At 40.6% G+C, this 72,089-nt stretch overlaps 1 protein-coding gene across 1 annotated transcript; it reads right to left on the bottom strand.

Moving 5' to 3' along the window:
- Window positions 1-43,690: 43,690 nt before the first annotated feature.
- ZNF518A (zinc finger protein 518A) lies at window positions 43,691-59,849 on the bottom strand. Its single transcript, XM_068255076.1, has 3 exons — window positions 59,665-59,849; window positions 49,908-49,962; window positions 43,691-48,731 (listed from the first exon to the last, which is right to left on the bottom strand). The coding sequence occupies exon 3, from the start codon at window positions 48,673-48,675 to the stop codon at window positions 44,506-44,508; it is 4,170 nt and encodes a 1,389-aa protein (XP_068111177.1). The 5' UTR covers window positions 48,676-48,731; window positions 49,908-49,962; window positions 59,665-59,849; the 3' UTR covers window positions 43,691-44,505.
- Window positions 59,850-72,089: the final 12,240 nt, after the last annotated feature.

The following is a 72,089-nucleotide window of genomic DNA, read 5'->3' as shown; positions in this document are numbered from 1 at the left end:
ACAGTGTGCTGACCAGGAAGCTGTTATGGGGTGATGGCCATTTTCAAAATGGAGGACGTAGACTTCCATTGAACCAGCCTGCTTTTTCACTAAATGGCCACTGCAGCTTTAAAGCCAAGCTGCAGGACCGCACAACAAAGCACACGAGTGATTCCCCCCCCCCCCCCCCCTACACCAAAAGAGAGCTCAGCGAGTCTGATCGCTCCACATTTGTTTATTTTTTTATATATATAAATATTTGTTTCCTTTTTAAAAAAAAATAAAATAGCCCTTTTTATATTTCTTTTCCGTTGCTCCCTCCCACCGCCAGCCAATCAGGGTAAACTTATACACAATACACAGCGCTGATATGCAATCTGCAATATATACTCAATGTGCAAACATATACGATAATAGGTGGTGCGCATTCAATAAAACAATGAATGCAAACTATATTGACTAGAACTGCACTACACTTGTGATTGCAGTCCTACAGCAATGAACAAAAAAGAGTCCATACAGTGCGGTCAGCACACTAACAGTCCTTATGTGTTCACAAGCTTCACAGTTACCAGGTGCTTCCGTGTTCCTACACCTCCACCACACCCAACAGGTGGGCACTCACCCTTATTCAATGACCCTCAACCAAGTGGGTCAAAAAGCGCCTGCGGGATACTCCAAGGCGATCCCCAGCCTGTAACGATCCTCTGCTCGCTGCCACTGTATACTCTTCACAAGAATTGCACCTCAAAGTAAAAGCACAAGGTTCCCATAGCGTAAAACCATCCAGAAATGTATTAAAAAGTTAAAAATGCACACTCACATGTTCCACAGCATATACAAGGCATAGAGTTTTACTGGGCTCTCCCCCATACTGTGGCCATCCGGCTGGGCTTTTACATCCACGGACGCTTGATATTCAAGTTCCTACACGCCGCGGCCTCCACGCTGTGCGCTCCACTAGTTCCTCATTGGTGTCCCCGCCCGACTAGTTTCGTCATATCGACTCATCAGGGGCAGCCCCCAGAGAAGGAGATGCGCGCGCAGCCTGCACGCGATCTCCTTCAATAGCCGGCTCCAGGACCTGACGCCAATTGGCGTTAGGCGGTCCTGGGGCTGCCGCCGCGTCCACGCCCATTGGCGTGGGGCGGTCTTTAGGTAGTTAAAGGACACCCAGGTCAGAGACCTATGGAGACTGCCATAGTTAAAGAGTCTGAAGTGGTGTTTTTTTTTTTTCTCTTTTTATGCATTAATGATCCCTGTTACTCTAATGCCAGCTGTTTCCCGGTATACCCGCGGCTAAACGAGCCCCCCAGTGCCCAGAAACTTTAGTCGACCGATTTGGTCGTAGAATAAGCTAACAGGAAGAGGCAGAGCTGTTCATCATAGCTCTGCCTCCTCATATGGCGATTGCTGCCTATTTCCACCCCTTTTAATTGCAGATCCGCCCATGAGGCTTTGAGACTCTATACTGCAGTGTGTCACAACATCTTGCGTGTGCCACAGCAGGAGTATAGCTGAAGCTACACGCACTAGCTCCTCACTAGCTCCGTGCACATCTTTGAAGGAGCAGGGTTGCGCGCTAGGGCGTGCAAAACGATACGCCGTGACCCGGAAACTCTTCTGGGGTCGCAGCCATCTTTAACCAGGAAGTTGCTAATTTTGAAAAAGGATTTGTGGAGAAACGGGAGGCAGCAGGTAATAGGCCCATTTAACTTGTACTAAATCAATCTGCTGACCTATGTATATTTTTTATAGAAATATTTTCAGATTCTCTTTAATTCCTTTTAAACAATGCACATTGCCTGGCTGCCCTGCTGATCCAGTGGTTCTAATACTTTTAGCTGTAGACCCTATTCAAGCATACAGATCAGATGTTTCTAACAAAAATGTGACAAGATTGACTGCATGCTTGTTTCAGGTGTTTGATTCAGACTCTACTGCAGCCAAAGAGATCAGCAGGACTGCCAGGCAACTGTTATTGTTTAAAAGGAAATAAATATGGCCGCCTCCATTACCTCTCACCTCGGGTTCCTTTTACATGCCTCAAGGAGACATACAGTATGTGATGTATATATGCTGAACCGACCCTACAATATGCCATCATGCTGAACCGACCCTACAATATCACACAGTCCGTATAAAAATAGGTTTATTTTGTGATACCACTTAAAAATACTCTCCACAATCTCAACCAATGGGGCAAAGGGGGCGGGCATGAGTGTGCGTGCTATTGCGTATGCGCACAGTGCGTTCATGGCTTTTGGGGGAGGGGCAGTGCAGGGAGTCGCGGACAGAGCCTAGTGCCCGTTTCTAAACGGGCCTTAGACCTAGAATATTATAAAGTCCTTAAGCCTGGACAGGCCAGTATGATTCCAGATATTTTAGCCTGGGATTCCAGCACACACAGGCTTAGCAGGTTAGCACAGCTTCTCTCCTCAGAGCTCAGTGTTCACAGCACACACACTCCTGGCAGCTTCACCTGCAAACATAATCAGCACTCCACTAGCCACCACATGTGCAGCTTCTCACAGCTGTATGCTTTCTCAGGTTGTATTAATACCAGGCATGAACTGAGGTGGAACAGGGAGGCCCACCCACATCCTTCCTCCCCTGTTCAGAGCTCCAGGGCCCTACAAGCTACCTAAGGGGGGGAGTTAACAGGAAAAAAAGAGAATGGGAAGTGGGCAAAATAGGTGCCTGGTGACAAAACTAGTGATCAAAAATGTGTACACAAGGTGCTAGGGTGCTTCAATAAAAGGTGCTGTAGTGTGTCAGAAAAAAAAAGTGTAGTGCAGTGAAATACTGTACTTATTTCATACAGTTCATAATAGCAAAAAACACCCTTGTAATAAAAATCCATAATTTAGTATACACCTCCATTGGAAACAATTTCAAAATCAATTAACCAGCAATCCCCACAGGCAAAACAGTTATATATTAAAGGCTTAAGTGGCTAATAAATGAATCACTGATGCTCCTGCGGGGAGTGTAAGGCAGATCCGTTGGGTATATAAAACGAACGAAATCCCTCTGTGCAAAATAGCGCAAGATAGAAATGAGCTTATCCTGGTTCAGACACAGCGCCATAAGTGCAGACTGGTGTGCCCAGTCCGATGCTACCACCTGACCGCTGGAAGCAGTGGACTGAACGTATCGGACTCCACTTACGGCGGGAAACTCATGCACAAGTGGAATCATGCTATTGCACCGTCCGTACTCACACATGCGCAATAGAGCCGCGCTCATACATGGACAGGAGCAAGGCCACCACCAACATATTCCAGCTATATTGTTGAATATGAGGGACCCAGCACTGAAATGGACAGGGTGTATGAAGAAGGGGGAAGCCTCGGGACTATCCAGAAACCTCCTCTTAGGTCACGGTCACAGTGGGAAGATTAGTTGTGTTCCCTGAATAACAGAAGCACAACGGAACAAAAAAGTTGCACCGCATGTTACGCCAGCTTTGCGACGCATACAGTGAAGCATACAGTCAATGAAAAGTATGCTTGACTGTACCAGACTGTATCAGCACTTGATGAGTTTCTACGCAACGAAACACATAGGATGGAGCTACCGAATGACGTACCAAGCGTAATATACATGACGCGATACACCTTCTAGCATAGCGGCAGCACTTGAATGTGCGGAGAGGCGGAAGTATTTTTAGCACGCGGCGAGAGGTGATATTAGATGAGGAGGCAGCAACCCGGGAGCTAATTCTTTCACACTGAAACACACTTTAGGGCCCGTTTCCACTATCGCGCATGCGATTTGCCTGCGGTGATTCGCCGGCGATTTCGTAACGCTATAGTGGAAACGGGCCCTGACTGCCCGCTCAACCAATAACCACAATAGCTTATATTGTCTTTTTGAATTTCTTTAAAAAAAGTGGTTATACACTACAGGAAGCGGGTCTTCCTGTCTTTTACATGCTACACAAGCACTCATTCTCCCGGAGGAATAGGAGCACAGACTGATAGATGAACCAACATCAGCTACAGAGGACGCAGGTGCCATTGAGATTGCCACAGAGGCAACAGGGGGGCCCCACACCCCAAATGCAAGACTTGGTCTATAGACCTTAGGCTCTGGTGAGTCTGTACCCATAAGGGGCTTATATACAACTGTGATTGGCTGATTGAATATTGTGGGGATAGTGCGGATTAACCAACCTGCAGAGGATTTCCACACATCATTATTTTCCATTAAGATCCAGTATATAGGCTTATTAAAGGGAACCCGAGGTGAGAGGGATATGGATGCTGCCATATTTATTTCCTTGTGAACAATGCCAGTTAAAGCGGAATATAACCCTGCATTTCAACTTTGCTCTAAAACATTATTTACAGTATATTATATGCAACCAGCATTTTTTTTTTTTTTACTAGACCAGCATTGGAAGGGTTAGGGCTCGTTTCCACTATCGCGAATCTGCATGCGTCCAACGCATGCAGATTCGCACATGTAATGCAAGTGGATGGGCCTGTTTCCACTGTAGCGTTGTTGAGGTGCGTTTTTTTCAGCGGTAAAAAAACGCACAAAAGAGCCAACGAATTCGCCTGCGAGTGGAATGCATGCGAATCGCCGCTAATGTATTTAATAGGAAATTCGCATGCGGCTATGGTATGCGAATTTTCATGCGAATTCGCATAGGTACCAATGTATTTCAAACAGGCAGTGACATGGTTAATTTCGCATATACCCTCACCTATGCGAATTCGCATGCGAATTCGCGGCAAAAAAAGCGCAAAAATTCGCATCCGCATGCTAATTCATGGAATTTCAACAGCGGTGGAATCCAGGCGACTCTGCACCGCAATAGTGGAAACGAGCCCTTACACAGGGCTTTAAAGGGACTCCGAGCAGTACAGAAACTATGGAAAGATGCATATCATTTTAAAGCTCTCTTTCTCCTCTTTCCAATGATATATAAATCGCCGCCCTACACCTTTTAGTTTTCGCTATTTTCGCTATTTAAATTGCCGCGGCCGCGATTTCAATCGCGAAAATAAAGAAAACTAAAAGGCGTAGAGCGACGATTTAGGTGTCGCCAGAAAGAGGAGAAAGAGAGCTTTAAAATGATATCCATCTTTCCATAATTACTTGTATTACACAGGACGACACTTTCCCCAGTGTCAGCAGCTCCATTCAGCAGAAAAAGTCGGCCTGTGTAATACAATGTAACTATGGAAAGATGGATATCATTTTAAAGCTCTCTTTCTCCTCTTTCTGGCGACACCTAAATCGTCGCTCTACGCCTTTTAGTTTTCTTTATTTTCGCGATTGAAATTGCGGCCGCTGCAATTTCAATCACGAAAATAGCGAAAACTAAAAGGCGTAGGGCAGCGGTTTATATATCATTGGAAAGAGGAGAAAGAGAGCTTTAAAATGATATGCATCTTTCCATAGTTTCTGCACTGCTCGAAGTCCCTTTAAAGTCCCTGGAGATTTCTGCAGACACATAAATGTATCTAAGTGTTTATTGTGACTCATCTCTCTCACTGAGAAGGAGTTGGAGGACAGCCAAAGAGTGTGTAACATTTCTAAATATATACATATAACTAAATAGAATGTAACTATCTGAACGTCTGCACGGAACTTAAAACCTCTGTGTTTAACCCTTCCAATGCTGGTCTAGTAAAAAAAAAATGCTTTTTGCATATAATATGCTGTAAATAATGTTTTAGAGCAAAGTTGAAATGCAGGGTTATATTCCGCTTTAAATGACTGGCAGCCCTGTTGAGCCTCTAGCATAAGTAGTGTCTGACTCAAAACCCTGGAACACGCACATGACTAATCCAGTAAAACTTGAGTCACAGTACCTGATCTGCTGCATGCTTGTTCAGGGTCTATGGCTAAAAGTATTAGAGACACAGGATCAGGAGGGCTACCAGGCAACTGGTATTGTTTAAAAGGAAATAAATATCAAGAAGCCAAGATCAGCAGCACCACTCTTGAAGAAATGGCTCTTTATTCAGACACGTAATTAAAATCACATGCTAAAAAAATGGGCTTAGACGCAGCTACAGCCCGCTGTTTCGAATGCTTCTTTGTCAAGCTGCAAGCTCATGAGTTTGCAGCTCGACAAAGAAGCATTCGAAACAGCGGGCTGTAGCTGCGTCTAAGACCGTTTTTTTGGCATGTGATTTTAATTACGTGTCTGAATAAAGAGCTATTTCTTCAAGAGTGGTGCTGCTGATCTTGGCTTCTTGAATCGGCGACCCTTGTGCATCAAGGTCATATCAGCTTCAGCACATTCCTATCTCCATTGGAGTGCTTGGTCTAACACTGTGTGAAGCAAATAAATATGGCAGCCTCCATATCCCTCTCACCTCGGGTTCCCTTTAAGCTTTCCCTTTTCCCTGACTATAATTAGTTGCATTTCAAATGTTAACAGGCTTGTTTTTCCACAAGTAAGCCCATTACTGTGAAATGGATTGCATTTTGTGTCTTATGTACTAGATTTATATTTTTATCTCTAGCTTTTGGAATCAGCAGCAGGTGTGTTGTGTAGAACCATATTTTTTGCTATTTTGGATATGTTAATTTCAAGTGTCAAAACGTTACCTTACTGTGTCACACAGGAAGCTTCCACCACCTTAAGAATATATTTTTACCAATTTAGTCATGTGACCTGCAGCACCCCAGCTTAAGGCGTTAAAAGTAGACTTTGGCCTCAATTCATAAAAATGAGTGCGGTAGTTCAGAGAAGGGCAGGAAATTACCGCAAGCGGTAAATGAGGGTTTTTGCAGTGAATTCATAGAAAAAATTCAGAGTGCGATAGCAGTCGGTAAGTGTGCGGTGTGGTGCGGTAAGCTGTCGGTAAAATTTGCTGAGTGCGGTAGTTTGCAGCTGACTTCCCAATGATAAGGTGCATGCTGGGTAGAAGTGGGCAGTTTTAGACACATGTGACTTATTTTTTTATAAATTATTATGATATATATATATATATATATATATATATATATATATATATATATATATATAGTTATATATATTCTTATAAATTATATAACTCTGTACGATTTCTAACCCTTCCTCCTCTGTATCCTTAAAAATTCCATAACATTAAGCTGCAAGGGCTCCATTTGTCACCTAAAATGCTACTGTGTAGAGCAAACTTGACAGGTCTTTGCTGACGATAACAAGCTGTTAATTATTGCTTCCTTACGCCCTCTTTTTTTTCCCATGAATACACTTCATTCACTTTACCGACACAAAACAACGTTTACATTACCGAACCATTACCGCACTAATACCACACTATTACTGCCGTAAACATGCGTTACATTTTATGAATCCACTAACAAAAACATACCATGCGGTAATTTACCGCTTGGGCAAAAACGCATGCGGTAATGCTTTATGAATTGAGGCCTTTGTAGGTAAAGTTACTGCTGCCTGGCTTAGCATCATTACAGAGTGAAAACGGCACAGATACAACTATCTGAGATCACAACCTGTAACTCTGAACTCTCTGAAATCGTTTATGAAGGTGTTCTTAAAGCGGACCTAAACCCAGAATTTCCTATCTGCTGTAAAAGATAAGCAACAGCATAGTAATCTTTAAAGAGAAACATTTGTTACAGTTTACAGAAATTCTGCAATAAATCTGCAGTGTCTCTTTCCTGGTTTCGTGGGAGCACAGAAAGAGTTAACCTCCTGTGTTTACATATTAGCACATAACTCAGCACAGAGCCAACAGCTCAATTTACACTTGTGTTTACTTGCTGAGAAGGTATAATACAGGGGCCCATACACTTAACGATTTTCCCACCGATATACAGCAGATTCGATCACTGTGATCGAATCTGCTGTGAAATCGTTGCGCAAACGCTGACCGAACGATCGATTTCCGTCCGAAATTGATCGTTCTCGTCGATCCATCTGTGTGGAAGATTTCGCTCGATCGCGAGTCGGGAGTGCGTCGATAGCGGCATTCGAATGTCTGACGACATCCGGCCGCCGCGTATCCCCGCTGTCACCGCTGCTTCTTCTCCATTGGGCTCCGGCAGGCTTCTCTTCTTCCTGTCCCGAAAGGAAGTTTAAACTGTAGAGCGCCCTCTACTGTTTAAACTTCCCCGGACAGGAAGTATAGTGAAGCTGCAGCCCTGGAGCCCAGAGCGGAGAAGAAGACAGCGGAGACCAGGGGACTCGCGCCGGCCGGATCAGGTAATGCATGCAGGGGGGGTCAGCGGCTGCGGCAGCTTCACAGATGGTGAATCAATTTCATGCTGAAATCGGTTCACAATCTGTTTGCAGTAAAGGCAGCCATACGATCCCTCTCTGATCAGATTCGATCAGAGAGGGATCTATCTGTTGGTCGATCCGATGGCAAATCGACCAGTGTATGGCCACCTTTGGACAGGCTGTTATCTATAAGCACACACACTGTTGCTATAGGGTGGATTTCTCTGCGTTTACCTACCTCCTGTGCAAGAGTTTAGGTCTACTTTAACAAAGTATTTTAAAAGTAAATTACATGACACCAGCTGATACGCCTATAAAATATACTGCGGTCCTGTACTGGACTACAAAAACCCTTTATTTAAAAACCTGGGCTTTAACGACATTTTCCTAGCAGTCTGCCACTGAAGACTATACTGCCAATGTCATATTAACACTGCAGAAATTGAGAACATGAAATCATCTGCTTAAAGCACTGAAGCAAATTAAATATTTAGCTCTACTTTAAAAACCCATATTCAGGTTAGGAAAATGCAGCCATTAGCCTGCACTGAAGTAATAAATATTTTGTTTTAGATGGAAAAATACTCGAGCGAGAAAGAGAACCCATTAGGCAAAGATTGGGGATGCTACAAAGATGACAGCCCCGCAGTAAAGTTCAGATGGTTTCCATGGCAACCATCGAAGCATGTGACACTTAGCAACAGTACTGTTCCTGCCCTAGCAACTGAAGAGAAACGGTATAGTATGCTGCTAAGCTATCAGATAAAATAAACATACTCTGTCAATGCAACACTTTTCAGCAAGTCGAAAATTTACGTAAATATTTTTCCATTTCCTAAATTTGGCTTGATTCAATTTTCTTCTGGAGAGAAATTGGGAGGGGGGGGGGGGGGGGGTGTCTAAACACACATTTATTCCCTGTACAAATCAGTTTTATTTTTCTTTCGTACAATTATTAATTTACTCCTGAACCTTCACTGGAAATCTTTTAAAAAGAAACTGCAACAAATAGGCAATTATTAGCTTCCTCTTAATGACATTGCTATTATAAATTTTACATGTCATGATCTGGTGTGCTTTTATTCGTCTTCCCATTGTCAGTTCGGGGTGTCAGTGACAGATTAGTGTTACGGTAGACAGTCATATCTCTAGGCTGGATTCATTATACATAACAGACATACAGTGTATAATGTAAAATTGCAAAGGTTTTAGCTGAAAACTAAAGTCCTTGTATAATTTTAGTTGAGCCACAGAGGAAAAGCTTGTAAAAACAAAATGAAGTAATAGTAAAAACAGACATTGTTGACATGTAAGCTCGCAAGAGCAGGGACCTCCCCCTGGTGTTTCCTGTTTCTGTGTATTTTATCAAATGAACGTGCCAGTATTGGTGATGGTTTCAAACTACATGTCAATTGAATGCATTTTTAATTATGTTGCTGGATGACCTGATCATACAGTGCAATGATAGACGTCTGGTGAGATTCCAAAAAACCTTCCAGAAATAAAAACACAAAGAGAACACAGGAGCTCCTTATGGTGTAGTATAGTATGCAAAGTGTGCAAATAATATACAAGTAATATTACTCACAAAGGTGGGTTGCAAAACCACCAACCACAGTATAAAGAAGGTGAGGAAATCCCGTCCTCACCCTGGTCTCAAGAAGTCGTCCGTCAGCAGTTGGGTCACTCCCTTGAAGAATGTATGGTTAGAGTGCCCAAAGGACTCTAATTCGACAGTACACTTGGGGATATACTGTATATTCTGGCATATAAGACTACTTTTTAACCCTTGAAAATCTTCTGAAAAATCAGGGGTCGTCTTATACGCCGGGTGTCATTGATGCCGAGTGATGCACCCTGTCCTATTACCGACTCTCAGATCTCGCTGCTGAGGACTGTAGTGAAGCAGTGCAGGCACACATGTGCGAGATCTGAGAGGCAGAGAAGGAGGTAAATAGGATACAAGGGTGGGGCAGAAGGCTGAAAGAGGCGTGTTTTATGGGCACAGCGCAATCTATTCTTCCATACCGCTCTGATAAAAAGGTAGACAAGGAGAGCTGACCAATCCACTTAGGGAGAGGGAGAGTTGACCAATCCAACTAGTCAAGCGCCTATATACCGTTATATACTGGGTACCATATACAGTACAGCACCAGTATCTGTTCATACACAGCACCAGTATGATTTTTTTATTTTACTTTTATTTGGTGTGCGTTGGAAGAGGGGAAGTCTTATATGGAGAGTATATCCCAAACTGTATATTTTAACTGGAAAAGTTGGGGGGTCGTCTTATACGCCAGAATACACGGTAATTGGGAGGAAAGAGGCGCCCCAGAGGAAAGATGACTTGAATGATAACATATAAACAAATGGGCTTGCCTGAAAGCAGTAAACCACTAAAACTAATAAATTAAATATTATTTATTATCACTGGAAACTTGCAGGTCGCTGCCCGCTTCATCAGGTTAATACAGTGTTGCTGAAAATGAAGTAATCCGTCTGTAGGAGCGCCTGTACTCCCCATTATTGTATGTTTTTGTTCTATGTACAGCACAATGCAAAATGTGCTATAAAAATAAAAAATGATAATAATGTAATACAAATCTGTTAAATTCAAGTCTGAGTGTAGATTCAGATTATTACAAATTACATTCAAAAATACATTGGCTTATAGCAGAATGGACAAAATTATCCACGACGCCCATTTTTTTACATTACAGGACCACTATCGCGAAAAAAGTAGGCAGTTAAAATCTGACAGAACTGACAGGTTTTGGGCCAGTCCATCTCCTCATGGGGATTCTCAGGGTTTTCTTTGTTTTCAACAGCATTTCCTGAACAGCAGTCTTTACTGACAGAATGGTGAGTGAGTAGGGAGGCTGGCTGGTGTCTTACTATTTTGGCAGTTAAACTGCTGTTCAGGAAATGCTGTTGAAAACAAAAAAAACCTGAGAATCTTCAATTAGGAGATACACTGGACCAAAACCTGTCAGTTCTGTCAGATTTTAACTGCCTACTTTTTTCGCGATCATGGTCCTATAACATTATCATATATATATATATATATATATATATATATATATATATATATATATACACACGTTGCTGTATATAGGTATGTAAACAATTATATTTAGTTTAGCCTAGGCTATGATGTTATGCAGCCTTCCGCCCCCGAGCACTCTGGGAAAGGGAGGGAAAAAAACATTCACAGCGATTCACTTTGTCAGCATTAAGATACTGTGTCTGATAAATTAACAATGTAAATCAGGGGTGAGGTAACATTTCATCATAAAAAAACATTGCTTAAATAACTGAATTAATTAATAAAAAGCCAGTTGAACCATTAAGTTAATAAGTTCCTCTTTATATCATGGTTCTCTATAAAAAGAGAATTCCATGAAATATTATTGGATTGGACTTAGAATTATAATGCCAACTGAAATTTTAACTTTTTTAACTTTCACTCATCATAAAACTAGATAGTGAAAACCCAGCTAATTACCCTTGTTTAATGTATTGTTCTGGACAATTTTCCAGTAACATATTTGTGTGACATGCTCTGCTAGTTGCTCTGCGTGCCAAAGAGCCCATTGTGGCGACCGAGTGACGGCCTGAGAACATTTTCTCGACATCCTTACCGTTCATTACCTTACCCGAAATGGGCTGCTGTAAAGTAACAGGTGGTATGATGGCCATACCACTACATCAGCACTGTCTTCTGTCACTAACATGGCTCTTCTGATAAAAGACAAGTACCCAAAGTAGGATGACACTCAATTGGCGAGACTATTTGGCCCATCCTTCTACCAATATATAATTGCCGCTTGATGCAGCCAGAGTTATGAGAGGGTGTATGGCTTGTGTGGAAGGGGAAAGAATAAGTATGGTGGAAGCAGGATGTTTAATTGGTTTGCGAGAGTTCCCAGCTAGGATGAGCCAAGTAATCCAGCTGAATTTGAGAAGATGTTGGGGCTTAATAAGGAACTTTACCGAAAAGGGACGAAAAATTCAATACATTGCAAAATGAGAAGTTAAAAATAGAAGAGAGATCAAGAAATGAATGATATTTGCCATGGAATTTGTTCTTATTGTTTGATCCACAATCAGCCTGCACGTAATCATCTTTACTGCTGGCAGACATGAAAAAACAGCACCAACTGCCATTATATATAGCCACACCCACTAACAATTTTTTTTTATAGATATACATATGCACAGAGATACTGGGTTATATGCACAGGAAGATGCTGGTTTCTTGGCAGTTGGAAACAGCTGGTATACCCCACAGTGCAACAAGACTCCCACAGTGTGATGTCAGGATCTAACATCACACTGTGGAAGAGTTTCACCAAAAGATCAGCCATACAGGCCCCTCTGACGATCTATTCGAGAGAAGGTAAAGGTTTCTCATGCCAAATGGGGTATCAGCTACTGATTGGGAAGAAGTTCAATCCTTGATCACAGTTCCTCTTTAAAGCGGTATTGTCACCATAAAAATCTAATTTCAACAGCAACTGGTCTGAGTGTATTAAGTGATAAAGATGCTAATCCTGCATTCAAAACTGCTATTATGGTTTGGCGTGATTACATACTATAGGAGCACTGGCCCTAGTGCCAAACAGTGCCAAAAAGTTGAATGCTGGGAGTTCTTTTTATCTATAATATATTCCTCTTCCATTTATTTCCCTGCCTAGCTGATCACTTGTGTTTACAAGCAAGGCTGAGGTGACACAGTGATTGGATGTGTAAATAAAAAAAAGAAAAAGACTCTGGGAGGAGGGCAGCTAATGAATACACAATGAGCAAGAGAAGGGAGGGGGGGAAACAAGAGTCAGGGAGGATATGATGTCAGCATTAGCTTGGCAAGATGGCCACTGCCTAGAATACGATTTTCTGCTTATCCTTTATAAAATTCTCAGGAATCATTACGTGGATAGCACAATACATCTGTTATGTAAGTAGAGGTAGTATTTATCTACTTATATATGTGTTTTTTATTTCTAGGTTAGCATGGGTGTCGCTTGTTCTTGAAAATAGCCCTATTAGTGCCTTAGTGTATTTTTTGTCAACTTTAGATGATAATCAGATTTGAGCAGCCCTCCCATCTCCCTGAAATTATGTTTTATTTATATAGTACCAACAGCTTCCATAGCGCTGTACAAAATGAGACGAAATTATGAAATACTCCCATTATACATTTTTTCCCAAGGTATTTGTCCATTTATCAACTGGGTAATCATATTTTTCAGTGTAGAAACCAGTCTACTTTAAGCAGCACTTTCCTTAATTATTTATTTTAGGCATAGATTTACATAGCACCATTATCTTCCACAGCACTGCACAAAGAAGCAATCATAAAGAGCAGTGGTAACCAAAGTAAGTGTGAGCCCCTAAACCCAAACCATGTCTAACTAAACATACAGCACTTATAAGATACAATGGCTATCATTCATAAAGCATTCCCGCATGCAGAAATGCTGAAAACAGCTCACTTTACTGGCCACTTGGAAAATGTGTATTCATAAAGGCTGTTTCTGCATGAAAAGCTGGCAGAGCGATAAATTACCGCCTTGTGCGGTGATTATCTAGAAAAAGTAACAAAATGTCCATTCATAAACATTAGAGCAAGCGGTATGCGGACAGGAGATTACCGCTCCCTTGGAAGTAGCGATAAGCATGCGGAGTACATACAAGTCAATGGAGACAGACCTCCCAAGCTGCAGCAGAGAGAGCAGCGCACGGAGGGACTCAGGCAGATTCTCTGTTTCCGCAAGCCTACCGCCAGCCTTTTCCGGAAAATCTCCGCACTTGTATCGCAACTGGCAACATTTTTATGAATGACCACCCAGATGTCTAAAATACCGACAGCAGTGTTTTCCCATACTGATTCTCATTACCGACAACACTTTTATGAATGATAGCCAATAGGGAGCCCTTGTCCTTACAGACTTAAAATGGACCTCAACTCTTACAAAGTACAAAAGGAAAACTTAGAGAAAAAGCACCCTGCATGTATTTAGAGAGTTTAGCCTGTCTAATTCATCCTCATCTGTGACTAATCACTAGTGTAATTTGATCTCTCAGCTGTGTCAGCTGGCTGCCTTGGCAGAGCAACTCATTTGTAAACAGGATGTTAACCCTATGTCTGCTTCCATGAAAGCAGGAAGTAGACACTGCAGATTAATTGCAGGATTTGTATCAGCTGTAACAAAGGAATGTTTTTCTTTAAAAATTATTATGCTGTTGCTCATCTCTTAGAGCAGAGACGGAAGTTCTGAGTTCAGGTCTGATTTAAATGAAGGTGCCATTTTTGTTTGACATATTCAATAAAGAATTACTGGTAAAAAAAAAAAAAAAAAAAGTGTGCTAGCATCTTCAGTTGCAGAGAAGCAGAGGGTGGGTGGGGCAGCCTGTAGCCACTCCTGATGTGAGTGTCCCAACCTGCATCTTGAAAGGCAAAATCTTGTGAACTTCATAACATGGTCAGGAGTAGTGTTGGGCGAACAGTGTTCGCCACTGTTCGGGTTCTGCAGAACATCACCCTGTTCGGGTGATGTTCGGGTTCGGCCGAACACCTGATGGTGTTCGGCCAAACTGTTCGGCCATATGGCCGAACTAAGAGCGCATGGCCGAACGTTACCCGAACGTTCGGCTAGCGCTGTGATTGGCCGAACGGGTCACGTGTAGTGTTGGGCGAACATCTAGATGTTCGGGTTCGGGCCGAACATGGCCGAACTCCGAACATAATGGAAGTCAATGGGGGCCCGAACTTTCGTGCTTTGTAAAGCCTCCTTACATGCTACATACCCCAAATTTACAGGGTATGTGCACCTTGGGAGTGGGTACAAGAAGAAGAAAAAATTTAGCAAAAAGAGCTTATAGTTTTTGAGAAAATCGATTTTAAAGTTTCAAAGGGAAAACTGTCTTTTAAATGCGGGAAATGTCTGTTTTCTTTGCACAGGTAACATGCTTTTTGTCGGCATGCAGTCATAAATGTAATACTTATAAGAGGTTCCAGGAAAAGGGACCGGTAACGCTAACCCAGCAGCAGCACACGTGATGGAACAAGAGGAGGGTGGCGCAGGAGGAGAAGGCCACGCTTCGAGACACAACAACCCAGGCCTTGCATGAGGACAAGAAGCGTGCGGATAGCAATTTGCATTTTGTCGCCATGCAGTCATAAATGTAATACAGATGAGAGGTTCAATAAACAGGGACCGGAAACGCTAACCCATCACAGATGTTCATTGTTCATGTTACTTGGTTGGGGTCCGGGAGTGTTGCGTAGTCGTTTCCAATCCAGGATTGATTCATTTTAATTTGAGTCAGACGGTCTGCATTTTCTGTGGAGAGGCGGATACGCCGCCTATCTGTGACGATGCCTCCGGCAGCACTGAAACAGCGTTCCGACATAACGCTGGCTGCCGGGCAAGCCAGCACCTCTATTGCGTACATTGCCAGTTTGTGCCAGGTGTCTAGCTTCGATACCCAATAGTTGAAGGGTGCAGATGGATTGTTCAACACAGCTACGCCATCTGACATGTAGTCCTTGACCATCTTCTCCAGGCGATCGGTGTTGGAGGTGGATCTGCACGCTTGCTGTTCTGTGTGCTGCTGCATGGGTGTCAGAAAATTTTCCCACTCCAAGGACACTGCCGATACCATTCCCTTTTGGGCACTAGCTGCGGCTTGTGTTGTTTACTGCCCTCCTGGTCGTCCTGGGTTTGCGGAAGTCAGTCTGTCGGCGTACAACTGGCTAGAGGAGGGGGAGGATGTCAATCTCCTCTCTAAAGTCTCCACAAGGGCCTGCTGGTATTCTTCCATTTTGACCTGTCTGGCTCTTTCTTCAAGCAGTTTTGGAACATTGTGTTTGTACCGTGGATCCAGAAGGGTATAAACCCAGTAATTGGTGTTGTCCAGAATGCGCACAATGCGTGGGTCGCGTTCAATGCAGTCCTAGGCCGAAGAGGTCATAGCCTAGGGTCACAAAACCTGTTTATTGGGCAATTTCAATGGTGGCGAGTCTGACGTACATAAATCGCAGCAATGGCCGTTAGCAACGTCTGAATCTCACGAAATGTCTCATGCAGGTAGAAGACATATTGTTAGACTTGGGCTCCAAAGATGGGTTCCCTACATCTCTGCAAACCAGAGTTACAGGGCTCCAAATTTGGTAAAATCCCCCATAGGCTTTCATTGGGCCTCCTATTTACAGTTCCAAAATCTCACATCTTTTCAAAGGGCAATTACTCAGCAGTGGCAAATTTTCTAGCATTGTAGGGACCCTTAGGGGGAACATGACTGGTGAGTTTCGGGCCCCTAGGCCGAAGAGGTCATAGCCTAGGGTCACAAAAACCTGTTTATTGGGGCTATTTCAATGGTAGTGATGGTGACGTACATAAATCGCAGCAATGGCCGTTAGCAAAGTCTGAATCTCACGAAATGTCTCATGCAGGTAGAAGACATATTGTTAGACTTGGATTCCAAAGATGGGGTCCCTACATCTCTGCAAACCAGAGTTACAGGGGTCCAAAATTGGTAAAATCCCCCATAGGCTTTCATTGGGCCTCCTATTTACCGTTCCAAAATCTCACACCATTTCAAAGGGCAATGGCTCAGCAGTGGCAAAACTCACCAGTCATGATCCCCCTAAGGGTCCCTACAATGCTAGAAAATTTGGTACTGCTGAGCCATTGCCTTTTGAAAAGATGTGAGATTTTGGAAAGTGAAATAGGGAGCCAATGAAATCCTATGGGGGATTTTACCAATTTTGGACCCCTGTAACTCTGGTTTGCAGAGATGTAGGGACCCCATCTTTGGAATCCAAGTCTAACAATATGTCTTCTACCTGCATGAGACATTTCGTGAGATTCAGACTTTGCTAACGGCCATTGCTGCGATTTATGTACGTCACCATCACTACCATTGAAATAGCCCCAATAAACAGGTTTTTGTGACCCTAGGCTATGACCTCTTCGGCCTAGGGGCCCGAAACTCACCAGTCATGTTCCCCCTAAGGGTCCCTACAATGCAAGAAAATTTGGTACTGCTGAGCCATTTCCCTTTGAAAAGATGTGAGATTTTGGAAAGTGAAATAGGGAGCCAATGAAATCCTATGGGGGATTTTACCAATTTTGGACCCCTGTAACTCTGGTTTGCAGAGATGTAGGGACCCCATCTTTGGAATCCAAGTCTAACAATATGTCTTCTACCTGCATGAGACATTTCGTGAGATTCAGACTTTGCTAACGGCCATTGCTGCAATTTATGTACGTCACCATCACTACCATTGAAATAGCCCCAATAAACAGGTTTTTGTGACCCTAGGCTATGACCTCTTCGGCCTAGGGGCCCGAAACTCACCAGTCATGTTCCCCCTAAGGGTCCCTACAATGCTAGAAAATTTGGTACTGCTGAGCCATTGCCCTTTGAAAAGATGTGAGATTTTGGAAAGTGAAATAGGGAGCCAATGAAATCCTATGGGGGATTTTACCAATTTTGGACCCCTGTAACTCTGGTTTGCAGAGATGTAGGGACCCCATCTTTGGAATCCAAGTCTAACAATATGTCTTCTACCTGCATGAGACATTTCGTGAGATTCAGACTTTGCTAACGGCCATTGCTGCGATTTATGTACGTCACCATCACTACCATTGAAATAGCCCCAATAAACAGGTTTTTGTGACCCTAGGCTATGACCTCTTCGGCCTAGGGGCCCGAAACTCACCAGTCATGTTCCCCCTAAGGGTCCCTACAATGCAAGAAAATTTGGTACTGCTGAGCCATTGCCCTTTGAAAAGATGTGAGATTTTGGAAAGTGAAATAGGGAGCCAATGAAATCCTATGGGGGATTTTACCAATTTTGGACCCCTGTAACTCTGGTTTGCAGAGATGTAGGGACCCCATCTTTGGAATCCAAGTCTAACAATATGTCTTCTACCTGCATGAGACATTTCGTGAGATTCAGACTTTGCTAACGGCCATTGCTGCGATTTATGTACGTCACCATCACTACCATTGAAATAGCCCCAATAAACAGGTTTTTGTGACCCTAGGCTATGACCTCTTCGGCCTAGGGGCCCGAAACTCACCAGTCATGTTCCCCCTAAGGGTCCCTACAATGCTAGAAAATTTGGTACTGCTGAGCCATTGCCCTTTGAAAAGATGTGAGATTTTGGAACTGTAAATAGGAGGCCCAATGAAAGCCTATGGGGGATTTTACCAAATTTGGAGCCCTGTAACTCTGGTTTGCAGAGATGTAGGGAACCCATCTTTGGAGCCCAAGTCTAACAATATGTCTTCTACCTGCATGAGACATTTCGTGAGATTCAGACGTTGCTAACGGCCATTGCTGCGATTTATGTACGTCAGACTCGCCACCATTGAAATTGCCCAATAAACAGGTTTTGTGACCCTAGGCTATGACCTCTTCGGCCTAGGACTGCATTGAACGCGACCCACGCATTGTGCGCATTCTGGACAACACCAATTACTGGGTTTATACCCTTCTGGATCCACGGTACAAACACAATGTTCCAAAACTGCTTGAAGAAAGAGCCAGACAGGTCAAAATGGAAGAATACCAGCAGGCCCTTGTGGAGACTTTAGAGAGGAGATTGACATCCTCCCCCTCCTCTAGCCAGTTGTACGCCGACAGACTGACTTCCGCAAACCCAGGACGACCAGGAGGGCAGCAAACAACGCAAGCCGCAGCTAGTGCCCAAAAGGGAATGGTATCGGCAGTGTCCTTGGAGTGGGAAAATTTTCTGACACCCATGCAGCAGCACACAGAACAGCAAGCGTGCAGATCCACCTCCAGCACCGATCGCCTGGAGAAGATGGTCAAGGACTACATGTCAGATGGCGTAGCTGTGTTGAACAATCCATCTGCACCCTTCAACTATTGGGTATCGAAGCTAGACACCTGGCACAAACTGGCAATGTACGCAATAGAGGTGCTGGCTTGCCCGGCAGCCAGCGTTATGTCGGAACGCTGTTTCAGTGCTGCCGGAGGCATCGTCACAGATCGGCGGCGTATCCGCCTCTCCACAGAAAATGCAGACCGTCTGACTCAAATTAAAATGAATCAATCCTGGATTGGAAACGACTACGCAACACTCCCGGACCCCAACCAAGTAACATGAACAATGAACATCTGTGATGGGTTAGCGTTTCCGGTCCCTGTTTATTGAACCTCTCATCTGTATTACATTTATGACTGCATGGCGACAAAATGCAAATTGCTATCCGCACGCTTCTTGTCCTCATGCAAGGCCTGGGTTGTTGTGTCTCAAAGCGTGGCCTTCTCCTCCTGCGCCACCCTCCTCTTGTTCCATCACGTGTGCTGCTGCTGGGTTAGCGTTACCGGTCCCTTTTCCTGGAATCTCTTATATGTATTACATTTATGACTGCATGCCGACAAAAAGCATGTTACCTGTGCAAAGAAAACAGACATTTCCCGCATTTAAAAGACAGTTTTCCCTTTGAAACTTTAAAATCGATTTTCTCAAAAACTATAAGCTCTTTTTGTTAAAAAAATTTTTCCTCTTGTACCCACTCCCAAGGTGCACATACCCTGTAAATTTGGGGTATGTAGCATGTAAGGAGGCTTTACAAAGCACAAAAGTTCGGGTCCCCATTGACTTCCATTATGTTCGGAGTTCGGGTCGAACACCCGAACATCGCGGCCATGTTCGGCCTGTTCGGCCCGAACCCGAACATCTAGATGTTCGCCCAACACTAGTCAGGAGCCCATCCACAGAATTTCTTTTTTTTTTTTTTCTACCTACCATAAGTTGTAAAGAAAATAATCAGATCAAAGCTGGTCAACAAATAATCTCTCTGCCTGCTAGAAAGGCGTGTTAACTTAACCCTCCTGGCGGTTTGCAAAAAAATCGCCAGGGGGCAGCAAATCTTTTTTTTTAATTTTTTTTTTTTTTTTTTTCATGTAGCGAGACAAAGTCTCGCTACATGATAGCCGCTGCTCAGCGGCATCCCCCCAGCCCCTCCGATCGCCGCCGGCGATCGGAGATCCGGAGATCCCGTTCAAAGAACGGGATCTCCTGGAGGGCTTCCCCCGTCGCCATGGCGACGGGCGGGATGACGTCACCGACGTCATCGACGTCGTGACGTCAGAGGGGACTCCGATCTGCCCCATAGCGCTGCCTGGCACTGATTGGCCAGGCAGCGCACGGGGTCTGGGGGGGGGGCGGCCGCGGCGAGAGGAATTGCGGCGGATCGGCGGGTAGCGGCGGCGATCGGGCACTGCACGCAGCTAGCAAAGTGCTAGCTGCGTGCAGCAAAAAAAAAATTATGCAAATCGGCCCAGCGGGGCCTGAGCGGTGCCTTCCGGCGGCATAGCCCGAACTCAGTTCGGGCTTACCGCCAGGAAGGTTAAATACCTGGGTATGGGTCCACTTTGTTAGGTTATAAGTAGAGAGCAGAAAAACTGCCATTGGGGTTAAAACAAAGTTTAGGATTAGTCTGGCAATCCTTAAAACAGAAAGTGCAGCAACAAGTTGTCACTTGTCAGCACTCCCCTCCTCGACAAAATACATCTTTGAGAATTCATTTGTTTAACAGCAATTATAATTTTGGTATACAAGATTTGCTTTGCATTCCTGAATCTTCAAATGAGTATCCAGATCAAAAGACCTTTATAGTGTAAGAATGCCATTTAAAGGGACTCCGAGCAGTGCAGTAACTATGGAAAGATGCATACCATTCTGAAGCTCTCTTTCTCCTCTTTCCAACGACACATAAACCACCGCCCTACACCTTTTAGTTTTCGTTATTTTCGCGAACGAAATCGCTTTTGCCACGATTTTGATCGCGAAAATAGCGAAAACTAAAAGGCGTAGGGTGACGGTTTATATATCGTTGGAAAGAGGAGAAATAGAGCTTCAAAATGGTATGCATCTTTCCATAGTTACTGCACTGCTTGGAGTCCCTTTAAGTAGCATGTTTTCACTAAACCACCTCTGTATCGATATAGTTTATAAGAGCAAACAAGATATAAACATTTAAAAAGACAGCAAATTGGTTCAGTGTCCTCTGTAGATCAATGTAAGTTCCAGAGCAATACAAATGTATAAAAATGGGGAAAAAATGAAAGGTGAACTGATTGACAAATGTGCCTTGCTGATTATGTAAACAAAAACCAGTCAGGCAACACTTCATTGTTTGAAAGCCACCAAACTCAACATACAATCTGATCAAGTACAACTATATTCTAACCTTCTAAATATGCATGAAAAAGTCAGTAGCACTGTACAAAAGTTTATACTTTTAGAGCAGTATTTTTACAGCATATATACCCCTTTCTGCAACCTGGTGTTGTACCCCTTATTATGAATAGGGGTAGGAGCACGATTGCAAAAAATTGTAACATTTAAAAAGCAGGAAAACACATAAAAAGTACATTTCTCTCAGAGTAAAATCTGATATATTACTTTTCCCCTATGTTGTGGCCACTTTCCAGTAGGTAGTAGAAATCTGATAGAACCATCGCCTCATGGGGGAGTCCCAGGGTTTTCTTCATTTTCAAAATCACTTGCCCAGTCCAACTGCCAGAATAGTATGTAAGCAAATATGGGGGGGGGGAATAATTGTATAGATCCTATTGTAAAGAATAAATGAAATACTGAGAATCCCCCAAGAAGAGATGAACTAGTCAAAAACTGTCAGTTCTGTCAGATTTCTACTAACTACTGTATGTGACAACAACATAGGAGAGAAGTAATTTATATCTTATTTTTCTCTGAAAGACATATACACCTTATTTGTATGTTTATATGCATTTTACATTTTAAAATTTTTCGTCAGGCAAACCACCACTAATGCGTAAAAATGTATGTGTTAATGTTCCTGCACCAGCGGGAATGCGTAAAAATACGGGCCGTCGATCCCGAGGTTGGCAAAAATGAAACTAGCTGCCAGCGGGGGACTGGAGCAGCAGTGAGTGACAACGAGGGCACAGGATGGCTGCATGGGGCTGGTAGAAGCAAAACTAGCTGGCATAGGGGGACTGGAGCAGCAGTGAGTGACTACGAGGGCACAGGATGGCTGCATGGGGCTGGGAGAACCCCCAGGTAAGTGAAACTCATTTTTTTTTTGCCTGCTGATTCCTTTAAGTACTTGTATACAACTATTTGTATGTGCATGCTTCTCAATCACACCTTTATGCTTTTAATAAAATAAAAATTATATTATATATATATATATATATATATATGTATATATATATATATATATATATATATATATATATATGTATATATTTATATTATATATATATATATATATATATATGTGATTCATCCTTTTTTAAATCCCAAACTTATTTTTATAGACTGACCATGATAAGTTACCCCTGGACCCAAACCAAGTACAAAATACATGTTGAGAACCTAAGTTCTAGAGGCTAGAAAAGTTATGGTATGTTAAAGTGACATAACCTGATGAGATAAACATGTATGTATAATACCAAACCTGCTTAGAATTGGCGTGTGTTCCGTTTTTTCACTGCTAGGTCCTTTTTACACTTAAAGGGAACCTGTACTGAGTAAAATTATTTAAAATAAACACATGAGGTAACTTCAAATGAACATTACATAGTTACCTTGCCATCAGTTCCTCTCAGAAGCTTACCATTTTATTCTTACAGTGATCCCTTCCAGTTCTGACAACATTTTGTCAGAACTGAAATATATCAGTTGCTGTCAGTTATATATCAGTTGCTGTCAGTTACAGCTGAGAGGAGAAATTATGTGTCCATGTTTCCCTATGGCTCAAGTGGGCGATGTTACAGTTTAACTGTGTGCTGACCAGGAAGCTGTTATAGGGTAATAGCCATTTTCAAAATGGAGGACGGAGAAATCCATTGATCACAGTGGACAACGCAGGAGAGGAAAAATAGATTGAGTAGTAGACTACACAGGAGGTAAGTATGACTTGTGTATGTTTACTTTGACTTTTATTTTCAGTTCAGGTTTTCTTTAATCAGTTGCTCTCAGTTATAACTGAAAGAAAATGGATTTCAAAAGTAATGTAAGATAAACACTAGTGAGATCAGAGAACATAGAAATTCAATAGGTCAACATGTCTGTGTGAAAGCTAAAAAAAAAAATTAACACTACAGAGTCATGCAAGGGAGGCAGTCAACATTTCAAGCCCAGATGTAGACATTTAAAAACCGAAAGAAAAAAACATGGGATTCCAGGAAACCTCTATTTAGGATTAGGTCTGTAGAGTTAATTCTCAATCTCATCAGTTTATTTTCACTACAGCTTTGCTTTTGTATTTAAAGTGTCATTATTTTACATCTCAAATATATGCTGATATACTACAGTACGTTTCCAATAATTTTCACGTCTAGTAGATTAATTTTGAAAGAGCTAGCAGTTTTCACAAGTAAGGCTGAAATCCATTTAGACTGTCCTACTTTAAAGGATACCCGAAGTGACATGTGACATGATGAGATAGACATGTGTATGTACAGTGCCTAGCACACAAATAACTATGCTGTGTTACTTTTTTGCTTTCTCTGCCTGAAAGAGTTAAATATCAGGTATGTAAGTGGCTGACTCAGTCCTGACTCAGACAGGAAGTGACTGTAGTGTGGCCCCCAGGGCCTGTTTCCACTACACGCAGAATGGATGCAGAAAAACTGACTCCAATGAATGTCTATGGAGAAATCTGCATCAGAAAAATCGCGTTTAGTGGAAACAGGCCCATAGGTATTCATTGGAGTCAGTTTTTCTGCATTCATTCTGCATCCAATCTGCGTGTAGTGGAAACAGGCCCTCACTGATAAGTAATTCCTCTTTTTATCTCTTTCCTGCTCTCAGGAGCCATGTTCTGTTAGGAAAGTGTTTTATAGTTGGAATTTCTTATCAGTGAGGTTCACACTGTAGTCACTTCTGGGTGTATGCTGGGCATACACAGAGTTTCTTTTCCTTATCAATCGAGCCGCTAATGACCTGCCGGATAGATTCCCCGCTCGATCCCCGCCGGCGGGGACGAGCGGGAGCGCCGGCGGGGACGAGCGGGAATCGATCCACGCGGACAAGCGGTGACATGCCGGGAGTCGATCCAGCGGCTAATCGGCCACCGGATCGACCCGTGTATGCCCAGCATCACGTTAAGCATATTAGATGCAGAGGATCAGCAGGGCAGGCAGGTAACTGGTATTGTTTTCTCGCTCTTCCTCTGCTGCTCCTCTCTGTTAAGATCTTCATTGGCTACTAATTAACCTGAGGATCCAGTTCAAACTCTTAACTCTAACTTACAAAGCTCTTCACAATCTCTCTCCACTGTACATCTCCTCTCTAGTTTTCAGATACCAACCCAACTGCAATCTCAGATCTGCACATGACCTATTGTCCTCTAGAATCACCTCCTCTCATTCACATATACAAGATTTTACACATGCTTCAACCCTTCTCTGGAATGCCCTTGTACTCCTACTAAATCAGGAGTGTAAAACTCAAATACAAAGTGGGCCGAAATTGTACACGGAGACCAAGTTGATGGCCAACCTCAATGTCTACTTGCCACCTTCCTCCCTTATTAAGTTCCCAGGTGTCAAGTGGTCCTCCCTCTCCTATACATTTCCCTGGTGTCAAGTAGTCCCTATCCTCCCCTATACAGTTCCTCCCCAATTTATTGGCTCTGAGGGCCAGATTTGGTCCACGGGCCGGAGTTTAACATATGGGTACTAGATAATCTAAAACACGCTGCATCTAGTTATGAATATTGTAGACGACCCCACCTCTTGTTCTCCCGATTCCTTTAAATTGTAAGCTCGCAAGGGCAGGGCTCTCCCACCCTTTTGTGTCTTGGAATTTGTTACAAATGTATTCATATTCATTTTGTCACTGTGATTACCAATTTTGTATTTAGTACCAATTCTGTATTTTGTACCAACTCTGTATTTTGTTCCTTTGAGTATACCATTGTCTGTATTATTTACCCCATGTGTGTTTCTTACTTTGTACAGCGCCACAGAATATGTTGTTGATTTATAAATCAATAATAATAATAATTGTTTAAAAGGAAATAAAATATCAGCCTCCACAGCCCTATCAGTTCAGGTGTGTTTTGAACAAGAAATGGGGTTGTGGGAAATGAGTGCTTCACTTCAAAATAATAGCTGCATTAACCTCCTTAGCGGTAATCCCGAGTCAGGCTCGGGATGGAAATCCACAGCTCAGAGCAGCAATCCCATGTCTGAGTGAGTTATATGCCGGAGCTGCTGCAGATCTCTCTGTGGTATGGTTTTTTTTCTTGCTTTTAGGGTCTAAAAGCTTTTGAAAAAATTGCACGGCTTTTAGACCCCAAATTTGGAAATAATCATAACACCATGGAGGTTAATGAGATAATGGAGATCCATGCAATTAGTCTGCCAAAGTATGTGGACACTTCTCTACTGCACGGTGTGATTTAACTACCTATCCTGCCACTGAATCTGTCAATTATCCACAATTTCTACTTTCTAAGCCTAATTAATGTATATTTACACATATGAAGAACTTTTTTTAGGCCTAATTATCGTTATATTCTAGCTTTTAATTTTTGTAAATGTAAAATGATCTTTCCATTTTAAAGAGTGTATTAACGAAGGCAGATTCCAGATCCCGGGGAGAACAGGTACTGTGCACCTAAAGGATCTCTCACACCTTTCATGTGCTTCTGACAAAAAGCCCCCAATTTTCAAAAAAAAAAAAAGAATGAAATGAAACATATTTCTTTCCAGTCTCATGCAAAGCCCTCGGTCAGCCCAGGGGAGTAATTGCTCAGTGCAAAAAAAAACAAAAAACCTGGTCAGAATCCAAGTAACACATAGCCCAGAGTAGTAATTTTCTCTCATTTCCTTTCCTAGTGGCAGGCACTATTGAGCACAGAAAGGGATTTGAGTCTAGCTACTGGAATATGCAGCAATAAAATATTTTAGAAAAGTGGGAAACAATAAGGCTATGTTTACACCATGGCCCTAATCCAATTAACGTTTTCTCCTTAGTTTTCTCCCAGTAAATACTTTTCATCTTAACTGAAAAAGTACTAAAAAATATACTTAAAAAAATATCAAACTTATTTAAGTATTTTCTTTCATGAAGGGAGCTTTAAAAGTATTTTATTGGTAAGGCTTTACACCGCAGGTGCCGAACCCAGGGCCAGATCCATGCCAGTGTTTAGGATGGACTGAGAAAGAGAGGAATTTGTTCTACCTGATGGACCACACCAATCCTGATTCAGACCCATCAATTATTTTGAGCTGTACCAAAAATGTGTGAGGACATCGGCCCTCGGAGGACCAGTTCGACATGCCTGCTTTACTCTATCTCCTTGGAGAAAACTCAAGAGAAAAAGTGAATAGGATATGCAATTATCTTTTTCGGCTGAGAATTTCTCGTAGAAGAAAAGGGTTCATTTTCTCTTTAAAATAAATTTTCAGCACTTTGCAATTGAAACATTTGGTGAAAAGGTACTACTAAAATCATTTTTAGTATTTTCTTGTTAACTGGTGGTTAAAAGGGCATTTTATTGACAAGCCCATTTATTGACCCATATGCAATTAACCTCATCTTCTTCGTTATCTCCTAGGAGATAATTTTCATATTCTCTTTAAAACAACTTTTAAGCATTTTACAATTGAAAAAGTACCTAAAAGTTGGTAAAAAAAAAAGTACTATCAAAATGATTTTAAGTATCTTCTTGCTATCTGGTGGTTTAAAGGGCATTTTATGACAAGGTGTAAAAATATCACCTAGGAGAAAACTCAGGTGGAAAAAGTGTATTTCATATGGACCAAAAAGGTGGCATTTATTCAATTAACTTTTTCTCCTAGATTTCAGCACTCTTTAAAGTGAACCTAAAGCCAGTTAGAAAAAATGAGATTAACTCACCTGGGGCTTCCCTCAGTCCCCTGCAGCCGATCGGTGCCCTCGCAGCTCCACTCCGATATCCCAGGACCCGCCAGCGAGCACTTCCGGTTTCGCCGTCACCGGCCGACAGGCGTGGGAACGCGAATGATTCTTCGCGTTCCCAGCCTGTATATCGCCCCCTATGCTGCTATTGCGGCCAGGAGGTCACAATAGCAGCATAGGGGGCGATATACAGGTTGGGAACGCGAACAATCCCTCGCGTTCCCATGCCTGTCAGCCGGTGACGGCCAAACCGGAAGTGTTCGCCGGTGGGTCCAGAGGCATCGGAGCGGAGCTGCGAGGGCACCGATCGGCTGCAGGGGGCTGAGGGAAGCCCCAGGTGAGTTAATCCCATTTTTTTAACTGGCTTTAGGTTCACTTTAATTGGAGAAGTATCCAAAAGTAGGTGAAAAGGTACTGTTAAAATTATTCTGAGTATTTCGTTGCTTGCTGCTGTCTTAAAAGGCATTTTTGTTGATAGGATTTGAAGATATTATCACTTAGGTCAGGAGAAAACTTGGAGAAAAAGCAAATTGAATTGGGCCCAATGTTAAAGAGGAACTCCAGTGAAAATAATGTAGTAAAAAAGTGCTTCATTTTTTACCATAATTATGTATAAATGATTTAGTCAGTGTTTGCTCATTGTAAAATCTTTCCTCTCCCCGATTTACATTCTGACATTTATTACATGGTGACATTGTTACTGTGGGCAGGTTATGTAGCTGTTTCTAGAGCTGTTTTGGGTGTTACAGACAGCTGTAAACAGCTAATTCCTGTCTGTGAACATTGTTACATTGTGGCAGTTTGCCCAGAGTACCGCGGTACTCAGAGCTTCTTGTGGGAGGGGTTTCAGCACAAAATCAGTCATACAGCGCCCCCTGATGGTCTGTTTGTGAAAAGCATTATATTTCTCATGTAAAAGGGGGATTTAGCTACTGATTGGGATAAAGTTCAATTCTAGGTTGGAGTTTCTTTTTAACACATGCCATCACCCCGGGTATAATGCAATGCACATTCTGCATGCTAGGTTCCATAGCATATAGTGTGCATATTGTTGAACACATTTTTCAGTAAGGCACTGTAGAAAGAGCTTTTGGATAATGTGATCGATTTCAGATATTTGAACATGCCCATCCAATTGTATGGGCAATGTGTTCAGATGCAGCAACCTGTAATAGTGTGAACCCAAGGCACACGATAGAGAGACAATTACCTAGGAAGAGGGGATCCTCTGGATCCTACAGCGTTTTCCCATATCTTCCTTGCCCACCGCCGGGACCCATGCTCTTGGCAGCACGGATTTTCATCAGATTCCATAATATTGAATCTGATGGTCGATCGGCCACCAAATCTACAGATGTATGGCCACCCTAAGACCCCCTATAACGAGACATTGAAAAATAGTGCCTGTTAATTTAGGAGCCCCATTTGCGGCAATACAAATAGGCTTCTTAGTGGTGCTATCTGTATAATATGGGTGCTTGGTTAAATGACGGCTTTATGGCTGCTGTAATTCAGGCTTTTAAAGGCTTTGGGTAAATGACTGATTTATAGCTGTTGTAAATAGTGGTTTTACAGCTGCTTAGGTAAGGCGGGTGCGTTGCAGTATAACGAGTTGTCGTAAGGTAACGCACTGCATGCAGTACATTTCCGCTAAAACATGCATGTTAACAGTAAAAGTGAAGCATACTTTTCATTGACTGTATGCTTTACTGTACCCAACGCAATGATAACGTGCATTTCTACTGTCACAGGGAACACAATGCAACAGCCACTGTGCCCTAAACCCTTGTGCCAAAACTGTGGACACAGAGGACATAGATATACTATTGTGTAGGCTCAAGCAGAACATTTATTTTTAGAAATACGATCTGGACTGATAGTATTAGTAAGTATATTTGATTATAATACAGTTGTTAATTTAGCATTTATGGTGTTGCTGCCATCTACTCAGTGATTACACATTGGTTATACTGTATTATACATGTGAGGACAAAAGTTGCTCAGGTAATTTTATTTTTATACAATTAGTGGGGAATTTGATTATTTCTGAGTTTGAATTTCAAGAGGAACCGTAACCAAGGACTGAACTTCATCCTAATCAGTAGCTGATACCCCCTTTCCCATAAGAAATCTATTTCTTTTCTCAAATGGATCATCAGGGGGCGCTGTATGACTGATATTGTGGTGAAACCCCTCCCACAGTGTGATGTCAGCACCTCACAGCTCTGAGGTCCTGACATCACACTGTGGGAGCCTTGTTGCATTGTGGGAAACAACAGCTGTTTCCAACTGCCAAAAAAGCAAGCAGCATCTCCTTCCAGTAACATCACCTGCCAGCAGGAACCATGTGATAATTGTCTGAATGTAAATCAGGGAGAGGAAAGATTTTACAATGAGCAAACACTGACTAAATCATTTATACATAATTATTGTAAAAATTAGGCACTTTTTTAATTACATTATTTTCAATAGAGTTCCTCTTTAAGACAAATAAAATACAATTTTAAATCAATACTGAATTAGGAATGCTTATCGATACATGTTTCACAGGTTTCCTTTTCTTTACGTTGTGCCTGGTAAAAAAAAAAAAAAAAAAGGTCACCCAGGCATGAATACTTATGCTGAGAAAAGTTATGCAATCTCCTCTATGACAGGAATATAGGAGTACAGAATCTAGAGGAAAACCAGAAAGGAAGTTCCTTGCAGGGGAATTTAGAAAACAAAGGAAGAAGGTGACTATTTAGTCTCTTGGAGACTTTTAAATTACAAAGTGCTCTATACTCTGGATTCTATAGGCTTAAAAGGGAACCAAGAACCACTGTTTTCCCTAGTTTCTAAAAGCTAAAAGGAGCTATCATATTGCCCCCTCCCCTTCTATCTGTACATTAATTATCCAGGGGAAGGTGTGAAGATAGCATCTGTGACTTGTGTAAACTCTTTGAAGCACATTTACTCTAATGTGTGCAATAAAATAATTACATCAGTTCTTATCTGCCTGAAACTTCTGCAGTCAGGCGGGGCTCGGAAGTAGCCGAATAAACCCTCTGCTAAAGTTTTAAAATGTAAAAAGAAGAAGAGGTAAAATGGTTTTTTTTATTAACGAACCACATTGTTGGCATGCATATTAAATGTGCTATTGAGATGCCCTGGGTGCTAAAAAACGGTGCTTGGTTAACTTTAAAGCAATATTCCATTCTGTTTGATAAAAAAAAGGGGGCAATTCTCTCCGTTCACATCTGTACATTACAATCAACTGCTCAAGTAAGTTTCAAATTTGCTTTCCTGGATGTAATTGCTGACGCATGCATAACTCTTTCATGCATATCAGACTTTCCTTGCAAAATTAGCATTCAGTGTGTGAAGATTTCTGATTGCAGCAGCAGCAGCAGCAGCTAGTACTACTCCAAAGTTGCAGTACAGTCTGAAGCCCATTACACATGCAGGGAAAGGAGAGTTCTAGGGTATTTACTGGGCTGTCGTTCTTGGAAAAAGAAATGCCATTCCAGTATCCAGGCTTTTTAAGATCTGCATAGAAGACTGTAAACTAACACGTAACTTTATCATTGAACTACAAAATGATGTGTAACACTCATTCATGCCTGTCATACCAAAACTGGAATTACAAGGTTAGGCCTGTACACCCCTTCAATTTTGATTGGCCAATTTTACCATCCGCATGAGTTATGATTGTCAACAGATCCGTTTTCACCTTATCTATGTTACATTTGTAAGCTTCCAAAGAGCAAGTATAACTAAGGTAAAAAAAAAAAAAAAGTAATTGAAATTAAGTTAACCACTTCGCCATATCTGGACGCATATATCCGTCCAGATAGGCAGTGGTGCTGCAGCCGTGTGGTGCGCGCGATCGGGTGCGCGCCCGCGCGCGCCCCCGCTGCCTCCCTCCAAATATAATTCCCATTCACGGATCCAAGTCCCCGGCAGAAATACCGACGCTTTCTCATCAGAGAGCGTGGTATGTCTGCCCCCAGGAAACAACTTCTCTTCATTTTAGTTCCTAGATGCGACATCGTTCGCATCTAGGAATTTTTTGAATGTGGCCATCTTGTGGCCAAATAGTAAACTGCACCCACATACCTGTATTGAATAAAAAATACATTATATTACATCTAAAATTGGCTATTTACCTCCCAAACTAAAATTACCCAAATACATTTTTGTATTAAAAAAATAATAAAAAAAATTACAATTAAAAAAAAAAAACTACATAAATAGTTACCTAAGGGTCTGAACTTTTTAAATATACATGTCAAGAGAGTATCTTATTACATTTTTTAAAATTATAAGCTTGTAAATAGTGATGGACGCAAATTGAAAAAATGCACCTTTATTTCTAAATAAAATATCGGCGCCATAAATTGTGATAGGGACGTAATTTAAATGGTGTAATAAGCGGGACAAATGGGCACATAACATGCATGGGTTTTAATTACTGTAGCATGTATTAATTTTAAACTATAATGGCCAAAAACTGAGAAATAATGATTTTTTTCCATTTCTATCTTAAGCTTCCTGTTAAAATGTATTTACAGTAAAGTGGCTCTTAGCAAAATGTACTACCTAAAGAAAGCCTAATTAGTGGCGGAAAAAACGAGATATAGATCAATTAATTTTGATAAGTAGCGATAAAGTTATTAGCGAATGAATGGGAGGTGAACATTGCTCGGATGCATAAGATTTTCGAAGCTGTAGGCTGAAGTGGTTAATCAGGAACAACTTACTTTGAGTGATTATTTTGCTTGTAAATGTGCTGAAAGGTTATTTTTACCAATTAGGTGATAAATAAGTCATGTAGAAGTTTTGTGAATAGAGCCCATTGTAGGTAATCTCTCATCCTTCACAGAGGTGCTATTATTAGTGATTTACCAACCAAATTTTGGAGGTGTGTACGATGCGCTAGTTTAGAAGAGATTCACTTTCCTGCCACTGACTTACATTAACCATTTTAGCCGCCTAGACGTAATAGTCGCCTCCAGGTGGCTGCTGTTGCGCTGCTGCGTGCTCCCGTGTTGCCCCCCATGCCCGGAGATCAATGAATGGGAGCATAGTTCCCATTCATTGATCTAAGTCCCCAGTAGAAAGACAAAATGTTACTGTGATCGCGATTTTACCGCTCTCAGAGAGCGCTGATAGCTAAAAAGTGCTGAGAAAAATGCTTATACTGTGTGTGAGGCCTAACAGGCCCCTGCTCTGTGCATCCAATTCCTCATGCCCTGCAAAGAAATACAATTCCAGCCCCAGGCAACTTCTGAAATTCATAGCTAGCTCCAAAATGACATAGAAGATAGCATTAAAAATGAAAATAGAAAAAGTATTCTAGAACAATGTGATTTGATATTTCTTGAAACTTAGAATGGCATCCCATGTTCTTCGCCAGACAGTGGTGCACAACCTTTGCAGTTTTACATTCATACCACCACAACATAAACCATAAATAACAATGCAGGCAATGTGACTACCCTACTGAACTGCATAATGGGACCGATCCAGTTCCCTTTTTCTCCTAGATCATCATTTTCCATCTTCTGTTTAAAATTCTTTTTGCAATTGAAAAAGTACCAAAAAGTAGCTGAAAAGGTACAGTCAAAATTATTCGGAGTATTTTCTTCTTGCTGGCGGCTTATATTTATATGAAAATATCACCAAAACTTGAATTGGATCAGGCCCAATATCTCCATTTCATTTCAAGCACTGCGGGAAACCACAAGCAAAGAGGTCAGCAGGACACCAGCCTTAAAGAGACTCTGTAACAAAATGTTGAGCCTCATTTCTTCTATCCTATAAATTCCTATAACTTTACTAATGTGCTCTGGATTACTGCAGCCTTTCCTAGTTGCACAGTGGCTGTGTTATCTCTGTTATATGATCTAATCTTCTCTCCTCTGTTGGGCTCAGGCAGTCAGGCTGGAATGTGCTGCGCTGCTTGTGATTGGATAGAAGCTATACACACCCTCTCCAGGCCCCTGCACACTCTGTATGACTCACACACAGCTACTCTCAGCCTATCACTTGCTATATCTTTTGTTTGTAAACACTGCATAAAACTGTTAATTACAAGCCAGGATTGCAGCAGGGAGTGGCAGAAACAGCACAGAGGGGCCCAGGAGAACATAATGAATAGAATGGTATGCTTTTTATTGTAAGAATTTTACAGTACAGATTCTCTTTAAAGGGAACCTGAACTGAGTCAAATTAATTAAAATAAGCACGATGTACTTGCAGAATAATATTATAGATTTGCCTCGCTGTCAGTTTCTCACATAAGCTCACCATTTTCTTCTGACAACGATTCCTTCCAGTTCTGAAATTTTGTCAAAACTGAAATATATCAGTTGCTGTCAGTTATATAGCAGTGGCTGTCAGTTATAACTGAAAGGACAACTGATGAGCTAGGTAATGTCCATGTTTCCCATGGCTCAAGTGGGCAATATTACAGTTTAACAGCCTGCTGACCTGGAAGCTGTTACACGGTCATTGCCATTTTCAAAATGGAGGACAGAGAATTCCATCGACCACAGTGGACAAACAGGATGCAGGAGAGGAGAAAGAGACCGATGGGTAGACTGTGTGGGAGGCAAGTATGATGTGTGTATGCTTATTTTGACTTTTAATTTTCAGTTCAGGTTTTCTTTAAAGCCTGAACTCTTGAACAGGTCAGAAGGAAAACATAAGAAAAATGCACCCTGTATGTATTTAGAGTTTAGCCAGTCTAATTCCCACTCATCTGTGACTAATCACAAGTGTAATTTGATCCCTTAGCTGTGTCAGCTGCCTGCCACTGCAGAGACCTAATTGGTAAATGCAGGATGTTAACAAGATGTCAGCTTCCATGAAAGCAGGAAGTAGGCAAACTGCAGATTTATTGCAGGATTTGTATCAGCTGTAACAAGTAAATGTTTTTCTTTTTAAGTTATTATGCTGTTGCATATCTTTTAGAGCAGAGAGGAAGTTCTGAGTTCAGGTCATTTAAAAAAAAAATACAAAATAATTAAATCAAAAATAAACAAAATTGGCCAATCCAAAAGTGAAATTCAATTGATTCATTTTTTAATTTTCAAACTGCTAAAGTGTGCATCAGCTCTGAATTATTCACATCTCATAAACCATCCATACCGATGATTAGTTTAGCACTAGCCTACAACTCTTAGGCCCCGTTCACACTTAGGAATGCAAAATCGCAATCGCCTTGCGTGGTGCTATTCTGCAATTTTTCAGCTATTGCGATTAACTTTTGGTGGAGAATGCTGCATGTAGCGCATTTGCGATCTGTGATCATTGCAATCGCCCCACAATCACCACAGTGAGAGTAATCTCATAGGATTACTTGTGCAGCAGCGCTTTGCTGATCGCCGGCGATACTGACGACTCGCAGTGAATGGGCCTTTATTACCGTTCACTGTGTAATTTTTTCGATATTGGAAGTGGAGCTCAGGTTCAACGTTCTATTACCACTGCTCCATGGTCCAGAGCTACACAGACTAAGGCCTGGAACCCACCACAAATCGCAATCGCTAGCGTTTTGTTTGAGCATTTTGTAAGCAATTTCATGAGCGTTTTTGGTAGCGATTTAAAAAAGTTTAAGGTTTCTGCCAGCGATTGTGTAGCGATTAGCGATTTTAATTCGGATTGGTCCTTTCAATGAATTTTAATTTTTTTACAGTGTTCAGTAACTTCAAAACGCTAGCAAAATCGCTCTGTGCAGGTTTTGATGAGCGATTACACCAGCGTTTATATACTTTACATTGCAGAAACGCTAAACACGAAAAATGCTGCATGTCCTGCGTTTTATTTGGTAATCGCAATCGTTCTAGTGGAATTTGGCCCATCCATTAACAGCTGAGCGTTTAGGGAAATCGCTAGCGGTTTGAATTGCTCACAAAATCTCTCTAATGGGTTCCAGCCCGTACATCAGGCAGCACATGCAATACATTTTTATTTTAGCCTTTAAATTTTACCATAAATGGGTCCAACATTTTAAATTGACTTTTTCATCGGAGCCTGGAGGAGGCTAAAATTTCCCAAACCGACAAACACAGATTGCTCCTTTGCAACCATGGCAACAGTGGTCAGTGCCATTTAGAGACTGTCCAGGAGCTACAACCTTGGAGTAATTTGTGGCACTGTACAGGAGAAGTTTCTACTCCTTTTCAACACCTGGATAATTCCATAAACTGACAGTAAACAATTATCTGACCGCTTCTGGTATTATTCCATTTTATACGAACAAACAGAAAAATTGGGATAAAATAATATTTGTCGTCAATCCTTGCACTACAAGGAGCAAAGCAGAGAGCATGGAGCTTTTCTCTGCAAAAGTGGCATTTTCTTTTAACCTCTTGCCGCCCGCGTCACACCGATTGGCATAAAGTCCTGGGGCTCTGTTTTGCAGGAGATCGCGCGCAGACTGCGTGCGCATCTCTTGCTCGGGGGGCGGAGTTCCGCCCCGCCTTCAGTCTCCGAGCGGCTATAGCCGCTCGGGAGACTGTTAGACGGCGTGATCACCGTCTATTTAGCCTGTGCAGCGCTGCGATTAGCAGCAGCGCTGCACTGGGGACAGCCGTGTGACATGGCTGTCCTCCTGGGGGACAAGAGAGCGATCGGCTCTCATAGGCAGAAGCCTATGACAGCCGATCGCCGTAATTGGCTGGCTGTGGGGAGGGAGGAAAAAAAAAAAAACACAAATGAAAATATTGATGGAAAAAAAATAAACATGGGGGGAGCGATCAGACCCCACCAACAGGGAGCTCTGTTGGGGGGGGGGGGGGAGAAAAGGGGGGGGGGAAATCACTTGTTGGCAGTGTTGTGCAGCCCTGCAGCTTGGCCTTAAAGCTGCAGTGGCCAATTTTACTCAAAATGGCCTGGTCCTCAAGAGGTTAAAGGTTGCACTCTGATCAGCTTCTCTGCTGCCAAGTGGACTGCTAAGTTCCAGGTTACTGTGCATTTCAAGTTATCTGAAGATGAGGTTGTGCCTAGCCATGCTGTGCCTGTAACCCCAGAGTGCTCATCAGCCACAGAGAAGCTACAGGAAGACCCCATCTGCTCATTCTTTTCACAACTGCAAGGGGGGTAAATTATATGCAAACATTTAAATACAATGCCCCTCATGTAAACATCATTGGCCAGCCTTTTAAAGCATTCCATGTTGAAGGGGGGGGGGGGGGGGGGGAATAGTCCATCTGTCCCTCTCCAACACACACCTACTAAGAAATAGGTGTGAAATTCCTGGAGAAAATTTACAAATACCTGCTAACAATTTTGTGCTCACAACTACTCTTCCCTGATTTTTCTCCCATTCAGTCAGATAAGGTCTAGAACTATTTGCAAACCTAGCAGTCTGAGCTGCGCCCCTTGGATCGGCCTGGGTGGTACACGCTAGTCTAGAAGAACTTGGCCGAGGCATCCATTTGGGGCAGCCTGAACCAAAAATCTAGCAAGTATGTAGATATCCCAAGGTTGCTTGAAGATCTAGCACACCAAATCCTCTGAGCAATAGCAATAGCAGAGAACATTGTTATCCTCCTTGATGTAAGCTACTCCCATCATCCACCTCTCCGCTTGTGCGTCCCACACCTTGTACGGCCGTCGGTGAGCTGGGATCCCTGCTGCCACAAAACTCGCTAGCGGCGTTAAAGAACAAGCGACACCCATGCTAACCTAGAAATAAAAACTGCATATATAAGAGGATAAATACTAGTTCTACTTACATAACATATGTACTGTGCTATCCACGTAATGATTCCTGTGAATTTTAAAAAGGAAAAGCAGAAAATCCTAGGCAGTGGCCATCTTGCCAAGCTAATGCTGACATCATATCCTCCCTGACTCTTGCCCCCCCCCCTCCCTTGCTCATTGTGTATTCATTAGCTGCCCTCCTCCCAGAGTCTTCAGACACTCCCACTGAAGTGTATACTAGGAACTGCACTGTCTTTTTTCTTTTTCTCCTCCAATAGCTGAGAAACCTCCGCCTTGCTTGTAAACACAAGTGAGCAGATAAGAAGATAGGCAGGGAAGGAGGAATATATTATAGATAAAAAGAACCCCCAGCATGCAATTGTTTGGCACTGACTAAAGAGCCAGTGCTCCTAAAGTATGTGATAACTCCAAACCATAACAGCAGAAAAAGTTTTGCTAGTTTTGAATGCAAGATTAGAATCTTTATCACTTAGTACACTCAGACCAGTTGCTGTTGAAATTTTATGGTGACAATACCGCTTTAAATTCTATTCCCCCTCAGTCGTCGCAACTTGGAGGGAAATGTAATTAGGAGCCCCAAATTACCGTCTGTTATGCGCCCCACGCAGCTACTCTTTCCTATCTTCTTGCTCTGTGATGTAATGCTGTCTGTATGCTTGTTTTATGTACCATGCTAAAGTTGTATGCTTATGCTGTTCTATCACCAGGTCTGTTGTAACAAAACTAAAATTCTGGGTACAACCCCATTGTGTTGAACTTAGCAAGAAAATCTGATTCTGCACTGTGGTGTCATCCCTCCCCATAGCATTTGTACAGCACTAGTTCCCCCACAGGAGTCAATAATGGGCAATATAAACAGCGCATATGTATACATTTTATGCACTGGCTGTGTGCAAAACTGCAGCTTTACACTGGATAATAGAAAACATTTTAGAGATGAATTAGGGCAGCACGGTGGCATAGTGCTTAGCACACTCGCCTTGCAGTGCTGGGTCCCTGGTGCGTATCACAGCCAGGGCACTATCTGCACAGTTTGAATGTCTCTGGTTTCCTCACACATCCCAAAAACATACAGATAAATTAATCAGATTACACTAAAGTGTCCTTAGACTACAATACATATACTACACGATATATATACAGACATGAGTAAAGTAGGGATTAAATTGTGAGCCCCTCTAAGGGACATTTAAGCGACAAGACAATATTGCTCTGTACAGCGCTGCGGAAGATGTGCTCTATCAATACTAAATAGTTTTAGAGACTAGGTGATACAACTATTTTGCTAACCTGCTTAGTCTTGTCATTAAAAAAGGACAACTGAAGCAAGAGGTATATGGAAGCTGCTTCCTTTTAAGCAACACCAGTTGCTGGTTGATAAGACCCTGAACAAGCATGCAGATCGGTTGTTTCTGACATGGTTGTCGGATCTGACAAGATTAGCTGCATGCTTGTTTCTGGTGTTGTTCAGCCACTACTACAATCAAACAGACCAGCAGGACGGCCAGGCAACTGGTATTGCTTAAAGCGGATCCGAGATGAAAAACTACCTACAACAAGTAACATATATATATATATATATATATCTTATCTAGAGTTTAGATAGTTTACACAGCAAATCTAGCTGCAAACAGCTTTAATAGAATATGATTATTTTTTCCTGTGATACAATGACAGCAGCCATGTTTGTAAACATTACACAGAGGAAGGCTTATCTGCATCTTGAGCAAAAAAACCCAATCCCCCCTCCTCCTCCCCTCTGCAATCACTGGCTAGTAATACCTCCCCCTCCTCCTGCCCAGACTGAGCTCCTATGAGCCCTTGCTACTGTCTGAAAGTGCCTTGGCTCTCTGAAAACCTGTGGGCGAGGCTTGTTTAGTTTATAGGGAGAGTATTAAAACAAAAACAAGTATTTGGCTTGAGGAATGCCTATAAACAATAGGAAAGGAACACAATTATGCAGTGTAAAAGTTCATCTTGGATCCACTTTAAAAGAAAATACATTTGGCAGCCTCCATATCTCTCAATTCAGTTGTCATTTAAATGGAGGAGATGTTGTGAATAAGCAGCTGGACATCGCTAAGGAGGGGATAAGGAGGGCAGCACGGTGGCGTAGTGGTTAGCTCTCTCGCCTTGCAGCGCTGGGTCCCCGGTTCGAATCCCAGCCAGGGCACTATCTGCAAAGAGTTTGTATGTTCTCTCCGTGTCTGCGTGGGTTTCCTCCGGGCACTCCGGTTTCCTCCCACATTCCAAAAAACATACGGATAAGTTAATTGGTTCCCCTAAAAAAAAAAAATTGGCCCTAGACTACAGTACTTACACTACATGATATAGACATATGGCAATGGTAGGGATTAGATTGTGAGCTCCTTTGAGGGACAGTTAGTGACAAGCTATATACACTGTACAGCGCTGCGTAATATGTCGGCGCTATATAAATACTAAATAATAATAATACAATCCTATGCAGCAAGTAGTTCTATTTTCTTATTCTGCAAACATTTCAAAACTTTTCTTGCTTCTGCATAGAAAATAATGATGCTCTTAACTGTACATATCACAATTGCTCACACTGCAGCACTAAAGCCATATTCCACCTAAAACAAAAAATGTTGCTGATCATTGCACCTTACCCCAGCTACCCCTGCATTACCCCCTCCATAAAAAAAAAAAATGGCCACCACATAGCCACTGAGTAATGCAACCAAGCTAACAATGTACGCTCTTCATGATGACTTGTGAAAGGGGGTTCAGAACAAAAACGTATTGGAAACTACTGGACAAAGTGAAGAGATTACCATCAACTGACTGATCTATGATTGCTCAGAGCCCAAAATTAGAGGCAGATTTTAGCGTCAGTCATGATGTTAAGCAAATATGAGTTATACTAATGGCAATCTCCTCAATAACACCCAAAGGCCTCTTGCACACTGCAAGCAATTCCGATTCAGATTCCGCTTTTTAATCTGTTTTTACATCCGATTCAGATTCCGATTTGCAGTGTGCAGGGAGCAAACTGCAAATCTGAATCGGATGTAAAAACTGATTAAAAAGCGGAATCTGAATCGGAATCGCGTGCAGTGTGCAAGAGGCCTTAGATTGTAAGCCTTTGGCAGGGTCCTCCCTTCAGTGTATTCTATATGATCATGTGCTCCTTTCCTATGACGCCCTGTACTTGTATTACTGGACCTACCTAACCAGCCCAATATCCTGTATTTTGTACCGCTTGCCTAGTATAAACTTTGTTCTATATCCTATAACCTTGTTACGTCTGTCATCCTTGTATCATTGTATATATATTTGTTCTCCAGCGCTGCATATTATGTTGGCACTTTATAAATACAATAATTATTTAGTATTTATACAGCGCCGACATCTTCCACAGCACTGTACAGAGTATATATTGGCCTCAATTCACTAAGATCATGCTGGAGATAAGGCAAGAGAGAAAAAAAAATAAAAAAGAAAAACACTTACCTCCACACAGTGAGAGAGTTATCTTATCTCTTCATTCCTTACGTTACCTCCTCTGTAGTTAATTTACCTCCGCTGTAGTTATTTTCACACGCAGTTAATTAACAAACTCTTTAACTCTGAAGTTATTTTAAGGATTGGAGAGTTAACTTAAAGACAGAAGTGTTAACTTTAGGTTTGCCTGACGTAAAATGTTTCCTGAACACTACATGCCTTATCACCATGGTGATAACTCTAGAAACGTTCTTAAAGACAGGAGATAAGCTTAGTGAATTGAGGCCAATGTCTTGCCCCTTAACTGTCCCTCAAAAGGGCTCACAATCTAATCCCTACCATAGTCATATGTCTATGTATGTAACTAGTCTAGGGCTAATTTAGGTGGAAGCAAATTAACGTATGTGTATGCTTTTGGGATGTGAAAGGAAACCAGAAGGCCTGGAGGAAACCCACGCAGACACGGATATAATATACAAACTCCATGCCATGGCTGGGCTTTGAACTGAGGACACATCACTGCAAGGCGAAAGTGCTAACCCCTATGCAGCCATGCAATAATGACATCAAGTCATGGGCCCATATGCAATTCACTTTTTCACCTGAGTTTTCTCCTAGGAGATAATTTTTCATTTTCAATTTAAAATAACTTTCCAGTACTTTTCAACTAAAAATGTACCCAAAAGAAGTTGAAAAAGTACTATCAAAATTTTGAGCATTTTCTTGCTTTATGGTGGCTTAAAAGGCATTTTATTGAAACGTTAAAAAATGCCAACTTGGAGAAAACTAAGGAGGAAAAGTGAATTGCATATGGGCCATGATGTCATAAAACTCCTCTTGGGAGATAATGCAGGAGAAACGTTTATTGAATAGGGGCCCATGTGTTTACGAGAGGAATTGGACTTTAAAAGATGCTGCCCATACATGCATCAGTCCCCCCACCCCCCATGCAACAAACTAATTGATCACTCTTTGATAAGAATCTGATAGGTTTGTGATCTATTCACGCCACACAAAGCACACCCATACTGAATAGATTTCAACAGGACACCTACAGAATACTGATTAATCCAAAACCTTGCACTGTTTAATGCAATGCAACACAATGTCCCATCTATTAACCACCGCGCCTGCCCTGCCCCCACAAGGCACGGTTTCCATCCTGCCGAATCGACTTTTGGCCAAAATCAACTGTTTGGACATGTTGGTGCAAGTTTCAATTACAACAATCAAATCTGCCAAGAATCAGATGGGAAAAAAAAAATCAAAGGGTGGGTTTCCTCCGGACACTCCAATTTCTGCCCACATCCGAAAACATAGATAAGTTAGTTGGCTTTTCACTAAATTGGTCCTAGCCTACGATGGATACAGGACTATTGTATATGATAAGGATTAGATTGTGAGCCCCTCTGAGGGACAGTTAGTGACAAGACAATATGCTCTGTACAGCGCTGCAGATGTCGGCACTATATAAAAACTAAATAATTATGTATGGTCCGCTTTGTTTCGCAGGAAGCAGGTACGGAATAACTGACCGGAAATAAACAGAAGAGAAATATCTCCCCCTTACAATGTAAGCCTTTGGCAGGATCCTCCCTTCCCTAGTGTATTCTACATGATCATTTGCTTCTTTCCTATGACAGCCTCATACTTTATTTACTGGACCTACCTAACCAGCCCAATATTGCATAATCCTGTATTTTGTTTGTTTTTGTATCTTGTTTGCCTTGTATAGCTTTGTCCTATGGTGTAAAACCTTGTTATGTCTTGTCATCCTTTGTATCATTGTATGTATTGTCCAGGGCTGACTAATAGGTTGGCGCTTTATAAATTCAATAAACAACAACAACAAATGCCTGTATGGATGAATGGATGGAAATCAATTTCCAAAGTACAATTCAAAACATAAGTTTGCCTTCTTAAAAACAAAAAACAAAAAGGTATTTGCGATTATTCAGGTTAAAGTGAGCTCTGATTTATCCCACAATGCATCACTGCTGAATATGCAAATCATCATATTCAGCAGCGAGGCACACCTCAGAGCTCACGTCATCCTGAATAATCGCAAATACCTTCTGGTTTTTTTTTTTTTTTTTTTTTTTAAGAAGGCAAACTTCTGTTTTGCATGGCATTTCAGTAAGGAGGAGTTTTGATCTCTTTCGGCCCCTTACATATTTCTAGGAGTTCTGGTTCACCATTAGCTTGCTGACTAATCTGTCGCTCAAAGTTCCATTCCAACGACAATATTTATACAGTAGAATCCCTTTATAGTTAACGCCAAAGGACCAGGAAAAGTAGTTTACTATATCATAAGTTCACTACATCAGATTTAATCATATGTTGTACATTTATCCAGATGCATTTGCTAGGAACTGAGGACTGAGTTTGCTACATCAGAGTTTACTATAACTAGATTCTACTGTAATTACACTCAGCAACATGATTGCTTTCACAATTTGCCTAGTTCAGTTTTAAAGCGGAATATAACCCTGCATTTCAACTTTGCTCTAAAACATTATTTACAGTATATTATATGCAACCAGCATTTTTTTTTACTAGACCAGCATTGGAAGGGTTACACAGTGCTTTAAAGTTCCTGGAGATTTCTGCAGACGCATCCGAAGCTGACATAGATACATTTTGTTTACATAAATGTATCTAAGTGTTGAATGTGACTCATCTCTCTGACTGAGAAGGAGCTGGAGAACAGCCAAAGAGTGTAACATTTCTCAATAGATACATATAACTAAATAGAATGTAACAATCTGAACTTCTGCATATCTCTCCACGGAACTTTAAACCTGTGTTTAACCCTTCCAATGCTGGTCTAGTAAAAAAAAAAATATGCTTTTTGCATATAATATGCTGTAAATAATGTTTTAGAGCAAAGTTGAAATGCAGGGTTAAATTCCGCTTTAAGTTCACTTGGGCTTTAGATATTTACATTTCGACCCTTGTACTAACATTCACAACCCAATAGTCTGTGGTATGGTAGGGAAGCAACAATGTTAATGCTTCAAAAATAAATAAAAACTATTATTGTGGTTACCACTCAACCTGGCGCCGATCTACTTTAGGGAACCCAAGCAAGAAACCTCAGAGAAATTCTGGGTGGACAGCACCCTCTCAAACTGGAAGGTTTCACACAGGTTGTAGTAAACTACACCCACACTATTCGGCCAATCACAACGCTTTGATCTGTAGAGGGTGCTGTGATTGGAGAACTATTCCCTGTGAGGTTTCATGCTGGGTCTCCTAAAGCAGACTAGCTCCCTTAATCCTGCTGACACCAGAATGTACATTTCAATCATGTCAATACTGCATCTATCTGGCAGAGAACTGGAGAGACATTGCAATAGGAGGTTTGAAACTAAAAACATGAAAGTCCTTTAATACAGAAATTAAAGAGAACATAAGTTTGTACACTGATTTTGCAAAAATAACAAGATGCATATATACAGCCATTCACAATTATTCACTTTTAATTTCCATCAAAATTAGCAATGTGAGGATCTCAATGTCTTGGCAATCATGCTATTTTTTTTTATTATTATTTACATTTGACAAAAAAAGTAACTTTATTTTAACAAGTTTAAACAAGTTTCTTTATAAAAAGGTTAAGCAGATGAAAAATTAGGTGTTTTCAAGGCTTTCTGACCAGGTAGCACTTGTATACATTTTCTGGCAATTGAAAATGTGACATGTACGTTAAATATGTGTCGATACTTTAAGAATGTACACAGTACACACCTGCATACAAACAATTGCGGAATTCACACATTTATACATGGCTTTGTAAACAATTCTAGCACTGCAGATCGGTAGAACCTTGCACAGATGGAGTTTTTTTTTTTTAATCACCTCAGTCACAGTCTAACTTCCAGTAAGACATGAAACATTAAAGGGTGCTAAAAATCTCAAAATCTCTTGATAATTATGAATATTATTCACAAAGCTTACTTCTCATATCCCATAACAAATAAAGGCCATTTACAAAAAGGGAAAGGCGAGAATGAAAAACAACCTGAATAGCAATACGATGAGTCTGTATGTCAGAATACTGGACCGGATTGTAGTTGAAAAAATGGTGGGGAGGGGAGAGGAACATTTGGAAATGAATGCTCGTAGAAAAAGAAAGAGGAAAAAAAAAAAAGAAAAGAAAAAAGGAAAAAACAGCAATCTTACAATAAGTAAGTAAAATTGTTCGAATTTCAACAGTTGTTAAAACAAGGTATTCCAATCTTTCGTGGCTTCCATGAGATGTCTTTGGCCATGTCCCACCCACTCATCCTGATTGTCAAAAATCCGACCACAAAACCAGCAGCTGAATTTACTCTGCAACTTGTCTGTGGGCGTGTTTTTCACAATTTTGTAATTGTTTTTGCTTGTTTTTTTTAAGGTTAATTTGAGGACAAATCGCTCTTTGACAGGGCTCACCGGCTTTGAACGTCGCCGACGCCTTCCATTTGAATTTAGCAGTCCAGACTCTAGGAGAGCGTCAAGTGTTTTTTTAGACAGTGTTACCTTTAAAATATGACCACTAAACTTTGAGATGGTTTTCATCACATTAATTATTTCAGGAACATCAACGTCTGGATGGTTCAAAACAACAACTGGTTGATCCCTTCGTGGATATTTTATAAGTTGGTCATCACTGAATGGGTACAGAGTTAGTGACCTTACTACATCACTTGAAGGTGTTGGAGGTGGTGAAGGTGATGGAGTTGGTACTGGACTTTGTGTTGGGCTCGGTGTTGGTGACCGTGATGGAATCTCTGGAAGACTTTCCACTTCACTCGAATAGGATTTTGCCTTGCACTTTCTGTGTAACATCTGCTTTCGTGGCACATCCTGCAAGAAATCACATACTCTTCTCTTTGTCTTAAATTCATAATCCGCTTCATAACTACTAGAGTCTGAAAATTTCCTTTTGCATGACTTGCTCTTGGAACTTGTACTCATGTTACTTAGTTTGCTTTTCTGTTTAGGCAGCTTTGAAGTAGACGCTGTAGCGTGTGAAACTGTTTTGTTACTGCTTTCATTAGAAAAGTATTCTTCTGAAGAAGCTCTGGAGGTGGACCTTACAGGGGTTTTTAGTTCTGCTGGATTACTTTTTAAACAAACCGCACTGGTGACAGTGCTTTTAGGCACATTTCCACCATAACCTTCGAGTGCACTCGTGTCCTCTTCTTTAACTGAAGCTGCAGGTATTGTGTTGGCCTGATTGCCACTTTTCAGCAAAGTGGCTTGCTGTACTTCATCAGGTTTCTTTGGTAGGAGTTTCCGGCTGACTTGGTTTATTGGGATGGGTTTCTGCGCAGTTAAATTTGGTACATAATTTAGTAGGACTGCTTGTTTTCCATCGGGCAAAAGGGCATACAAAGACTGCTTTTGCATGTGCTGTGGTTGTTTATTCATTTCTGTACTTCCAGTTTTTGCTCTTAAATGATCTGAGTTCATGCTACACTGGAGAACATTTAGGTTAATGGGAAGCTTGCTTCCCACAGAACCAGAAAGTATGCCAGCAGGAAAATTATTTGGAGAAGCACCAAAGTCCGTCTTTAGAATATGAGGTACAGGAGGGCGTTGCAATCTAGGGAGGGACATTTTCCCTAAAGTGCTCACTGTACTTGGGACCTGAGAGCTACCATTAGTGACATTCCTTATGGTACCAAATGGTCCATTTGAAATAGTTAAAACCATACCAGGCTTTGTATTGAGCATAACTGGTGCATTAAGTCGAGTGGAAAAGGTTGCTGTACTGTGACTGTTTGGCTGGGATGATGCCATTCTTAAACCAGGATAGCTATTAGTTACACCAGACACTGGAAATCGGTTAACTCCCGATTGATAAACAGTATGGTTTTGTGGCATAGCATTAATTTGTGGTGCTCGAAGTTGCTGAAAAGACATTAGTCCAGTGGGTTTTGCTACAGTGCCAATCCGGTCTCTTGCCAGTTGTTGACTTACTATCGAATCAGAGTGTGCTTTCAGGAGTTCATTTACTCTTGCAGGGAGAGTTTTAACACCAGATCCTACACCATCTGGGTCCTGCTTCATAAACACAGCTGAAGGAATATTGCCGTTTGGTATACGGTTTTCAAACCTTGGAACTGGACTTGACATGGATTGCTTTGCAAAAGCCAATGTACTGCTTGTTACAAGTGGGCTTGAGGTTTTAGGTATACAGACTTTATCATTTACTCTTCTGTTATCTTGCAGGATATTATGTAGATAGGTATTTTTCCCAAATGGTTTTGGATCAGGCATACGACTTTGTAAAGAAAATACTGATGTAATTCTAGGCATAAATGGTGCATTGTCATTTCTATTCAATTCCATTGGTCTTGGAAACCGGTCATTTGGTTGAATACCTCTCATTCCAAAGTCAAACTTAGGAGGAAAGCTTGAATAGGCATAATTCCCAAGACCACTTGCTGTAGATGAATGCAGTAATGAACTGTTTAGGTCCTTGTTATACATATTTCCAGTAGAGGGTAGTCCACTACTTTCACTGTTATGTCGAGGTCTATACAAGAAACCAGTCGTTGGATCAACAGTTAATCGGCTTGATGCTGTAGAAGTATGGGTCCTATCTTTACCAGATTCAGATTTGTGGTCAGTATCGAAAAACTGATGTTCATTAATGTTGTAGTCTTGGGGCTCTTCTTTGATTTTTCTGCCTGTATCAGAAACCGAAGAAGAAGGTGCATTAAAATTATGCATAGTTTTTGGTGGAGCTTCGAAAGAGGGTGATCTGTTAATGGTACCCAGCCTGGAGACAGATTCATTTTTTCTTGTAATAAGGGAGCCAAGTGACGTGGTCATGCCCTGCAAAGGTGTAGATTGTTTTTCCACTGGAGTCCCAGTTGTGGCACTCTGTACAAAGGGAGGCTTAAAGGAGGGAGTCAATCGATTATCAATTAAATTGTTGGTTGGTCCATAGGATCCATGGTTAGTGTTCTGAGAAAAGCGAGGCAAGCTATTTGATGACTGAGGTGATGGTTGTGAAGTACTCGTAGACTGCTTATTCGATGGCAATAACTTAATTACCAAGTTTTGTTTCCCATTAACCATTTTATATCCCACAAAAGTTGCAGTGTAATTTGCTGGAACTGTAATTTTGTTGTTTTTCACCATAAGTACAGTAGGACCATGAACTGCGTTCTGCAAAAGTCCAAGGCCACCTTGTGTGTTTAAGTCCTCTTTGTTGCAGTTTATTGTGGTTACAGAAGAAAGTCCACCATTTGAAGGCTGCTCTGAGTTAACGGTAAGCAAATAGTCTTTCAAAGCCTGCTCTTTTTCTGGAGTTCTAAACGGAAGCCCACTAGACCTTTCAAAGCCCTCGCCCACTTTTTCTTTGCCTAAAGGGTTGCCATCTTGCTTCCACCATGTCTTCTCTTGAACCTCTGTTTGGTGCTTTTTTAAGACAGGCTTCTGTCCAGCATTCGCTTGAGCCATTTGTGGATTAGAGTTATCTAGAATATGTTCATCTCTATGAACGTGCTCTCTATGCTTGGCTAAAATGTGTTTCACAATAAAATCCTTACGCATTGCACTGTAGTTACAGTACTGGCAACTAAATGGAAACATGGTGGTATGTCCCTGAAGATGTCTCTGAAATTCAGGTTTGGAGTAGCTAATATGGTTGCATTTTTGACACGCATACTCTATTCCATTGTGCCTGTGTATGTGCTGAACGAAAGTCCCGACATCTCTGGTGGAAAACCTGCACTTCGAACAGCTGAAGTGGCCATTGACACAGTGCATAACTGTGAAATGCTTTGTTAAGCCCAAGAGGGTATATAAATAGTCATTGTTGCAGATCTCACATTTAACCAGTGCGCTCCTATGAGTTTTCCGATGTTGCTTAAATTCCTGAAAGTCGTTTGCAGAGAAGTTGCACATTTCACAGGGATAAAGGGGCAGTTCTCCATTGTGACATATTAGAAAGTGTTTTTGGAGGTCGTTTGGGCTGTATCGTATGCCGTTTTTGCATTTCTGACAGAAAAAATGAAGTACCTTTGCAGCTATATTGGCAGCATCGTCATCCAAGTTTGGTTCAAGTTTTATCTCTGCATTCTGCTCCTCTATGTTCGGAGTACTTGAGCTTCCTCTGCCCACCGATTTCCTTGCCGTTTGTTTCTTGCATGGAGACTTGGAAAGTGTTTCAGCTGCATCATTTAAAGTAACACTTTCCTCTTCAGGGTTTGAAGCTAGATCTTGGTCCATCTCCATTCCATGCAAACTCATTTCATTCATAGGAAATGCTGAGTCGGTGTTTGATTCATTGGTGACAAACGCATTTCCACTATAATCCCATAAACCATCTTTTGAAGATGTAGATTCTTCGATGTCCATAAAATAGTCTTTGTTTGGTGATCTCATCATAAAATCCTGTGGGAATTTATGAATCAAGATGAATCAAATCCGTGATTGGAATTTACCTACAAAAAAAAAAAAAAATTGTATAAGTTAAAAAAATAAAAATAAATGTTTACTTGAAACAAAGTATAGTTATCTAATTCAGGGAAAAAAAAAAAAAACACCACACAAACACACACACACACACACACACACACACACACACACACACAATGGTGCAGTAGCAACCAGACATCAAGTTTTTGAGTGCTAAGCAATTTCACTATGTTCATAGCAGCTCACATTTTACTCTTACCAATATTTATAAAAACTGAAGATAAAAAAAATAAATAAAAAAAAAAAAAACACAAGTTGCTATAGCGATCAACATGTGCCCCTGGCCAAGTTCTCAGTTTTTATACCATATAATTTCCAGGAAACCAACCAAGTTGACATGGGTACATTTTTTTTTCTTTTTGAAAGGGGGTGGGGTCAATACTTAAAATTAAAAAGTGGTACAGTGTTTTCTTTAGCAAGGACCCATATTTTAATTTTCTGTACAATTAAACAAGTATTCTGATAATCATCCACAAGTAATATGACCAAAACCTTTACATGAATTATTTTTTGTGTGTGTGTGTGTGTGTGTGTGTGTGTGTGTATACACACACACACACATATACACACACACACACACATATACATATATACAATATAAAATAATACCAGTTGCCTGGCAGTTCTGCTGATCCATTTGGCTGCTGTAGTGTCTGAATAACGCCAGAAACGAGCATGAAGCTAATCTTGTCAGATCTGACAGTGTCAGAAACACCTGATCTGCTGCAGTGTTCTCCCCAGAAATTTTTTCCAGCCGGGTGGCATGAAAAAGTAGCCAGGTGGGGCGAGATGATAGAATGCAGGGCTGGCCCTTCTCTGCACAACTCTGCTTACAGCAGAGAAGGAGGTGAGCCGATGAGAGCCGGGTGCTCCCCAAAACTAGCCGGGTGGAGCACCCGGCAAAAAGAGCCTGGGGAGAACACTGTGCTGCATGCTTGTTCAGGGTCTATGGCTAAAAGTATTACAGGCACAGGATCAGCAGGACAGCCAGGCAACTGGTATTGCTTAAAAGGAAATATGGCAGCCTCCATATTCCTCTCGCCTCAGTTGTCCTTTAAGTCTAAGGTTATTTTATATGGACTTTAAAACTACATGGACTTAAAAAATAAAGGTTTAATAAATAACTTAAAGGTTTTACTTACCTTGCACATTTTTTTGTCTCATAAATCAGTTATTCCTTCAATGTGTTATGAGAATCTAAACAGAAAAAGAAAAAAATTTTTTTACAAACATGCAGTAAATGTAAAATTAAACGTTAATCTTACAAATCCCCCCCCCCCCCCAAAAAAAAAAACAACAACAACCTGTCAATCGTGACATTTTGATAAGCTCTTTGAATAGGAAAAAATCTTAAATTTAAAAAAAGCGGCTTTTATTAGATATGTATGGTCATTCATGTTTACTCCTGAACATGTAAGTTCACATAAGCTGTACTAAAAACTTCGCTGTTCCTGTAAGAAGGCATTTCGATATATTCTTAAAGAGACACTGAAGCGTAAAAAAAATTATGATTTGTATGTGTAGTACAGCTAAGAAATAAAACATTAAGGTCAGATACATCAGTCTAATTGTTTCCAGTACAGGAAGAGTTAAGAAACTCCAGTTATCACTATGCAAAAAAGCCATTAAGCTCTACGTGGAGAGGGCTGTTTTCTGACTTTTATTATCTCAACTCTTAGTAGACAATTTTCTTTTTATCTGCCAGAGGAGAGGTCATAAGTTCGCAGACTGCTCTGAAAGAATCATTTTGAATGCTGAGTGTTGTGTAATCTGCACATATTAGAGAATGATGCAATGTTAGAAAAAACACTATATACCTGAAAATAAAAATGAGAATATTTTCTTTGCTGCTAATCTTCTAGTAATTATTCATAGTACACAACCAATTCATTATATCATATTTTCGCTTCAGTGTCTCTTTAAATCATGCAACAGGAGATCTACTGACACTTTCTGATGCAATCTTATTTTAGTTGAGAATGCATTAATGCTGGCCTAAGCACAACCCACACATACACTGTTCAACCCCCTATGTTAAATGAGGCGTGTCACTGTTAAGCATTTGAAATGAAAATTACACAGGGCCAACAAAGCACTATAACCAAATGAAACAATTGCAGAGAAACATATTACATAAATTAAAAAGAAAAAAAAAAGCCTTTTTTTCATTTAAAATAAAAAAGGCAAAATAAAAATGATTACATCTAGTGAATTATTTTTGCTTCTAATTTTGCTTTGAAAATTTAGTTCTCTTAACTAAAGCACAGATCAGGTTTGGGACAAGTCCTATACAACTAGTTTAATGCAAATTTAGGATCTGACAATGTCCAGCGAATATGAATGAATCACTAGGGTGCTTTATATAAACAGTACAAAAAAAACACCTCATTGATGATAAATAGGTTAGCACTTCAAAAGCAAACATTAAAAACAATACCCCCTCCCTCCTGTTTATTGCTTAGCATCAGTGACAAGACTTTGCAGGCAAGTGCAAAATCTCACTCTCAGCCTTATGTCATTTTAAAATTTCAATAAAGTCACACCTAAGTAAAAAAATGAAAGCCGCAGCAGGTTAATGCATTCTGAGATAATACATTTTTATTATTTAACATAAATATTTAATTTACTGGAAGGAAAAAAAAGGAAAAATTGTAAACCAATGAGCTGGTTTTCTGTAAAGAGACTGGCCCATTTGCAATTAGCTATTTTCCCCCTGGGAGATAATTTTTCATCTTCTATTTAAAATAATTGTCCAGCACTTTACAACTTAAAAATACTGAAAAGTGAAAAAAGTACTGTCAACATTAGAGTATTTGCTTTCTTTCTGGTGGCATAAAAGGCATTCTAGTGACAAGTTGAAAATGATCATCTAGGAGAAATCTCAGGAGAAAAAGTTAACTGCATACGAGCTACCAACTGTAAGGTGGGCTGGATAAAATAGATTCTTACTTGCAAACTCAAGTAAGCAAGTTTAATGACATTTTAACTAAGCAATAGTTGTGTAACTTGGTTTTTAACCAAACGCTGCAGTTCCTAACAGATGGAGAAATCCTAAGGCTTAAGATGCGATATTTGTAGTAAATTCTTATTACTGACAGTTTGATGATACAACCAAAAATAAATCTGAAAAAGGGAGTAGGTTACTTGTGTAAAAACAGCAATCACTCATGAAGCCTTGTCTGAATATAGATGCACTGCATGAAAGCTAATGATAAATAAGAAAAAGTTGGAGTTTTGGAACATAAAAATAAAAAAATCTCAGTAAACACTGACAAGGGAATAGAAAAGTAGGTATTAATTTTGATGTCACTTTAAAGCAGAACTATCAAGTACGGTGCAAGATTAAAACAGGATGTGCTTTAAAGAAAAATTATAACACTCCCACCTTCCTTCCCAATAAAGCCAAAGCTTGATCTAATAATTGATGTTTATAGCCTAGGCATGATCTATAATCCAGTAGGTACTTAACGTCTAAGCATGATCTAGGAGGCAGACAACTATTTACAATTCACTGAATATGAAGTGAAATGCATGCTGGGAAATTTTTCAAATCCTTGTGCTATTTCTCACAAGCAGGCAGAGGGTGCCCTATACTGGTAAATGTGCTGTTCTCATGTATGTAACTGCTTTGATCATGTCAGCTTCAAGCAGCCATGTGAAACAATGCCTACAAAGCAAACTACATTCATAAGAAAAAGGTTTCAATATGTTTTGTGCCTGTTCAAAAGCAAGTTTGCCATGTTGTTGTGTAGGCAGGGAATACACTTTAGTTACTAGACGGCAAACTATGTGATTTTACTGAACACTAACAAATGGTGCATTCTAACTTGCTTTCCCAACAATACATTTACATTTACATTAAAAAAAAAGTTGTTAGAGAAGAAAGAATTACATTTCATTTGTCAGCTTTATATACAAATACATTGCTACAGATTGTGGCAAGTTGTTTGATAATGATAACGGTTCATCTATGCAACTGGATTAATACAAATCTAGTATTTGCAAACGTTTTTTTATGTCTGACGAGAAAAAAACAGTTAAAAGTTAAGCTAGTAATTGTATCATTATTATTATTATTAGAAGTATGTTCTATGGTACTTAATGCTGCCTTTTTGTTTGATGTTATTTAGCTCTACTTTCAATCAAGGAAACCATTGCCACAACTAAATGCATGCAATAAAATCATTGCTCATAGTGATACCTATTTGCAATTCTTAAAATCTATAGTCAAAATAAGATTTTTTTTCCAGATGTTATACAAAACACAAGGTAAAGCAATGATCATTTTAAAAAGGTAACTTTTTGTTGCAATTGTTTAGCACAGTGGCTGCAATTAAACAGATTAACTATACAGTAGAACAAAGCAAGGTAAAGTTTAAATCCTGTGATAACTATGCATTTGCATTCTACTGAATGGTGATTAATAAGGAGAACTAAAAACTTTCCACTGACACTCAAGCCTATTCTCACCAGCAACACCTACAGGGCAAGGGAAGAACTGCAATTTAGACAAAACATTTTTTTCAATACCAAAAATCATAAGCAAAAGATTGTGCAGTCAAGATTGTAGACTTGATGGCAAAATTAAAACAAATGGTATGCAATGCAACGTGTATCTCCTAATACAATAACAGTTGCAAAATACAATTACAACTATGCTGTTTTAGTATGGCAAACACAACTATAGAAAAAGTCACATGTTTTTTTGTAAGCAAGACTTGGCCTGCTAAAAGTTCAGCGTGTCAAACAAATCAAAATTTCATATTACAACATGGAAGTGAAAAGCAGAGTTAAACGTCTCTTGCTTATAATATACAATTAACATATGTGCCTCTGAGAGAAAATTAAAGCGGAACTCTCTATTAGGGCTCAAACTCACTAGCAGCCTTTTAAGTGCTAGCGATTGCAAAGGCTCTTGCTACCCTATGGGGGATTTTTTTTAAAATCGCATTGCTCAAGTGGGATCACACCCATAGCATTACATTTACAAGAGCTTTTCAAATCACAACTGCTTAGTAACAGTTTAGTAACGCACTGCTAGTGGTTACTAGAAGTTAGAAAGTGGAACCCCAGTGAAAATAATGTAATAAAAAAAGTGCTTAATTTTTACAATAATTATGTATAAATGATTTAGTCAGAGTTTGCCCATTGTAAAATCTTTCCTCTCCCCAGAGGCGGGACAAGGTCCTCCAGCACCCAAGGCTGAGACACCAAAGTGCGCCCCTCCATCTCTGCCACCCCAGCCGTCACACACTGATTGCTATTAGACTAAGAGGCGCCACAGGGCCCACAACCTCCCCAACACCTTAATATCTAGTTATATGGCTTTCAGTCACTGCTATGTATCCCCTTTTCTAATTTCTGTTTCAAACACAATTAGGAATAACAGCAGAATGAATTGTGCGCCCCCTCCTACACTGCGCCCTGAGGCTGGAGCCTCTCCAGCCTATGCCTCGGCCCGGCCTCTCCCTGATTTACATTCTGACATCACATGGTGACATTTTTTTTTTACTGCTGGTAGGTGATGTCACTGGAAGTAGCGGCTGCTTCCTTTTTTGGCAGTTGGAAATAGCTGTAAACAGCTATTTCTCACAATGCAACGAGGTTCACAGACAGGAAACTGCCAGTTTCCTGTGGGAGGGGTTTCACCACAATATCAGCCATACAGCGCCCCCTGATCAGTTTGCGAAAAGGAATAGATTTCTCATATAAAAAGGGGGTATCAGCTACTGAATGGGATGAAGTTCAATTCTTGGTTACGGTTTCTCTTTAAAATTACCTACTGCAACTCATTTTTCTATACTTTTTTTTTTTTGTAAGAGATCTAAAAGAAACCATCCAGCTAATAGCTGTGTATTGCTTCTATGCTCTGAAACAGCACTGGAAAAGGCGGATTTTGCTCCCTATGCCTACGTCAGCTGGCCAAACTTGCATCAACGCAGAAAATTAGGCTCTTACCGATTATCTCTACTGGTTACCTGGCTCTTTAGAGATGAGCCCAGCTTTGACTTGGCAAAACATATTTTTTATATTTGATAGAAATCTATTTTAACTGTTAGATACAAATGCTAGGTTCACAGTCGTCAGTTGCATTACACACGTGTTATAATAAGGACTGTGAACTGCAATAGAGACTGGACATAGACTTTAATACAAGAGTTAGAATTATGCGATCAGTTACAATGCAGTACTGTGAACAGGCCCATTGACTTGTGTGGGCTGCGAGGTTACAATGCAGAATTATGCTGCAACACCAACTGAGCACTGTGAACAGAGCCTTAAAGAAAAACTGGTACTACGGAAACGGTGTTTTCACAAGGGAGGTTGCCTCATGGTACATACAAAAAAGTGCATTTTCCTTGAATAGAGATAAGCGCCTAAATGGGAAAGCACTCACTCTGGTAAGGAGAACCTGTTACTAAAGTGACCAAAAAGCAAGTTGGTGAAGAAGAAACCATTGAGGGGAGGAGGGGTGTCACACTTCTAAATATAAAATTCAAACATCAAGATGAACTTCCCAAAGTTAGAAGGAAGGATCAAACTAAAATAAATCAACTCTGTGGTTTGGCATGTCTGATCACTCAGAAGTTATCCTTGAGCTTACAAACAAGTTACGATTTTGGTCCCATTCAAAATGCCACAGCAGAGCACCCCTTTTCTACTACCCCCTGAGTTCTTAAAGGATATCTGTAGCAAGAGGTATGTGGAGTCTACCATATTCATTTCCTTTCAAACAAGTTGCCAGACAGCCCTGCTGATCTATTTGGCTCCAATATGGTCTGAATAACATACCAAAAACAATTGTTAGATCTGACAATAATGTCAGAAACACCTGATCTGCTGCATGCTTGTTCCAGGTCTATGGCTAAATGTATTAGAGACATAGGATCACGATAGCTAGGCAACTGGTATTACTTAAAAATAAATAAATATGGCAGCCTCCACATACCTCTTGCTACAGTTGTCCTTTAAGTACTCATTAAGGCCATGTTTTCATTACATGCAATTTCAGGCCTACTATGGACAAGTAATATATTTTTCAGTCTAACACACACCACAATCATTTTCTTTTTATCCTTCAACGAAACTAACTTGATTATATAAACACTGGTCAATGCACCAAAATGCCACATGGAATGCATCTTCAAAACTCTGCATTGGCATGAAGGAATACCCTAACTATATGATTTCTCACTGCTGATGTTGCACACTGGGTATGTCAATTTAAAATGTATGCTGACAAGTTAAGAAAATCTTTATACAGTAGTACATTTGTGTTCCACACAAGTGCATTGTTCTGTTGGGGGTCAGTGAAGAGAAAAGTTTCACTTGGCCTGTTTTCACTACACATGACCAATTTCTAGAGAATTTAAAATATAAACCTTTATGAAAATGAGAGGAACATGGAAGTGAAACAGAAAAGTATAAAAAACAGAGCATCATACCCCGCACATCCTAAACATGAGGTTTAGGCCAGGGCTGCATAAATCCCCAACACTAAACAGTCAAGGCTCTTTAAACATTACAGCTGCCATGACCTAACTTGAGTTTTTCCCCAATTGTAGTTAATGGAGCCAACTTGTCAAAACTCCCAATCACTCCTGAATTCCATATTTATCTGTCCACTCTCAGAACAGGGGCACACATTTCTTCAACCTAGAGGGCATCCCAAACCGCTTCCACTGATAAGCACAGTGGGGGCATCAGTTCAAGATTAGTATTACTTCTAACAGGGGCAAAGAGTTATGGTGGGTGTATTGTTGATTTTGCAATTCCCAGTGCGAATGGGCCTTATAGACATAGAGGGCTCTATGTACCAGTCTCCTCCGTACAATCAGTTGTGTAACTGAAAATTAGTTACTGGCTTTAACCAACTACCTAATGCCAGCTACTAACAAACCAATTTTAAGCGCACAAAAAGGTGGGTGCTGAAAAATAAAATGCTGAGCCCACCTACATAAAACTCAACACTAAGGGTCATTTTACACGGTGTCAGTTTCTGCCAGTTCTAACTGAAAGGACAACTGATGTCCAGTCCAGTGTCCATGTTTTCCTATGGTCTCTTTCACGCTGTATGCTGAAAAACTGCAGTTTTTTTGCAATGCACTCCTATGGAGAACAAAACAAAGCATTAAGTGTAAAAGGGCCCTAACACTCAAATACATAATAGGCACTGGTGGCCTCCGCACAATCAGTTGGGCACTGAAACACTACAATCGCCAAAACCACTCACGTAAAGCCAGCACAAACAATCTACAGTATCACAGAATACTACTGAACAGAAATCTAACCCAATGTATGCTCGGTAACCCAAGAAGGAAAAGAAATTAAACCTAGCAAAGACAATGGTGGACAATCAAGTTGATACCAAGTTAACCAGCAGTTAGGGGATTTCATTAGCTATATTTCTCTTTCAGTCAATGTAAATCTCGTTGGAAGAACTTTCTGTTCAGCACTAGCATACAATGTAGTTGAGAGCTAGGGTTAGGTTTATGAAGTTGGTTCCAAATGTATTTTTTTTTAGAGAGAGTCCAAATTATTGTGCTGATGTAACCACCACTAGTCGTAGGTTTGAGGGTTTTATAGAGGTGTTTTCAGCAATTAGCTATGGTAATTTCATCAGTGTCCACCTGATTATGCCAAGGTGACCAATGCCTATAATGGGACAGTGTGTCCAAGTGATTGTGCCAATTTAACCAGCGCTGGTCTGATCTCAGGCTTCACATAGGGAGTTAGCTCTTAGTGTAAGCTTTATGTAAGGAGGGGTTAGGCAATTAAAATATTTTGTAGAGCCCAACTGGTAATGCAAGGTTACTGATGGCCTATGGTAGAGTCAATGTTAGACTTTATGTTGGTGGTGGAGGTGAGCTCTTAGTTTAAGGCTAATACACCGGTCCAACACAATGCACAACCAACAGCACAACCGCACAACATGTTTACACTACAAGTACGTACACACGCCAACCAACTCACTTAAAAACAATGCGTGCAAGCTAAACAAACTGCACAACATGTCGGCATTAAAAAACAACAAAGTTGTTCAAAAGACTTGTACACACGTTCCAACCTGCATGATAGTTGGGCAGGTTGATGATACACAGGTTGGATCTGGCAAGCAACCTGTCATCAGTTGGCCGTCTGGTTGTTTGCCAGTCATACACACGCCCAACTATCTTCCAACGGACCAAGTTTAGAAGATAGTTGGGCAGATTGTTGGGATGTGTGTATGAGCCTTAAGTCAAGCCGTCAGTTAATCCATTAGCTACCAAATCCAATTAGCTCAGTGTAAAGTTCTGTTGCAGCCCTGCTAAGGTCCCCATGGGGGGGGGGGGGGGGGAGTTGAACTAAAGTGGGTGGTACCCATAACTGGATATTTATGAACCCAACTGACAATGGGTCACCATGAGCTCTCTGGGTACTCTGTAGTGCCTATTGATGTGATCTAAAATCCAACATGACAGATGTTTTGCTCACCAGAATTGGATGCCGAACTGTAATTTTGCACAGGAAAAATAAACGCAATTAATAATTTCCTGGCAGCTTGGTCAATCTAGCTAACAGTTATCATTACCCTTCTGAATCCAATCAACCTCTGTGCAAAGTTCTGGTTCAACCCCCTGCCAATTCCAGTTCACAAAATCAAAAATATTGACAACTGGAATTCATCATTTTTGGTAAGTGGAATGAGCAGTTAGATACTTCTGCACCTAACTGACTGTACCATGGTGATCGTTGACTAAACGGAGGGATACCCTTAAATGCAAGTCAACACAATGTACGCATTTATAAGCTAGAAGTCTAATATGGAACCCTGTGTTTCTAACTTAGGCTATTCCCCTTTTGACCTCTGGTCAAGTTGTACTCCTTACTAGCGTACCTAGACGCACTGCCTCTAGGTATTAATATTGTATACTACCCCCATCCCCATCTCCTGCCCCCCCCCCCCCCACTTTAGATTGTAAGCTCAAAGGCAAGGCTTTTTCACCCTTTTGTCCTGGAATGGATTAATTTTGTTACTTTTGGCACCGTAATGACCAACTCTGCATTTTGTCTATTTGTGCACACCACTGTTTGTATCATTTTGTACCGCATGTTTTTGTCTTACTTTGTACAGCGCCACGGAATAGGCTGGCGCTTTATAAAAATCAATAATAAATGAAACTGAATATAGTTAATACTTGCCAAAATAGTGAAGCTTGCTATTAAATCATGTGTGGGAGAAAAAAAAATTGCCAAAATAAAAGTGATAGAAGAAAAAGAAAAATATACATAGCAGATATATCCTATTGAGAAATAAAAAAAATAGTGGGCAAAATCCTTAAACTATCATGCAAGTAAAAAGCATAGTAGATGCAATCCTGTAGGAAACAGCCACACTGTAGATAAAATCATGTACAAAAAAATACTAGGTGCAATGTAGCCATGAGCAGAGAAGCAATGGCTGTAGGTGGGTGGAAGGCACTGTGTGCAATGCATGGGGTTGATTGCAACACACACACACACAGGGAAGCCATGCACAGAAAATGGGGCGCTGCTAGAGGATGAATGAGAGGCAGGTAAGTGGTGCAGCTGCAGCAGCAGCGTGTCACCCCCGGGTCCCTGCTGGTCACACAGGCACAGCACGGCGGATGGACACTGGACACCCCCTCATGTGACCAGCAGCTCCCCACACAGCGGCCATTAGAGGGGGGGCTCCCCCCACGCACGGACTCCCCACAACCCCCCCAACTTTCCTAACTTTCATTAACTTTGCCGGGCACTATTTGCCCGCGCGCCCGCCCGCTTCTCCCCCTCCAGCGCGCAAAGTCAACCGAACTTTCAACCCGCAGCCACTGTGTGAGGAAGGAAGAAAAAAAAAACCCACACAACCAACACCAGATCCCGCCGCGGCAGACTCACCGTGTCCTTCCGCCGCCCGCTCCGTGCAGCTACCTCGGCGCCGTGCCGAATCCTCCCTCCCTCAAAGGCTGCCCGAGTCACCGTTGGCGGCCATGATAGCGACATCCGGGGATTGTCCTGGTTTCGGTAGACCTAAAATGGACTCCAAGCTAGAGGCGGCGGAGTGATCTGCGCTCCACCTTGTCTCTGTGGTGAGGCAGCCAACTCTTCCCCACAATCATTGTTGCACATAGGGAGGATCAGAAGACCAAAGTCTTACGCTTACATGCACAGCCTGCTCTTTTTCTCTATACGCTTTTTTTTCTACTTTTTTGCCTTTCTGTGTGAGCTTCATGCCTCTGCATTGCCTTGCTTGACACACTCACCTCATTCAGGGCAAATAACTGCTCATGGCAGAGACTGCCTTGTTGGCACTATTTGTCATCAGGTACTACATCTTGTGGATGCAAAGAGCATTGGGAAAAAAATTGTGGCTGTCATCCTTGTGTGAAGCCCTTTCCTTCCTGAAACAATGGATTTTTCTGCCACACTGGAAGGGAAAGGAAAAACATTATGCAACTAATGAATGATTTTCTTTTGTTTTTGTGTGTTTTTGTCCCCCTCACATTGACTTAATCACAACATATAAGGGTTGCATTGTGTCTTATGATTCAGTTGACACCTCATGATTGATTGATTTTTTTTTTATTATTTTGGGGTTAAGTCAACAAGAGTCATTTTAATTTCTTGCGATCAAAATATTTAACTCCTTGTTGACAGGATATTTGTTTTGTTTTGCAATACAATGGATTTTAGAAATAGAGCACGTATCAACAAAGAGTTAAATCTTGTGATTTTAAGCAATAATTGCTCAAGTAGCTAGAATGCTAGTCTAAATCCTGGTACACACTTTCAGTTATTTTTGGCCAATCACTGACAAATTTTACCTCCTCCATGTAGTATGAGGGTTTATCTACACAATCTGCTCATAGTATTCAATATCTGTTGACCTCCATACTACATGGAGTTAAATTAAAATTGGTCAGTGATTGGCCAGTCATATTTGGAAGTGTGTATCAGACTTAAAGCTACACGCCTATATTTTCATTGTGTCTTGGGGGATAACTCGAGTACGTATTACCCGGTGCAGCGTAAGTGGGGCGCCGGGATAAGCCGATAATAGTTAAAAATTGGCACAACCCACACCTATCCTAACCTTAACCCTCCCGTTTAGGTGCCTGACTTTAACTCCTTCACCTACTGCCTAACTCTGATCCCCCCTGGAGGTGCCTAACCTTAAACTCAACCCCCCCTCAAGTCCCTAACATTAATTTAAACTTGGTTGCCCAAACTACCGATAGTTAAAGTCGATCACTTACAATCAGCTACAACCATTATATTCTATGTAGTAGGCAATTGGCTACTACTCACATGCATGAGGCACCCAAAATAACCAGCTGGCGCCTGATTGCCTAAATTTTACACAGGCGTCGATGAGACTCCTGCCAGTAATGACACCAAAACAACCTGATCTGGATAATTCTGCGTCGGTACAGGCTTCCCCCAAGATATTTGATGACGTTATACAAAATTCCTGGAGGAAGGCTAAAGAGGGCATAAACCCGAAGTAACAAGACTAGAGTATTGTATTAGAATATCATAATTTTATTGATGAATTCAAAGATAGAAAAAAAGGTAACAAAAATTAAAATAACAGTGGTGGTTGATCAGGCCACTCTTCGCCCACACTCATACGCTCCACTCACACCGCATGCCCACTAAAATACCATCTAGATGTCTCCTCAAATATAGATAATTTGATGATGTTGCTACTGATCTGCTGTGTTGAGTCAGTAACATCTTCCTACTTTTTTCAGGGGTAGTTGACCTCTAACCAGTTCATCTTATCCTAAAGGAACCTTAAGTGAAAGACATATGGAGGTGGCCATATTTATTTCCTTTTAAATAATACCAGTTGCCTGGCAGTCCTACTCACCTTTCTGGTCAGTAGTGTCTGAGTTACACACCTGGAACTAACATGCACCTACTCCAGTTAGACTAGGATCAGAGACATTTGACCTGCATGCTTATTCAGGATCTATGGCTAAAACTATGAGGGCTGGTTCATGCCAGGAGTGCTTTTAAAAACGCTAGCATTTCGAAAAAGCGCTTGGCTAATGTTTTTGTATGGGCTATTTCACACCAGAGGGATGTGTTTTTTTTTTCCCCCAAATGCAAACGCAGGTCCTGCATCATTTTGGAGGTGATTACAGCTTAAAGTGAACCTCCGGACTAAAAATCTACTCAGCAGAACTGAAAAGGCTTTGTGTTTCTCTAACAGTTTCACAGCATCAGAACTTTGTTTCTCTTACCAAAGCATCATTTTTAGCTGCACAAAAACTAAGCTCCGCCCCATCAAAGAAATCTGCCCGAGCGATTTTTCCCTGATGCTGTGCAAAACATGATGGGCTTTCCTATGTTGTTATTCACATTGCCTAGCAACTGGGAGGGGTGATCAGCACACAGGACAGTTGGAACTGTGTCTCATGCTCCCTGTCCCCTTCTTTCAACCAAAAAGATGGCTGCCATTATGAAATCAAACATTTGCCTGTTCATTTAAAACAGGGTGGATAAGAGATTATATGACCTATCTATTTTAATTAACATAACTAATGTAACTTAATGACAGTATGTTTGTTTAGGCTGGAGTTCCTCTTTAATGCAAAGCATAGGAAAACTGTAAAATCGCTTTAAAAATCTCTGAACAGAGCAAATTCCAAAGCGTTATTTGCACAAAACTGTTCACTTCCAGGTCAAAGTGTACTTGGCACAAGAACCACAAAATCAATAAACGCAAAAAGCTCCAAAATCGCTAGGCATGAATATAAAATTGCTACTGCAAATCGCTACAAAAAGCACTAAGCGTTTGCAATTATGCTTAGTGATTTCTGGTGTGAACTAGCCTTAAAAAGTAGTGGATCAGCAGGATAGCCAGGCAGTTTATATTGTTAAAAAAGAAAATAAATATGTCAGCCTCCATATTTCTATCACCTTGGGTTCCCTTTAAAGCAGGAGGATTAGTAGATTGATCTACTTACATAACACATGTATTGTACTGTCCACGTTTTCACTTCAGTACATTTTATATAGTAAATTAAAAGAATTCTGTTCCTGGTGGGAACCATGTTTTTACCCACAGTTTGAGGCTAAATACTGATGTAATTTCTTCCCTTAACTTTTTTTTTCTTTTCTCCTCCATTCGCTGAGTCACCTCAGCCTTGCTTGTAAACACAAGTGAGCAGAGGATCATGTTTCAGTTAGGCTGGGAAATAAAGGGAAGAGGAGGAATATATTATAGATAAAAAGAACCCCCAGCATGCAATTGTTTGGCATTGGCTATTAAAAGGCCAGTGCTCCTAAGGTATGTGATAACTCCAAACCATAACAGCAGAAAGTTTTAAATGCAGGATTAGCATCTTTATCACTTAATACACTCAGACCAGTTGCTGTTGAAATTTTATTTTTATGGTGACAATCCATTTTATGGAGTCCATCAATGATATAATCTTTTTTGTACAATCTAACAACATCTATGTAATATGAGGGACTGAAAAAGTATCCATAAAAAGCATATTCCCTAAGGTTACCCTTCTACTACATAGATTTGGTAAGATCGTGCAATCTAGATTGTATCATTAGTGCACACATTTAAATTCACTGCAGGTCAACAGCCATTGCTCACTTTTTCCAGGTGTTTTTTTCCAGTTTAAGCTCAGGCAGACATACAAACATCCTGTACGAAGGACTATTTACCCTAGTCCTAAAACTTTTTTTTTCCCCGTAGTGCAGTACTAACTTCTCTCTTCCCCCCACCTCCCACTACAACAGAACAGGCTGTTGTAGATCAATTTTTCTTAAAACATTACTGACAGGTTTTGGATTAGTCCATCTGCTTATGAGGGATTCTCAGGGTTTTCTTGGTTTTCAAAAGTAATGTTCTCCCCAGACTCTTTTAGCTGGGTGATCCACCCGGCTAATTTTTTGAGCACCCGGCTTTCATCCTCCTCCTATGCTGTAAGCAGAGTTGCGCTGATCCTCTATTCCCCCTGCCATGCCCTACACGGCTACTTTTTCATGCCACCCGGAGGGAAAAAATTCAGGGGAGAACACTGAAAAGCATTTCCTCAATGGCAGTTGTTAAGTTTAACTGACAAAATAGTGTGCAAGTGAGTAGGAAGTCTGGCTGGCATATTACTATATTGGCAGTTAAAGAGAAACTATGACCAAGAATTGAACATTATCCCAATCAGTAGCTGATACCCCCTTTTACATGAGAAATCTATTCCTTTTCACAAACAGACCATCAGGGGGCGCTGTATGACTGATATTGTGGTGAAACCCCTCCCACAAGAAACTGAGGACCGTGGTACTCCTGGCAGTTTCCTGTCTGTGAACCTTGTTGCATTGTGGGAAATAGCTGTTTACAGCTGTTTCCAACTGCCAAAAAAGCATGCAGCATCTACATCACCTGCCAGCAGTAAACATGTCACCATGTAATGTCAGAATGTAAATCAGGTATTTAAAAGATTTTACAATGGGCACACAGAAAATAATACATAATTATTGTAAAAATGAAGCACTTTTTTATTACATTATTTTCACTGGAGTTCCTCTTTAAACTACTGTTCATTAAATGCTTTTGAAAACAAAGAAAACCCTGAGAATACCCCATGAGGAGATGGACCACTCCAAAACCTGTTGGTTCTTTCAGATTTTAACTGGTTAAATTTTTTGCTGGATTGGTCTTTAAAGAGAACCTGTACTGAGTAAAAATATTTAAAATAAACACATGAGGTAACTTAAAATGAACATTAAATAGTTACCTTGCCATCAGTTCCTCTCAGAAGCTCACCATTTTCTTCTTACAGTGATCCCTTCCAGTTCTGACAATATCTTGTCAGATCTGTAATATATCAGTTGCTGTCAGTAAAATATCAGTTGCTGTCAGTTATAACTGAGAGGAAAACTGATGTACCAGGTAATGTCCATGTTTCCCTATGGCTCAAGTGGGTGATGTTACAGTTTAACTGTGTGCTGACCAGAAAGCTGTTATCGGTAATGGCCATTTTCAAAATGGAGGACGAAAAATTCCCTTGATCATAGTAAACAAACAGGACGTGGGACAGGAGAAAGACACTGAGGAGTAGACTACATGGAATGTAAGTATGACTTGTGTGTGCTTATTTTGACTTTTAATTTTCAGTTCAGGTTTTCTTTAAGCTAACTTTTTATGTATGCAAATTTTCTCTGTTTTCCCATATGCAAATTCAGATGGGGAATTACAGCCAATTGAATCAATAGACGGCTTTAGATTCACCTGTGGGGCTAAAAATAGTGCCTGCTGCATTTTTTCGGATCCAGATCCCTATCATTGGATTTGCATTGGATTTCACATCAGCCTTAGAACCTTACTGAATATAGCTTAACCATTTGACCACTGAGGGTTTTTTACCCCTTTAGGATCAGAACAATTTTCACCCGTCAGCGCTCCTCCCATTCTTTCGCCAATAACTTAGCCACTACTAATCACAACAAAATGATCTATATCTCGTTTTTTTCGACACCAAATAGGCTTTCTTTGGGAGGTACATTATGCTAAGAATTATTTTATTCTAAACACATTTTAATCGGTATAATAAGAAAAAAAATGAAAACATTCATTATTTCTTAGTTTTTGGCCATTATAGTGTTAAAATAAAACATTCTACTGTGGAAAAAAGCCACACATTTTATTTGCCCATTTGTCCCAGTTATTGCAGAGTTCCCCATTTCCCTAGTGCAATGTTTGGCGCCAATATTTTATTTGGCAATAAAGGTGCATTTTTTCAGTTTTGCGTCCATCACTAATTAAAAGCCCGTAAATTAAATATTAACAATAATATTAACATAAATATTAAAAATGTTCAGTCCCTAAGGTAACTACTTATGTATTTTTTTAATGTAAATCTATTTTTACTATACAAAAAAAAAAAAAGTTTGGGTACTATGGGAGGGTGTGGGAGGGAAATAGTTAATTATAAAAGTCAGTGTTGGGATTTTTATTAAGTAAAAGTGGATTTTGGTGTAATTTACTATTTGGCCACAAGATGTCCTCAGTCATTATTTCCGATTCACATATGTATTGTAACAACAGGAAGATACAATGAATGCAGGCATCTCACAGACGCCGGCATTCATTGAATCAGGGACTTAGATTAATGAACGGGAACTACATTCCCATTCATTCATCTCTCCGCTAACGGGCTACAACGGGAGCGCGCGTAGCTGCATGCGGGGACCGCTTGCCGCTGCAGACGTATATTCACGACCCTGGTACTTCAAGGGGCGTTTTGCCGGGCTGTGAATATACTGCACAAGATGCAGTAAGTAGTTAATGAAAAAAATTGCTTATTTTTAACTATTACTTTATGAATTATTTAGTCAGTGTTTGCCTATCGTAAGAGCTTTCTTCTCCCCGATTTACATTCTTAAATTTATCACAGATGGTGATATTTTTACTGCTGGTAGGTGCATCACTGAGGAATGTTTGTTTACTGTGTGTTCCAAAGTCAGTAGAAATAACACCTGATTGTTTAATCAGAATGCTGTGGGAGGAGAATTCTGCATAACTAATTAGGATAGGCTGAACATCACTGGGAGGGCGGGGTTACATATCAATTTTTCCATTTCAACCTGTGGCCAGCAAGGAATTTCTAAAATTGACAGTAAATTTAAATGGCACTTCTTTGTAGCCGTGGCAATGGATCTCTTGTGTTTCATATCGGGGGCACTAATGTCACGAGATTGTGCAGAACCTCCCACCTTCCTGCTCAAATGATTAGTCAGGAGGCAGGAGAGCCTCTTTACTGATTCTCAGTAACCGTACTCATCTATTGACTAACAGCACATTTTGATACGTCTATCTGCCATTCTATGAAACACTGGGTAATGGCTGTGCTTTATTTGCATATAAATCAGAGTAAGCAAGCTGAAATAATGTTTGCTCATAATCCTTGCAATATACAGCTAAAATCAAAACATTGATATTTTTCTTAACAAAAGTAGCACTTGCTTTTAAGCACAATAGATATACCGGTAACTCCTTGTTTTTGCTTGCATTACATTTATTTTAAAGGACCACTCCAGTGAAAAAGTAAGCAGTTAAAATCTGTCAGAACTGACAGGTTTTGGACCAGTCCATCTCCCCATGGGGGATTCTTAGGCCCCATTTACACTTAATCAGTTAGTACGCATTTTTTTCTTCTCCATAGCAGTGCATTGTGAAAAAGATTTCAGTTAAAACGCGTTAAAGGGGCACTGCAGCGAAAAACTGTAACATTTAAAATATAGAGTAAAATGAGCCATATATTACTTTTCTCCTATAATGCTGTCACTTACAGTAGGCAGTAGAAATCTGACAGAAGAGACAGGTTTTGGACTAGTCCATCTCTTCATAGGGGATTCTCAGAAAGGCTTTTATTCTTTATAAAGATATTCACGAAAAAGGATTTAAACAATGATGCTGGCCAGCCTCCCTGCTCGCTACACAGTTTTTTGGCAGTTGGACAGAGCAACTGCCATTCACTAAGTGCTTTTGAAAATAAATATATCTCTGAGAATCCCCTATAAAGAGATGGACTAGTCCAAAATCTGTCACTTCTGTCAGATTTCTACTACCTACTGTAAGTGACAGCAACATAGGAGAAAAGTAATTTATGGCTCATTTTACTCTGGAAAAACATGTACTTCTTATTTGTAATTTTACAGTTTTTCGCTGTAGTGCCCCTTTAAGTGTTAAAGGTGCCATAGGGAAACATGGGACTTACTTTGAAATCAGTTGTTCTTTCAGTTATAACTGAGAGCAACTGATTAAGTGTAAACAGGGCCTTAGATTTTTATTTGTTTTCAAAAGCATTTCCTGAATGGCAGTTGCTAAGTTTAACTGCTAAAATAGTAAGATACCAGCCTGCCTCCCTAACGGCAGTTAGACTTTGCAACTGCTTTTCAGGAAATGCTTATGAAAACAAAAAAAAACATAGAATCCCCCATGAGTAGATAGGCTAGTCCAAAAACCTGTCTGTTCTGTCAGATTTTAACTGCTTACTTTTCTTGCTAGAATGGCCCTTTAATTGAGACAGTTGTCAACAAGGAGTGTAACGTCTCTTGACCGCAAGCATTCTAACATCGCCCATGTACCGCTACTTTGAGCCCTAGAGATAATAACTGGGTGATTTTTAGCCACTGGATTGTGGAACTACACCGGAGAAAGATCACCTTATTTACATCAAATTAATTAAAAGAAACCGGCTCGACAGTCTTGTTCAGGTGTTTGCTTCATTATTAATATTACTGCTAGTGTTATGCATGCATATAATGCTGAGGTTTTACATAACGCAATACAATGAACAATTCACAACATAGTCCGTCAAAGGAGCTCACAATCTACTGCCCTTGACAGTATGAACCTACTAGTTTGTTATTATTAGCAACCTTTATGTATAAAGTGATAACATCTCGCGCAGTATACAATCATTTAATGAGGGTTGTGGATGACAAATTCAAGATGAAATACACGTCACATTGTGCACCACAAATCAAGAAATACTTTTGCAACAAATGTATTTCAAGCTAATTCTTCTGCGTTTCTGACAATAGCCTCAATTCACTAAGCTTATCTCCTGTCTTTAATAACGTTTCTAGAGTTGTTACCATGGTGATAAGGCATGTAGTATTCTGGAAACATTTTACCTCAGTCAAACCTAAAGTTACCTCTTCTATCTTTAAGTTAACTCTCCAATCCTTAAAATAACTCCAGAGTTAAAGACAGGCTGTTAATTAACTGCGTGTGAAAATAACTACAGAGGAGGTAAACTAACTACAGAGGAGGTAACTTAAGGAATGAAGAAATAAGATAACTCTCTTACTGGCCCATATGCAATTCACATTTTCACCTGAGTTCTCTCCTAGGAGATCATTTTTAATCTTCAATTTAAAATAACTTTCCAGAACTTTTCAAATAAAAAAGTACCAACAAGTAGGTGGAAATGTGCTATCAAAATTATTTTGAGTATGTTCTTGCTTTCTGGTGGCTTAAAATGCATTATATTGAAAAGTAAAAAAATATCAACTTGGAGAAAACTAAGGAGAAAAGGTGATCTGCATGTGGGCCACTGTGCGGTGGTACGTTTTCTCTTGCCTTATTATCTCCAGCATGATCTTAGTGAATTGAGGCCATTGTTACTATAAATAAGGTCCGTGTTGTGTTTATCTAATCAGATGACGTGTTTTTCAGTTGAAAAAAAAAATTATATATATATACATATAATTTATTTGTTGCATAGAGCTGTGCAGTTGACTTTCTCCTTTTTAAGTGGCTTGTATACAAAACTCTTCGTTTTGTCTCCGTCGCATTCTAACGAGCAGCGCTACACAAAACATTGTAGACCACGTAATTGATATTCCACAATGCCACCTTTTAATCTCATAGCAGAAAGTATACGCAATTACTTTATTCTCTTTTACAGACCTAAATGGGGGGAAAAATGAATCACTCATTTGGGAGGCATTTCCACTATTAAAGAGGAACTTTAGTGAAAAGGGGAAAAATAAATACACTGCAAAGTGAGTAGTTAAAAAAAGAAGACGGGAGATCAAGAAAACATTGATATTCGCCATGTCATTTGTTCATGCTGTTATTTCCCACAATGCAACAAGCTTCACAAACAGAGGCTGTTAGGACCTAGGTCCTGACATCACACTGTGGGAGAGGTTTCACCACAATATCAGTCATACAGACCTCCTTGATGAGGAAAGAGAAAAGACTTTTTATGGGAAAGGGGGTATCAGATACTGGTTAGGCTGAAGCTCAATCCTTAGTTAAATCCTCTTTAAAGTGAACCTACATTTGGACATTGCATATATCCATGGCTACATTTCCTGTTAGGCATAGTAGACACATGCCTAGAGGCATTGCTATTGAAGGAGGTCCTGCGAGAATGAGATGTTTTATAATTTTCTGTAGTCAGGCGTTCTCATCTGTACAGGTATGTCCAGGTAAAGTGCAGACTAATTTGTAATGCATTTTAATACAGGAAAGCTACATAAGCATGAACAGGTTTATCCAGTTTGCTAACTATATGTTGGACATGGCTTGAGTTGTGTTGTGCATAGTTGGGTGGACTTTGCATTTTTTGTGCCTATAGAGATGTAATTCTAACCCTTCATACAACTTATTGTCATTCTTGACCTGTCAATTTTATTATATTCTGTAGTTAAAAGAAAAATGCAAATTACTTCTCTCTGGGCTCCTGATCATGTGACCATGCCAGCTAGATATTCCTGTCATAATGCATGCTGGGAGATTCGTATAAGCAGAGGCTGAAGGCAGCCCTGCCTTGAATAAGCATGCTCTTTTTTTTCTTTTACTAAATCTTTCTTGGATAAAATGAAGACGATGGTGTCTTTCCTTCAGAACTGGAGAATGCCACTTTATACCTAATTGATAAAATTTAGTTAAGAGATGTAAATATAATTTAAAAACAAAAAATTGAGACGGCACACTACTGGCTGCAAAACTTTGCTGTATTGAGTGGACAAAAACACAGTATTTATAATTTAAAAACTGTCAACCAAAGTGTAAGATGTAAGGTTAGGTTTGCTTGAAATACAGTCTTGAGATAAATCTTTTAACAACTGCACCAAAATCTCCTGCATAATGCTACAGACTAATCTGGTCTCTAGATATTTTTTTTTTAACTTTAAACCTGAACTGAAAATTAAAAGTCAAAATAACCATACACAGGTCATACTTACCTCCTGTGTAGTCTACTACTCAATCTCTTTCTCCTCTCCTGCATCCCATTTGTCCACTGTGATCAATGGATTTCTCTGTCCTCCATTTTAAAAATGGCAATTACCCCATAACAGCTTCCTGGTCAGCACACTGTTAAACTGTAATATCACCCACTTGAGCCATAGAGAAACATGGACATTACCTTGCACATTCAGTTATAACTGACAGCTGCTGATAAATAACTGACAGCAACTGGTATATTTCAGTTCTGACAAAATATTGTCAGAACTGGAAGGGATTACTATAAGAAGAAATTGGTGAGCCTCTGAGAGGAAGTGATAGTGAGGTTAGTATGTAATATTAATTTGCAGCTACGTCATGTGTTTATTTTAAATAATTTTCCCCGCTTCAGGTTCCCTTTAAAGCAACCCTGAAGTGAAAATAAACCTATGATATAAAAAATTGAATCAATAGCACGAATGGTAAAGAGGACTTTTATGGATTCCCAGATCCTTATTTTCAATTAAAAGGCTGAAACTTGAAGTCTGAAGTGTAAACAATAGCCATGTTAGTATGACATTAAAACTGGTTCATTCAGCCCCCAGACAGAGAAATAAAACTTTCATCACTATCCTGGTATCATAGCACAGCCACACACACGTTTTATGGCCTCTGATTAGTTTTTAGGAGAACTGCAAAAGCAGACCGACTGCTCCAATAGCACTGTTTTATTAACTGTTGCAATGAAAAAAAAATGGAATGCATACAAATTTAAATTGTCACTTCAGGTGTGCTTTTAAGTGTGACTGTTACTGTCTTATCACCTATGAATTAGGATTATTGAAACTGATATTTCCATTTTGATTTGCAGCCTGCTATACATTTCTATGATTGCCAGAAACTAAACATTTAACAGGAAGCATGGTTGCTTAGTTTAGCATGCCAGGGATGGAGAAAGCCAGTAAAGCAGGTGATATTTCCACTGTACATTTTCTGACATTATTGTTTACTCAGCAAGAGGGACCTTTTGCTTTGAGAGCCCGTTCTCACTTGGGTGATTAGCAGGTGATTCCCGCTAATCGCCCAAGCACTAGCACTTTTAAAAAGCGCTAGTGCAATTATAACTATATGGCAGTGATCTCTCCACAATTACCGGCAATCGTGAAATGTGTTGCCTGCAGCATTTTTCCACGATTCTCAAGCGATCGCGGTACAGGGCTTAAACAAGCCCTGATTGCGATCATCGGGAATTGCGAGTGTGTCCAGTGATTTTACTATGCTAAGCGCTGTTTTGCTATTTTCTAATGTGAATGGGCCCTGAAAACTGCCTGTTTTCCTTTTAACTTCACCAAACTATATCTTATTCTGATGTCTGTGTCTGGAAAAACTGAAAAACAATTATTTTACTTTTTAGAAGAATAACTGTAACCAAGTAATTTCATTTGAATCAGTAGTTGATTTCTCTCGAGAAATCTTTAACTTTTCTAGAATAGATTGTCGGGGGGATCTGTATGGCTGATAAGGTGGTAAAGCTCCTCCCACAGTGTGATGTCGATGTCATGACCATGGTCCTGACAGTTTCCTGTCTGTGAGCCTCATTGCATTGTGGGAAAGA

The sequence above is a fragment of the Hyperolius riggenbachi genome, chromosome 10 (genome assembly GCF_040937935.1).
Source record: "Hyperolius riggenbachi isolate aHypRig1 chromosome 10, aHypRig1.pri, whole genome shotgun sequence".
In the NCBI taxonomy this organism is placed as follows: Eukaryota; Metazoa; Chordata; class Amphibia; order Anura; family Hyperoliidae; genus Hyperolius; species Hyperolius riggenbachi.
Note: the sequence above shows the minus strand (reverse complement) of the source record. Positions and strands in the feature narration are given on the sequence as shown.

Excerpts from the sequence above, each read along its gene's own strand:
- ZNF518A (XM_068255076.1), bottom strand. The coding sequence starts at position 48,675 with ATGATGAGATCACCAAACAAAGACTATTTTATGGACATCGAAGAATCT.